We start from the raw sequence: 72,089 nt of genomic DNA on the forward strand, positions 1-72,089 counted from the left end.
GAGATAGTCCTTGATGTGCTGGAGAAGAACTTCATGATTAACCAGAGTGAGGGCCACAGGGTGATAATCATTTAGGCTAGTGATGGGAGACTTCTTTGGCACTGGTATGATTGTGGCTGATTTTAGGCAGGAAGGAATGACTGCCTGGGCTAGGGAGAGGTTGAAGATTTTGATTAAGATGAGGGTGAGCTGGTGGGCACACGCTCTGAGCACCCTACCAGGTACTCCATCTGGGTCGGCAGCCTTCTTGGGGTTCACTGCCAGGAGCACCGGTCTGACAGCGTGCTCCTTTACAGTGAGTGGAGTGGTGCAGGAACCCGGTGGGGGTGGGAGCAGGGCTGGAGCAGGTGAGTGCTGCTGTTGTAGCGGCGCACTCAGATCTCCTGTTGTTGCATCACAGCCTCTGTAGTTTGTAATGTTTTGTATGCCACACCTCCCGTGTATTATGGCTGGACAGGTGGACTCTACGCTCCTCTTATGGTCCTTCTTGGCTTTTTTAATTCCACTTTTCAGAGCGGCTCGTGCAACCCTGTACAGAGCTCTGTCACCTGACCTGAAAGCAGTGTCACAGGCTTTGAGGAGTGTACGGACCTGGCTGGTCATCCAGGGTTTCTGGTTTGGGAAAACCTGTATGTTTTTGTCCACAGTCACATTTCCGATGCAGAACTTGATATAGTCCAGTACCATTTCTGTGAATGTTTCCAGCTCTTGGTGTTCGAAGCAATCCCGTAGTGTGGAGAGTGCATTTTCAGGCCAGGTTGTAACAGTCTTTGTGGTGGGCCTGGCACTGCGTCTGAGGGGGGTGTAGGCTGGGGAGAGCAGGAGAGAAAGATGGTCAGACTGGCCGAGTTCGGGGAGGGGTATGGCTCTGTACCCATGCTTGATGTTGGAGTAAACATGGTCCAGAGTGTTCTCCCCTCTAGTAGAACACTTAACATGTTGATAGAATTTCGGGAGTACAGTCGTCAAGTTGGCCTTATTAAAGTCTCCTGCAATTATGTGAACACCGTCAGGGTGAGCCCGCTGCTGTTCGTTAATGGTGTTCAGCAGGAGAGAGAGTGCCGTGTTTGCATTGGCGTTGGGTGGAATGTACACAGCCGTGACACTCACTACTGTTAGCTCTCTTGGTAGAAAAAAAGGCCGGCATCTTACAGACATGTACTCGAGATCAGGGGAACAGCGTTTATTTATAATTGTTCATTGTTGCACCAGTTACTGTACATGTGCTTTTATCCAGCAAAAACTTAGAATGTTATTATTCAATTTTTTGTTAAAATCAACTTTAAACATATACTTTTCAAAAACTTATTTCAGACATGCTGAGAAATTGTAAAAAAAATCACATTATAAACATTTCTAGCCAAGACTTTTGAGCTCTGAAACTTATTGATACAGGAGTTGGCCACACATGAATGAGACATTCTGAAATTTTATGTGGTTTGATTACTGAAGTGTTAGAACTTTAGAGTGACACTCTTTTTCTCAAAGTCAGTGGCCTATACAATAAATATTGATGAGATAGGTGTCCCCACACCTGTAGTAGTTTGCATACTGTCAATGGCCCATCAGTCTGGAATGTCACTGCACCCCACACCCATCACTTTGGAAAGGCAGTTTGAAACGCAAGAAAAGTAGCAACAATAAAATCCCTTTCATAGTTTATTTGTAGATGGAATGAAAAATGAAAAACTGTGACCATATAAATATAGAAAGCGATAAATATGATGCAGTGCCTATGCAGAGTTAATGGAAATAAAATAATTCACTATTATTGACGTTCTGGGGACGAGGGCATCGTCGAGCGCGTATTTTTCGCGTCTATTTCAGTTTATATCTCGCTGAAATCATTATGTAGAATCATGAAAAAAACACTGACTAAATCCGTAATCTGTCTTTTCAATACTTCCATTGTCGGAAGTATTAACATTTATAAAATTAGGTTAAATAGGCAAAAAAGCAAACCATGTCACTTTTCTTTGTTTTACCTGCATCGGGGGCGTATAGCACTGCTCTCAGCTGAAGATCGCTATTCATGTTCTAAATAGGCTGGGTTTGAACCGGTGGCCTTGGCATACAGGCTTTGCCCACTGAGCCATGAACACAGGTATGAGATTCGCTGCTGAATGTGGCAACACTGGCGCAAAGCTTCAGCAGCAGAGACATATGCGTGTGCTATATTGTAGCCGATCAGTGTAAACTACCCAGACATGTGCTCTTGTTTATTTGAGTCACAATGGGCGTATTCACATAATTCTTTACCCAATACGAATTGTCGGATTATCATGTTATTATCATGTGAATAGCGCGATTTGCAAGTGGGCAGGCGATCAGAGATACTTCGAGACGCAGACGCTTAAGTCAGTCACTCTTGCTTTTTCTATTCGTATCAAGAAGCTGTAGAAATATATTTAGTTTTTCACCTATATATATTTGAAAAGTAGATCGTGTTTTTTAAATGTGTATATGACAAATACTCGCAGAGTTATTTAAACGGAAATTTCTGTCAGATCCCGCTGGTGGGATCGCTGCCTCCAGAGGGTTAATGGGGTACCGGAAACAGGACGGACACACAGAACAGGCAGAAGGAGAAGAAGCAGGACAACCACTGACAAACCACAAGGAACGCAGATAAGCAGAGGGGCACCAAAAAAGGAGATACAGGGGGAACACCAACTGGAGAAACAAAAGGACCAGGAGTGAACACAGGAGACACAGAGGGACGAGGAGCAAACAGAGGAGGCAGGAAGGGAAAGGACGGGGGACAGCGGAGAGCCCGAGGGAACCCCAGCGGGTGAGCGGTAGAAGCTGCAGGAGCAGCAGGTGACCTCGAGGCCTGGAGCCGGAGGGAACCTCAGTGACAGTGAGGTAGGAGTAGGAGGGGACCTTGTAGGGGACTAGGAGGCAGACAGAGGGACAGGCGCAGGAGGTGAGGAAGAAGTCGGAGGAGACCTCAGCGAAGGTGAGGAGGGAGGTGAAGCTGCGGCAGGTGATGTCGCAGCCCCAGCCGGCGAAGGTGCAGCAGACTGATGAGTCGGAGTGGGCGGACCCGCAGGCGACCAAGGAGTTGAAGCGGGGGGACCCGCAGGCGACCGCCGAGGCGCCGTAGGCCGACAAGTCATTGGAGGGGGTCCCGCAGGCGACCACCGAGCAGGAGCTGGAGGACCCGTAGGCACCCCTCGAGCTACAGCCCCAGCGCAGGTGTCCCCTCCCTTTTTGGGAGACTAAGAGGCGGGGACCTGGCCGGGAACTGTCCTGCTGTGGTGGCGGAGGAGGTACTCCCCTGGAGGGGTCCAATGGGGCCATCAGGGAACTCCCTGAGGGGTCCCATTCGAGCTCCTCCTCTCCTTACATCAAGGGAGGAGGAGCAATGGTCTGGCAATCGGGGACCTCCCCAGGGACTGGGGCCAGGGGAGCAGGTGGTGCAGAAGCAGAATCAGGAGCTGGGAAGTCAGGGTCCTTGGAGGGCAAAGCAGGAACGGGTGGAGCAGAGATCTCAGGGGGGAAAGCAGGAACAAGAGTCGCAGAGACAGGAGTCACAGGAACCTTGGGGGACAGATCATCATCCGTGGCCCAGGAACAGCAGGTGGCAGAGCATCAGCAGGAGGCGCAGGAACCTCAGGCGGCGGTGGAGGTACAGGAACCTCGGGCGGCGGTGTAGCATCATCTGGCGGCACAGTAACCATTGGCTCAGGAGCAGCGGGGGACGCTGCAGGAACCACCGGCTCAGGAACAGCGAGTGATGGAGCATCAGCTGGAGGTGCAGGAACCTCAGGCAGTGGCAGAGCATCATCCGCCAGCACAGTAACCGTCGGCTCAGGAGCAGTGGGGGACGCCACCGGAACCACCAGCTCAGGAACCACAGAAGGCAGCGCAGCGGGAACCTCGGAGAGCACAGCAGCCAGCCCACAGGTAGATCTAAGAGTCCTGTTATTCTGTAATGACTACGTTACTATTTCAGAAATCCTTATCTACTGGTGTGGTACCTTCTGATTGGAACCATGCTAATATATCACCCATATTCAAAAAAGTGGATGGAAGTAATCCAGCAAACTATAGGTCAATCAGTTTAACTTTCATAACTGGAAAGGTAATGGAAGGTATAATCCAAGTGAAAATGGTAGATTACCTGGATTCAAATAACATTCTGAGAGATTGCCAACATGGATTTAGAAGAGTCAATAAGACAGATATGACACAGATGTAGGAAAAAGTGCAGTGTTGGGCAATGTCCACTGGATAAAGTAGCTAGTGCTGGTAGTAAGCCAGGTTTATATAATGGCGATTGTGGAGCTGAAACCTGGGGGAGCGAAGGTAAGCCAGGGAGTCCATCCCGACGCCGGTGTCCCCTCCCTGTTAGGGAGACCGAGAGATGGGAATCTGGCCGGAATCTGCCGTGATGAGGGGGCGGTGGGTGAAGTGACTCACTGGAGGGGTCCACTGGGGCAGTCAGGGTAATCCCCGAGGGGTCCCACTCAAGCTCCTCCCCCAGCTCCATCAAGGAGGGAGGAGGGCTGGTCAGGTCGTCAGGGACCTCCTCGGGGACAGGGACTGGGGCTGTGAAAGCTGCGGACATGGGAGTGGGGTCAGGAGCAAGGGAGACAAGAACCGGGGAGACTGGAACTGGAGGGTCTGTAATGTGGGGGACAAGAACCGAGGGGACTGGAACTGGGGAAACTGAGATTGGAGAGTCAAGAGCCAGGGGGACTGAGGCCGTAGGGTCGGGACCGGGGGTATCGGGGCCGAGGGATCAGGAGCCAAGGGGGCTGCAGCCAGGGGGTCATGAACTAGGGGGACTGAGGCCGAGGGATCAGGGACCAGGGGGACTGAGGCCGAGGGACCAGGGAAGGCGGAGTGTCAGCTGCCTGAACTGGAGCCACTGGGGCCTGGACCCGCTTTTTCTTTTTCCTTCCAGCTGCAGGTAGTGAAGTCTGGGGCACCTCAGCTGGAACATCAGGAGGTGGCGCATGGCCGCTGGGACTGGACCCTCGCAGGGCGGCGCGTCGGCCGCCAGGACTGGGGTCGGCAAATCATCCGGCAGGACTGGAGCCAATGGGCACGTAAGCTGGTGGGACTGGGGCCTCCCTGGGTGGCGCATCGACCACCAGGACTGAGGCTTCGGGAGCGGGCAGCATGGGGACTGGCTCCTCAGGAGCGGGCATCAAGGGGACTGGCTCCTTGGGAGCAGGCACTGGAGCAGGGACCTCGGGCAGCAGCGGTGCAGGGACCTCGGGCGGCGCAGCCAAAGCTGCCAGGTCTGGAGCCATGGGGGACAGAGCAGGGGGGTGAAGCAGGAACCAGAGGGAGCTGAGCAGGAAACATGGGGAGCTAAGCAGGAACCACAGGGAGCTGAGTAGGAAGCACTCGCACAGGAATCTCTGGGAGCAGAGCTGGAGCCCCCGGGTTGGGGACCACTGGGGGCAGGGCTGGAGCCGCCTGCACAGGAACCTTGGGGGACGAAGCAGGAGGCACAGGAATCTCAGGGGACTGAGCAGGAAATACCAGGGAACTGAGCAGGAACCACAGGAACCTCGGGGGCCGTTGCAGGCACCGCCGGCACTGTAACCATGGAGGGCATTGCAGGCACTGTTGGCACTGGAACCACGGGGGGTCGGCCGGGACCTGCGCCTTGGCAGCGGGCGCTGCTCGTTTCAGGAACCGGGTGACCCGTGGGATGGCATCCCTAACTGGCCTGGCCCCTTTAAGGGCCAGGCGCATTCCCAGAAACGGGCAAGCTGCCAGCGCTGGCAGCGAAGCTGCAGTGATGCAGGCTCCGGGTGATCGCTCAGGCGAAGCGGTGGTGGTGATGTCAAAGGCGAGCACAACCAGATTTAGCACCGGGAGGGATTCCTCCCAACACGCAGCAGGACAGGCAGCGGAGACCGAGACGACCCCTAAGAAGACTTCAGGCACGTCTTCCGGTCTTCGGCTTTTCCGCTTTTTCTTTTTCCTTCCAGCTGCAGGTAGTGAAGTCTGGGGCACCTCAGGCAGCTCTGACAGCGGACCGTACAGTAATCGGCTGTCCATGGCCACCTACCGTATCATAGACTCTGCCGCACCCCTTCTCAGCTGCCGCATATTTTCCTTGAACGGGGACAGGCATTCCAGGATATATAGTCGCCAGGGCGAAAGCCGCGGGGACCTCCAGGACCTCGGTCCATTGTAGTCAATATACTACCTCACTCGTGAGGTCCGTATATTCCGCCTTGCTGATGAGAGGCGTCTTTTTGTTGAGTCCGGTCATTCTGTTGTGCACTAACCCAGAGTGCAGACAGAAGCGCAGGATGCCAGGATTCAGGGAAAACACGGGGTTTAATAGACGGCAAGGCAGGCAAACACAGGTTGACAATACAATGACCGGACTGGGGAAACAAACGGAAACACAGACTAAAAACATTGGACTAATGACAATTGGAAACAGCTGGTAAACACGGGGAATCCACACAGGGTTAATGAGGGGGAGTGGCACACGGAAGGAGTGGATGATCGGGGCATGACAGACAGATTCTTGCTTTTCAAAATGTTACTTTTCTGGATTTCTTTGCAGCAAAGCCCTTGATCAAATCACTAAAATGTCAAAATTGGGCACTCTGGTGTAGCTGCTAAACACGTCTCAGTTTCACACTGGGGCATGGATGATGCTATAATATTAGTGTTATAACTATCAGTAATGCTGTCAAATTTCTCTCAAAATACAAAAAAACACTTTCCAACAGCATGTTCACTGTGTAGTTTAATCAACTACAGCTATGTTATCATTTGAAAATGAAAGCGATTTCCATCTACACAGGTGTTTCCACATTGTTTACAAAAGTATTTCAGTATACACTGAAACAAGCGAAAATGTATATGACATGGCTGTTAGCCTACATTGGACATGCCCGTTTCTTTTTGCACAAATGTGCAGTAGTCACACTGTACAACATACTATTTAGCTTTATACAGGTCATATCAGCTCTTCTGTATCCCCCATGTTGGAATACTGTTTACTTCTGTGTAGGGTGACCAGATGACCCATCAGACAAAGAGAAGTGATACCAATACCAAGAATGCAAAGATCATACTTGTTGAATTGGCATGAGCGTTCTTGCTAACTTGCCTCCCAAGAATGAACTTGGGGTGCAGTGAATCATGGGACTGGTCTTGTTTGGTGAGAATGCAACCCATGTGTCCTTGATATGTGGGGCTCGGCTTGGAGCTGGTCTTCAAGAAACGTGAAACAGATATGCAAGAATAAAAGTATGGTAAAGTATGCATTCTGACAAACATCCAAGGCGTAACTAGTAGGATCAAATCAGGGAAGGGCTATGTGATGTGTAGGGATCGATTAGGGCACTTTTAAAGTCTGTGTTTTCATAAGTCTCTGTTTCACTCATCCACATTGCAATGATAAAATGGAGGTTTCAGGCTATGAGAGCATTTACAAAGGTCTCTATTTCTGTGGAAAGGAATTGCGGGGTACTTTGAATGAAAGGTGAAATCAGTGTCCACCAGGATAATATCTATGTGCACTGGAGTGTAGCAGTGTGGATGTAGCTTAAGGTGCTTGCAGTACAGCAAAAAGTAAAATATTTACATACCAAAACAAATGCCCATTAACATTATTTTGAGGCTATTGCCTCGGTAAGCTCCTACTAAAGACGGGACATGATTTCAAGGATAGACCGTAATGTATTTTATTTTCTAAATGTGTCAAATGTTCTTTGTTCACAGCTATTGGATGACCAACCACAACTGTAACCAGTCAAGTAAATTAATTGTCATTCATTTCTCTCTCTTTATATGATATCACTTGCTGTATAAATTGACTTAATTTTTACTTGTATTACTCCAGTATTTAAATGTGTGATCTTATGAATTTGATATACTGTACATATTTAGTCCTGCACACTCACACACAGGGACTGACTGACCCACTCAGGTTTGTAATTATATCTTTGTGGGGAATCTCCAATCACTTCCATGGGGAAAACTCAAATCCCAATATGACAACCTTAACCCCTACCCAGCCCTAACCTTAACCATAAATATATAATCAAACAAAATACAAGACATTTGACATTTTTACTTTTTTGAGTGGATTCACAGATCTTTGTGGGGACCTGAAAAATGGTCCCAGCAACATCAAATAACATGTTTTCATCACATTGTGGGGGACATTTGGTGCCCACAATGTAATATAAACCTAATCCTACTGTATCCTCTGCCCCCGTTTCATGAGGTGGCCTCCTGGGATGCTTCTCCAGCTGTCCTGATTACTCATTCACTAATTTTCCTTGGTCAAACTCTTCCAAAATCACTTCTACTGTGTTTAGATCAGGTGGCCAGGTCATGTGATTATTTCTTTCCTTTGTGGACAGTTTGGTGTGTCCAGCCTGCATTTATACTATATATACTGTTTTATACTCTTCATATGTTTCTTATCCAACCCGAATTCCGGAAAAGTTGGGATGTTCTTTAAATTTGAATAAAATGAAAACTAAAAGACTTTCAAATCACATGAGCCATTTTTTTTTGAGCCAAACTTTTTTTCCAGAGTTGTTGAAAATTATGCTTGGGCCTTCCTCAGTTGAGTGTTCTCTCAGTGGACAAGGTTATTATAATGACATACAGTCATTATACCAAGACCAATAATTCAAAAAGAATACACAATAAAAATGAAAGCATTGCCACAAAATAACAACAACAACAACAATAATAATAATAATAACAAACAAAAAATGTTATCAGCCCAATAAAATAAGTAAAAAGAAAATACTTTGTGGTGGGTCATGCTCTTAATAATCCAGAGGAATCAGCTCTTTATGAAACGGAATGGAAGTTCTGTTTTTATTAAGTGTGCACTGGCAGAGAAAAGCAGCAGTTGCACAGACAAGGGAAGCCCACAATTTACATAACATGCACACTTCGGGTAGATGCCATCGAAAAGACATGCAGTCCACGGGAGATGCTATACGGGAATTACATGGGAGTAACACTTTACAATGTAAAAGCGCGGTTACACATATTTAATAACACAATGAACATGAGTGGTGTAGCGGAAGGCTTGAAGGAAATCTGAATGATCAGAGGTGCAGATTGGTCTTGCGGTATCACAGTATTCTTCTACGTCACTCTTAAAAGATCTTTTAGAAACCCCTGTCTGCCGCCTGTACAGGTAGAATAGTGTAATGCAGTTATTGTATATACAGGAATTGTTTGTACTTATGTGCAGACTTCCAGTGCCTGGAACAAGTCACCACAGAATTTACTAGTGTAGTGTTGTACTATTTGAGTAATCAATTCCTCATGAAACTTAAAATTAAGGTAATTATGTGAGCTGGTGTAAAATTGAGAAATGCATGGAATGGTTATAAGGTGGCCCTGAGGAGAGGGTTGGACCCTGAAACAATGATCACCTAGTTATCCAACTAGATATCAGTGACTTTTCAATAACTGGAAAGTAATAGTTCATAAGTTTCAATTGTATTACTCTTTATTAATACATATTGTAGTATCAAATGGGTTCATTTCTACTGCCCAGTTAAAAAGTCTTAAACATAAAGTAGTCACATTCTCTCTCTCTATATATATATATATATATATATACACATATGTGTGTGTGTGTGTGTGTGTGTTTGTGTATTAAGTAAAACAATCAAGCAAACAGAACTGTAAGATTATTTTTTCCCCTGCCTTCTGCTTGTTTTATTTATTTATAACCAAATATAAGCGGAAAATGCTCACTGGTTTTTAATAACCCCCTGTTACTGCAGTAGGCTTTTAAAAAAAAAATCGGCATTCCAGAATTTAAAAAAAAAACATTTCACTTCAAATAATATCACTTCAATTTCAAAAGTATATACAGTACTGGACAAAAGTCTTAGGCATTCAAAGAAATGGCTTAAAGCTGTTAATGGAGCTTTGTTTCCCAAACCTCTCCTCAGGGGCATGCCAATCATTCCATGTTTTTATTAAATTTCACTACCAGCTCACATAATTAATTTCTCAGTTAATTAATAAATGTTAATAAATGACTCAGTGAGGTATTGCATTAACCAAACATAGTATGCTAGTGGTCAAGTCAAAAATTATATTGGTGTATGGTGTCGTTGCAGGGGTTTGACACCACACAGGAGAGGGTTTGAAATGGTAAGACTTATGGTAAGACTATATATATAGGTTAAGTGTGTGTGTGTGTCTATATATATATATTCAGTATATGATAATAATATAAATAATTTAAGTAGAACTTAAACAATATACATCATTTAAGTAAAGTTTTCTTTGACTGCCTAAGACTTTTGCACAGTATTGTCTGACCGGTCGATCGTGATTTTATGGTCAATTGCAGTGTGTTTCCATGCGGATCACACAATTATTAAAGGATACTTCTTTATGTCAGTGGTGGCCAACTGAAGGGGGACCCCCCCACCTGATCTGATTATACCGTGAGGTGGACCCCTCTCATTCGACAAAATATACTGTGGGGTGGACCCCCCTAAAGGCCTATCTTTGTGATTTGGTCATTTGCTGTAGTATTTTCTTTGTAAGAATAGGTCTTACTGTAAAAAAAGGTTGGGCACCACCGGTATAACAAATCCTGTATATTATTCAAACATAACCCAAAATGATGGCTTTGATAAATATATTGAGTACTGAAATACAAAAAAACCTGCAGTTCCAAAGCCCTATATAACATGACTGGCCACCCCTCTCCTTTCTGAAATATTTATTTATAGGAAACATTCCATAATACTGTTCATAGTCATAAAAGAGAATCCCCATAACTTTGAAAGCATTAAAGGCACTTGGAAAGATCTTTGAAAAAAAAACCTTATTTGACTTCAGACTCATCATGCAGGAAACATTGAGACATTCTGTATTTATGCATGACATACAGTAGATACATATTTTAAAAGCGTATTCATTTTTTGAAAGAAATAGCTATAGGAAAGATGGCAAAAGTGAAATATATTGCCTTAGGGGTCAGCTTTGGCCGAAATGTGAAAGTGGTCAAACAATATATGCTTCTAATGACACTGCTTTAAGGAATAAACTTCTTGTTTTCTTAAATTTTCAGTGCTACTACAGTTGCATGGAAATATCAGTGAAAAATGAGTTTGTTTTTTTCTTCTTATGAAGGAAGAAAACCACATCCTGTCTTTTTCTGATGTGGCCCATCCTTCAGCAGCTTTTCTTAGCCTCTTCAAAGATGATGCTTGATGCCCAGGACACCAGATTATTGCACTTCAAATTCAATATGTTGAGACTTTGACTGCATCTTGCACGTTGAACGTCTAAACCACAAATCAAAGCAGATCTTCATCATGATTTGCGATTTGTAAGTGTTAACACGGTACTCCAGGTGTCCTGGGTCTGCTCTGGAGCCTTCAATGGCAGCTGAGACTCCTTTTCCCATTTCTGCTCTACCTCAACTAGAGGAAAGGAGAAATGACGTGAACACAGGGATTAAACTCCTTTCATAGCTGCTGCATATCAGGTAAAGGATGTGGAGACTATAAACTGTCAGAATGGTACTTTATGGACTGCAGTGTTACAGTTATGCGCATAAACCTCCCTGGAGAGTGTTTGATTGCTGATTATTTGCATATATTTGTTGCATAAGATCTTCTGCTTCCTCAGCTCTGCATCTGACAGCTATACCACGTGCATATGAATATATCTGTTATTCATTTTCATTCCAGATAAAACTGTTTACTTAATAAAGCTTAATTTAGAAAAAAAATATGTGTTAAAACTTGATAGAATATGACAATGAATTTCAAGTAATGCTTCAAATCTGCAAATAATAAAAAAATAACTATGTTGGACTCAGTGTGCTGAGATCAAATATTAACTGTCTCCAAACCATCACAATATAAGATACAGCAGAATAAATGTTTGTATGAATGATTTGTTTGCCATAAATGAAGCATGTTGTAAAAGGATTTAATAATTAAATTACAGATTGCATCATTTGTATTTAACTAAATTTTTACTTTAGTTTACTTTAGTTTACATCTACCTCTCTAAAAGTGTGACTTGTTAGCACAATGCTATTCTTATTGAGCTACAGTTATGTGTAAGAAATTGTGTAAGGTTTTAATAAATTAGAAAACGTTTTTTCCTGAATAAATTTTTGAACTTGTGGTTAGAGAAAGTTGTTAATATATTCTGATCAGCTGTTAATCCATTAAAAGATCCATTAGCATTAATTATTAATAAGCATCACTGTAATAACACAAGTGAACACAATGAGCTCAACAGGACAAAAGTGATTACCCCCTGTGTATGGATGATGCAGTGTTATACAGTGTTATAGCTCAGGGTTCAATTCTCATTTTCAAGATCTTTTGTTATTTCTGTAACTTGCTGTTTCACATTTAAAACAGCTTTAGTTCTAAGTTTTAGTTTTTTTTTTACTCAATCAAATATATCCATATTAAAAAGAAATAAATCACATCAGTGACATGATCCTTCTCACATTTTCCAGTTCTCACTTGTTCCTGCCAACTTTCTTGGGTTTATCATCCACCTTCACTTGGCCTCTCCCAGCTCCTCCTTCAGCCTCCACTGTTGGCCTTCTGGCTGCTGAATCTGCAGCCAGTGCCTCTCTACCATCTTCATCCTGGCGCGGCATATCTGTCGGCCCTGCAAGTAGGATCATACAGCCACCATGAAGTCCCATTTCTGCATGAATGACTCCCTCAATCATAGCTGCAAAAGGAATTAAACAAGCTGTTTTGTACTAAAGACAATCATTGACATCAAAGACTACCAACTTGCATAGTAGTCCATTGTCTGTATTTATTAAGGAAAAATAGAAAATTTGAATGCTTTCTTTTCCTAGGACAGACACGTTGAAGGTAGACTATAGTTTCCCTTATCATCTTTAGTCCTCCAAAGTCAAAGTGTTATAGTTTCTTGCATAAATCCCAAGTTCCTAATTAGGAAGTTAATTCACAAATACAGGTAATAAAAATCTATCACAGTGATTTTAATTACTGCTCTATTTGGAGGCAAGCTGTGCGTGAAAATTAATCTTTAGCATCAAACCAATCATTAGCAACCTATTTTTTGGGTGCATCACATGCATCTTTTATGTTATTAAGTTATAAACCAACTATAGAAATAATATACTGAAATAAATGGTAGATAAATGGTCAAACCAAAACAATGAAAACACAACAGCTAATAACGGTACAGTTGGACAAACGTACTGTAGCTGAGCAGGGGAGTGGTGCCAGAATCTGGCGCCCCTTGGTGCAGCCTCTCCAGCATATCATCGATCTCGTACACCTTGATCTCAAAGGGCGTCTTCAGAGGCAAAGTGTGATCTGACCTCTGGCTAGTGAATTTTCTGCCCAGGGACAAAATGTTGGGCATGGGAGCTGGAATTAGTCGCCGCCTCTGGCTGCCTGGAACAGAGGTACATCGGAGCAGATTATGATTATGTCATGTAGACCAATAACCAATGAGAAATGCAGTAGTATTATCCAACTTTAAATACAGATACAATAACAGGTTATCCAGAGTGATACTTTTATTGCAGACACAGGAGCAGTAAGTATTATTCAATGATATATTACAACAGGACAGTACAGTTTAGTGCAACTGGAGTGCTATAACAATCATATAACTTATGCAGCACTGTCTGCACATTAATGCTATCTGTGTCTGCTCCAGATCTATAAAGGATATACAGACACTCCTCTACTTATGAACTTTCAGACATATGAACGAAGAGGACTGTAAGCCCAAATTGTGTTTGTTGGGCTCCCGCTTCCTGTCCGCAACATCATTTCTTTTTTCTGCGCGCCAATTTTTTAAATAATAAAAATCATTTATTGACCCCTGTGGGGAAACTGTCTTTACACCTCTGTCAACTTGCTCTTTCTAGAGTAAGGGTAGCCACCTGTTGGGGCACCCAGGGAGCTGGGTGTTGAGGGCTTTGCTCAAGGACCTGCAAATGTACTGAGGCTGGGCTTGAACTTACAACCATGTGATTACAGGCACATAAGCTTAGCCCACTGAGACATATGCAGCCCCCAATTCCACCTAGTATGACTTCTGGCTGCTACTCCCACCATGCAGCAGTGTAGCGTGCATACTCCCAGCATCCTACTTCTTTGTACTTGCGTATACCCTTAAAATGATGTTGAATAGTGACTTATGAACATTTCAAGTTACAAACGGCAGAACGGAACGTAACTCGTTCGTAAGTAGAAGAGCATCTGTATATCCAAATTAAAGGAAACATGTCATAAACTTTATTCCAACCTAAAATATTAGTCTGTGTATGTATAACTCTGCTTTTAAAGGACACATCCTACATGAAGCATTGTTGGGACCTATGAGTTAAAAATGAAGTTTGCTGGCAAGTGTCAATGCAGTAAAAATAAACAGTGAATTCAGTCAAAAGAGCAACTTGCTGAATGTATATAGGTCTGCCTTGAGCTAGGAAATGATCCTGCCCACCTAAAGAGGGAAGTATTGTTGATTTGTTTGTTTGGCATCAGTCTTGCATACCCTGTAGAACTATTTATTTAGTCAGTTACAAACAAGTCCTACTTTAAACCAGCTTGTGTTGTGGCAAGTCTCAAGGTCAAAACTATAATACACATGCTTTGAACAAAGAAAAGTTGGTTCAGTGGGTAGCACTATTGCCTGACACAATCTGTGTGTGTGTGTGCTTGCAGTTTTACTTTGTTGTACTTCTTCTGTTCATCCTAGATTCTTCCCTCAGTGCAAACCCATCGTAGAGGTGAATCGGCATTGAAATATTGCTATAATATGCATGATGTACACATGCCTTATGCCCCATGCTCCCCTATCCCCCCCTCCGCCCCACACACACACACACACACACTGGATATGTGTGCACAATCATTTCCTTTTCTAGATTTGTGGTTATGTACGTGAAAACTGAAACAAAGAAATTCTAATTTGCCAGCTATCTGTCTTATACCCGTAATTACAGGCAGTCCCTGGGTTATGAACATCCAATTTACGGGCAACTTGTACATATGAACAGATGGCCATGAAGTCTATTATATTAAAAATTTGACTAAAATGCAATTGTTTGTAACAACAAACACATGTACAACTTTGTGATGCTTGTAAGAACAGTACATGGCCTCAGCGATTCATTGGCTCAACATACAGTACAGCACTGAGTTACTTTTTCAGCATAATAATAATAATAATAAAATTATTATTATTATTAATAATAATAATATAATTATTAATGATGTTCACTGTTCCCAGTTCCTATTTCAGTTCTAATAAATTATATCATATCATTTTCAGAAAGGGACAGTAATTCAAAAATGAAGAGCATTTGTTCCATAATATTTGCATATGCAATGCTAAGTTCTTAACCTTATGAATCAAACTCTGCATACATATATTCCAGTAGGATGTGTACTGAAGAAAACAGGGATTGTGTCATAAAATTAGTTTGATAATTAGGGCATCTACACCTGAATAAATGAAATGAATATTCAGAAAATTAAATTGTGATAATGAAACGTGCATCTGTGATGTTTCGTGGTGGTGCAGTGGCTAGCAGTATTGCCTTAGACCTCTGGGACCAGGGTTTGAGTCTCTGCCATGGTTCCATGTGTGTGGAGTTTGCTTGCTCTCCTCTTGTCATTGTGGGGTTTCCTCTGGGTACTCCAGTTTCCCCCCCACAGTCCAAAAACAGACCGAGATTAATTGGAGTTAGCAAATCACCCATGTGATTGCATGGTGTGCGAGAGTGTGATGGGTTGGCAGCCAATTCTGGGTTGTTCCCTGCCTTGTGCCCATAGCCTCCAACACAGGATGCAGACCCCCCTGTAACCCTGAATAGGACAAGTGGGTTCATAAATTGCATGGAATCTCCCAGCCATACCCTCACCAATCTGACCAGTGGTGCATTTGCTGTACAGTGATGGAAGTTAGCATTAATGATGCATCATACTATGTTAGTTCAAACTAACATCCGAAGTACGACTGTTTCCCAAAACCATTGTACTTTGATAGTACCACAATAGTTTGAACCACCATAGTTCTAACTACCATGGTTCCAGAGGTGGTTGGTCGGAGGAAAAAAGAACTATTAGCTGTTAGGCTACAATGCATTTAGTGACATGGGCTCTATTTGTAGTTACGTTTATTACTTAGTACTTAAAGTACTTAGTACTTAAAAATTCCTGATCCATTGCTGTTCATACAGCCTATTAATGGCTCAGTGGGATTGATGGGTGGTTATCATGGTATACCAGATTTCTCACCTACCTAACCATGGTTCATATCCAAGCACCAGTGTGTTTTTATAATCGTTTTTCATATTACAATGAAAGCTCTCAGTGATTAAAAAGTGATTCATTATTTTTAGCCATTAATTTGCCAGTGTTTTATTTTCTTTCCCTATGGTTTTTCTGATTTAATACTGTGCATACATAAGCACTGAATGATAAATTGTTTCAGCATCATCATGATGTGCACTTGCATAATAATCATATTGCGTGTTTCAGAACGGCTTTATGACTGCTGACACAACTCGCGACAACACCGCCAACTTACTAGACACTCTGTTAGATATGTTCTAGTTTATTTTGGGTAATTTCATCTTGTTTTTGGTTTTATAATTTATATTGCAATATTTCTCGATGTGATATTGCAGGATGTTAATCGTTCAGCTCTAAATATATATTAATCTATGTAATGAATTCTACCACACAGCACAAACAAGGTGGGGAAACAACATCCTCTCCAATCATACCATATGCACGAAGAGAGAAGTATATAAAAAGTACTCTTACAACTACATTTTCAAAGCACTTGATATTATAGATATTTGTACAGCAAGATTATTTAATGTTTTCACTTTACTTACATGTTGACAACCCTCCTTTGACTGCATTTTCAATGATGTAGTCACCCAGAACTAAGCTTCTAACTACAGCTAGAGATCAACTTAACAGTGTTTGTGAATGTTCGTTCGAACTATGGTTTTGAGAAACACTTGAGTTGTTTAACAATGGATCGCACTATGTAAGTTCGCAACCTCGTTACCTCCATAGTTTGAACTATGGTTCGGAAAACTCCTGCATCATGCTTGCTTACTTCCGAATACGCAAGTTGTTAATGTACAATACAGGCCAGAAGTTTGGGCCCACCAGAAAAATTCAAAAATATAAATGGTACACTGCTTTTTCAAACTTTTCCTACAAGAAAATATTAGAAATACTTCAAATAAATGTAACTGACTGGTTTTGAAGTGTAATGTAACAATATACTGTGCATTGTAAGTGCAATTTAATGAATTTTTGAGAATGTTATCCTCAAAATAACCACCCATTGCCTTTAACACAGCACCACAGATTCACAGCATCCTTTCCAGCAATTTTTGGAAATAACTTGTGTTCTCAGCACCTTTTCAAGCATACAAACAATTCTGTCTCATTTGCTAGACGCTCATTTTAAACTTGTTGGTCCAACTCGTCCCATGGAAACTGTTGCTTCCTGTCAATCTTTTTCTCTGTAAACAGTAGCTCACTCCATGCTTAGAAATATTTAACTTTCTGGCTATTTGGCAATGAGATAACCCTTCTACACTCAAAATTTCAATTCGAGTCAGTTGTTAGCTGTGCATTTCTAGCCATTACAAGCATAAAAATAAATATTTATTAAAAAATCTGAGATCAGTTGTAATACATTACATCAGAAGATTGAGGAGCATATCTGGGACAAGGCAAACGGGTGGCTATCGTTTAGTTTATATAAGATACAATCAAGAGAGGCCAAGAGCAAATCAAGCTCTGACATTAGAAAATAGAATTTCAACACAAAGTGAATGTCAATGTACTAAAAATAGACCTGATATGTCTTCTTCAAAACCAGTAATTTCAGCCTTTGTGGCTAAATTACAAGCTATAAAATACTGAAAACCAGTCAGTTACATTTTTTTTAAGTATTTGTAATAATTTATAATTTATTTGTACTAAAAGTTTGACAAAACAATGCATCGTTTATTATAATTTTTTTTAATCTGAGAGTGGGCCCAAACTTCTGGCCTGTAGTGTAGTTAGCAACTACGCTTTTAGGAAACGCACCTCAGATTGGAAGCGAATGAATCACTATGAATCTGCTTTAAATACCCATATTGCCCTGCAAGAATAAACGAGTGACACTGAATGGTGGCAATGATTGTGCTTGGCAGAGCTCACCATTTGCTCTCTTTTTAGAAAGCTTAGAACTTTTGGTGTGGCTTGGTGACGATTCCCCACTCTCACTCATGGAACTGTGGGTAGAGGAGGTGCTGCCCATGGCCTCGCTGTCCCGCATCATGCTTTCATAGCCGCTGCTGCCTGCACTGCCCCTGCTGTCCCTGCTGTGGTAGAAGAGAGTGGTGCGACCCATGGCTGGGGGCAGCTCCCCACTAAGTACACTGCTGTTGTCGCTGCAGTGACTGCTGCTGTAGCGCTGCGGTTGCCGTGGAGCCGTGATCTTGCTGTACGGGGACGGTGGTATAGAATTAACGGACTTGCTGTCGCTGAGGTTTGGAACACTTCTATTGCCATCCCTGGAGCTCCAGAATTGTTTTCTAGGGCTTCCAAATACCAGCTCACTGACACGACTGTTAGCCGCCCGAACAGCCTGTTTGGCACCTGTTGCAGTAGCTCTTTCTTTCAGGCTATTGAAAGCCATTCCAGATGGAGGCACTGGTGTCTCATTGATGAGGAGTTTACCATTCTGGTTACTTGGACACACTAAGGATTTGACAGAAGAGCTCAGGGGCTTGAAACTACTAGGCATTGTCTGGATCTTGCGTCCATTGATGCCCACAGTCCTGGGATTGATGCTACCTCTCATTTGTTCTATTTTGCATTGACTTCCAAGTGTATCAGATTGACAGTCAGGGATATCTGTTGGGCCTGACGATGCGGTCGCAATTCCAGTCTTTTGGATTGAATGATTTGGCTTATTGTGGCTGCCCAAAGCACCACCATTATCTTTACAGAGTTCAGTTTTGCATTCCCTTGATGCTTGCCTATAATATTTCTTTGAAGCAGTCTGAGTGGTATGGTATTGTTCAGATTCAGATGTGGGCTCCTGTGTTTTACGATTGCATGCTGTTTTATCTGGGTTGGATGATTTATAGCTACTAGAGTGCTCTTTGTACCATAAATCAGATTGTTTATCTGAAGCTGATACTTTGAATGCTGAAGATTTTCCTGCTTCCCTGCTTACAGATGTTAAGGCACTTGCAGGCATTAAGATCTGTGTTGGCTGCTCAAAGTTGTTAACCATTGGAGCAATAACAGGGATGTAACCCAGCTTTGAAGGCATATTGTTTTTCTGTGCATTTGCACTCTTCTCAAAGAACGAGAACCTCAGACTTCCACTTCCCGAGGAGCTGTCTTGATTCTCTTTGGAATGAGATTTGTAAATGATGGGAACTGTGCCGATTGGGTGAAGAATGGGAATCCTGCCTCCAACTTTACTTTTCTTACTTCGTGACCTCTCAGAGCCATCAATCACCCTTTGTGATGCAGATGACGCTTGCCCTCTTCGTGCTCGATTTGCGCTACCGCCCATACTTTGTTTCCTGGAGGAACTGCCATTCATATTATTCCGGAAGAACTTCCTACCAGAATCTCTTTTTGAATCTGTCACATTGTCCAGTAATAGCCAGGAGCCACTCTCATGCATCTGTAGCCCATAGTCACTATTGTTGCTGCCTTGGGCAAGCAGTGAGGTAGGTTTCATTTTCCTAGGCAGGCCAGCTTGAAGGTTATTTGAGTGCTGCGTAGAGTGGATAATGTTTGCCTTAGTTACAAGAGGTCCTTTGGCAGACAGTTTGGTAGACTCGGGCACTTGCATATAGTGACATTTAGTCATGCCTATGGAAGGCTTGCAGGAGACAGTACTGTGCTTATTAGGCTCTATTAAGTACAAATCCCTGTCATTCAGTGAGATTTTGACTTCTTGTTGGAAAAGTGAATCTAAGCTAAAAGCATCATCTGGGATAACATAGTGCGGTTGGGGCAAGGCGATAAATGAGGTGTGAACTTCTTTGTTCTTTAACTTGAGTTCACTGTCTTTATTGATCCTGCCAGAGGGATGTTTACTGCCTGATTTTGCCTGGAAATTTGGGACAGCATTAGTCTTAGGTCCACAAGCAACCACCTGAGAGATGTAATTGTCGTATTCATCGTTGATACTTGTGATAATACTGACTGGGCGGGAGTGGAAGGCTAAGGCCTGCCAGGAACAATCACTATGAAGACTCATAAAGCCAGAGGGATGTCCCTGCTCCACCATGCCTCTAAGGGGTACTTCCTCCACCAGAGTGAACACAAGCTCATCCTCACCGTTCAGCTCAACTGGCTGCTGTAGCGTTACCGTTGTCCTGAACGTGTCCCTGTCAAAGCACCTACTTACCTCCACAGGTCTGTGGCTCGCTTGATGACCTACATTCAGCATCAGGGAGCTTCTGGGCTCAGTCTTCTGAGATGGATGACTCATGCCTACTGGGGGAGGCCTTGTGGACTTTATGGGGCTTTTCTGTTTGGATGGAGTCTGGCGCTTTTTATTAGAATGGATCTTCTCACGCACCACTGGCTCAGGGTCATGTGACACTATCCTATGTTTAAACATAACAGACTGACTGTCAGAAGCCTGTAGCCTATCCTTGTCTGTATTAACTAGTCTAAAACCAAAAGGCAATCCTCTTTCAGCTCCATCACAGGTTAGTATCGGCCGTGCATGCTGTTCCATGAGGGGGAAGCCTCTGGCTGCTACAGAGTCTCCTGGTGGCTGGGAATTGCTCATCAATAAGGAAGCTTTATTGGCTCTAAGAGAAGGAGCCGCCACCCCGACAGGTTTAGTCGTCCTGCTCTCTGTCCCAGGGGCTACCTGGGAGGCGCTGTTCCCTCCACAGCCTGTGGGCCTGTCTCTTCCATCCATATAGTCAAGATGCTCCTGCAGCTCTGCAAAAGTGCTGCATTTGAAGCGGTCTCCTTCCACCAGTGGCAACTCTCTGACCTGCTTCCGGTTCAGAGAGGGGATGATGGGGACGAAGGCAGGGGGGCCCTCGTTTTCGCAAAGCTCCCGGTCTGAGATAACAGCTCCCCCGGGCCCCACATAGATCACAGTGTCATAGGCCTGCTGTCTGCTGGAGGTGTGGTTCCTGTCATACAGGGGCATACTGGCAAACTTTGCATCCAGGGTCACATTCGGCAGGTGAAAGGCTCTCATTTTGGCAGGGTGGAGGATTATACTCTCTTCATATGAGCCTTCCCCCGTCAAGGAGGAGTACTGCAGAAATACAGAAGTAATAAAACAAACAAACAAAAAACAATTAAATACAAGTATTTTTTACATATCTTGTCATCAGGATTTCATGTTTCAAGAACACTTACGTTTCAAAAACAATCCTGCCCCAGTCAATATCATTGAATCTAAAAAGTCCACACGTTAAGATATTCTCTATGTATATATATGTATTTGTGCTACCGAGTCTGGACTAAGGCTTACAGTAATGATTGTAGACTGTGTACACTGCTTTATTATCTGACTCAGCAATTCAGGGAAAAGTGGTGATCTATTGTTGAACAACACATAAGCACATTGTAAATTACAGCCAAAATAGAAGGAACTTATGTTCTAGGCTCAGATTTTTTTCTGTTTGACCAGCATAACATTGTGTTTAAGAAAGTGCTTTTATTATTTCTTAATGTTGTTTTGTTAGTTTGTCATTATGTTTATTAGTGCAGGTAGGATCTGCAAAACTAAGTTATTTTTGCTTATCTTTATCTAGGGAACCTTCATACCTTTGGACAGTTAGCTTAGCTGACTTGTGTTTTTTTGGTATTTTGTTTGTTGGACATGTGTATGTAATAAACCCTCCAGCTTTCCAAGTATAAGGCTGATTTTGAATGGTTGTGGCTAACTTGGAGGATCAGGTTTTGAAGCGTTACCATAACAATATGAATAGGCTTGTCCCTCATGGCGCCCTGACACACCTTAGGCTGTGTCCTGCCCACATGGTAGAGGCGGGAGGCCAGCTGTAGTGTGTACAGCGACTCGCTGTACTGCTCTGCATGGGTCGAGACGTGGGCGATCATGGTAGTATGGCAGTTAACGTTCCCCAGTGATTCCCTCAGCAGCATTGTCAGCTTACTGTCCCTGAATCACACATTAATACACCCTTTAAATAGAGAGGCAGAGCAGCTATTCTGTAATGGAGCTTTCACAAAAACAGCAATGTGCATAAGAGACTGACAGCTAACCTACCTGTACGGTACATGCTTGGCCCCGCTAACCAGGGCGAGAATGACATTTCCCACTGCAGCCAGCGACAGGCACTGACTATCTTGGCGCTGGTTCAGGACCATCTCTCCACTTCCCAGATCGATGATGTGCAGGCAGCTATGACCCCCTGACACTGATAAAAAGAACACTTAAAGAACTCCTAAAAATATTCATCCTTTACATCAGCTCCCCAGATTACAGCCTGGGGAAAACTGCGCAATCCTTCTACTATTCAACATAGTATATGATCATTGCACAACTTTTCCTGATTAGACAGAAGTAATAACTTCACACCCAAATAATGTTTTAGAAGTTCCAGTGTTTCCATCTGTTGGTATTACACACCTTTGGGTGTTCCACAAAGCAAGATTTCTCAGTTAGCTGTGCAAACCTAGGCTAGAAGTCATGATTGTCCAATAGGAATGCTCATTACCTAAACTTTTATTGGACAATCATGACTCCTAGTTTAAGTTAGTCCAGCTAACTGAGAAATCCTGCTTTGTGGCTCAGGCGTATGTGTCAGAAACAAAACAACAAAAGCTGGCTCATCATCTTTGTTAATGTGCTGCATACAATAACCTTCCTGCGAGTGGGTCACATGTAAAGTACATGTGGGTATACACTGCACATTATGCTATCTGAGGCAATGTGTGGCCACACGGTCAAAAGGTGGTACTATCTATTTTTGGTATATTTTTAGGTAAAATCTCAGGAATTTCAGGATCATTATCATAAAACAATGAGCATTATCCAAGCAATGCACAATTGTTTTGCATTAATTGTTTTGTAGGCAGCTGTGTCTAAAAAGTTATTTGAGACTGAAAAATTACAACATTCTCTAAAGCAAATGAATCTGTGGTTAGTCTTGTATGTTTCAAAATATTCAAATTGATTTTCTTTACTAGACAAGAATTTATTGGCTTATATGCAATTAAAAAAACCCAAGAGTAACATTAGAAGAGATAATCAAAGCAAATTGGGACATAAATTTAAATCAAAGGAGGATATAGGATGTCCAATCCTTCGGAATACCACTATAATGCATTGTGGGCATCTTTTTGAATGATGCACTTTACAATTGAATCCCACCACCAATGTCAATCTATACGAGAATGCATTACGCTTAGAAATCCTGGGGTTTGACAAATATAAGTTTGCATTAAACCTCTTGTGTTCATCCATGCGTGGCAGGAATAGGGACATTATGCAGTTAATGCCACCATTTTAATGATCCCATCACCCCTAATCTCTGCAAAGTACAAACCTTTTTTGCAATTTAGTCATAATTTTTGGAGGAATAACAGGGGAAAGTCAGTTTTTGCATTAAACACACTCTCTCTCTCTCTCTCTCTCTCTCTCTCTCTCTCTCTCTCTCACACACACGTTGGTGTACCTATCTAAATGGAGACTTTCCATTCACTTCTATGGGACAAGCCAGAATCCCAATCATAATACCCTTAAACCCCACCAGCCCTATCCTTAACCATAAGTAACCAAACAAAATACAAGACTTTTGGCATTCTTACTTTTTAGCTTACATTCACAAATTTTTATAAAATCCAAACGGGAACCCAGAAAAATATCCCCAAAAGTAAAGATGTTTCAGGTTTTACCATACTTTGGGGACATTTTGGTCCCAAAATGTGATCTATGCAAACCCACACACAAACACACACACACATCTGTCACACAGGGCCTCACTTATAGCCTTCCTGCCCTAAGCACATAAGTCGACACACAGTGGGTGGGGCAGCCTCACTTCCTGCCATGGTGGCCTGATCCAGGTGGTGCTGCTGGATGTACAGGGTGAACAGCAGGTGAGAGTTGTGGCGTTTGTCCCCGTTGCGTGCAGCCAGCGCCGAATCCAAGAAGAAAGCAGCTTGGTCAGCACTGGGGGCCTGCAGCTTGCTCTGGTTCAACAGCTGCATAAAATCATATTGAAAATGTACATTAAGTGCCCCTCAGGAATGGTCATGTCATCCAGGACCAATCAAAGAAGCAGTTTAATGCATAAGAACCACTGATGAGATAAGAGGCACAGAGATTGATGGATTTATTTAAATGTTAATACTGCTGATGAAAAGCAGGTGCTGCTAGTCCCAGGGGTCTGAGGAACATTCCATTAAATCAAGCAGTACCTGTGAGCCACAGACAGGGTCTTCCTTAAGATGGACCCCCTTAGAGGAGATGTCAGCCTGGCCCTCACAGACCATGTGAGATAGCAGGTCTGTGAGAATCTCCTCATCACCGCTGATCTCCACGGCAGACACGTGGACAGAGAAGTGCATGCCCAGTTTCTCCTGCCGCCTGGCAATGAGCGTGAACAGCCAGGAGATGCTGCATGGCATTATTCCCAGGCCCTGTGTGGAACTGTCCCCCCCCACCATGGTGTAGGATTTGCCTGAGGAGGGTCAACAGAAACATCTAGATGACTCCAGGTCTCCTTCTCAGCTAAACATAGCTGTCAGCTCAGTTAGATTTTCAAGTGCTTCAGGTAAGCAACAATCAGTCAAGGTCATACAGTACAGGACAAACTATTTTCGTAGGTCATAGCATTTTATTTTCTGATGCTGGACGATCACATAAAACAGGCAGTCCCCAGGTTATGAACGTCTTTAAGTCAGAAAAATAAAAATACAGTACATAATAGTAATAATTATACAGTAATATTAAAAGTACCTCAAGCAGACAAATCACTGAAGCTGTGTAATCACAAACCACTGCAGTTAAATCAAATTTTTAATGTAATAGACTTTATGGTAGTCCATTCCTAAGTATGAGTTCTTAATCTCGGGACTGCCTGCATAAGGGGGCGGATGGCAACTCTCCCCCCACAGGCCGGGGGCTAGTTACCTCTGATCTTTTTGTCCATCTATGGGATAAATGTTGGATGACCATTTGAATGGCAAGATTATACTGATTTTAGATAACAGGCAAATATAGTTCACAGTCACAGCAACATACATGTAAGAAGTACTTATGTATTGCTTGCAAGTTGTGTTCCAGCAATCCACATGTATTGCTTAGATATTGAAATACTGAATGTCTCACCTAGGTTAGAATGACCAAAGCAAAAGATACATCCATCAGCACCACTCAGCACAGCTTGTATAATGTCTGTCAGAGTCTCGGAGCAGAGATCAGCCTGTGAAGACAGACACCCATCAGAATTCAGTCTGTGAGCTCAGTCTGTGAGAAAAAAGACACATCTGATCTCTTGAGTATACTTGTCTCTCCCAAGCCACACACTGGATTGCAAAAAGCAGTGCTTATTCAGCCTAGGACATCAAGAGATGTCTCACTTAACCCTATCATGTTGAATTTCTGAAATGCTACAAATACTGCATAATAACCATCAGGACATCAGCCAAAAATGTCAAACAGTCTTGCTTACACACACACACGCATGTGCACACGCACACACACACACACACACACAACCAAACTTGTTAATTTTAATTGAATTTGAATTGTGGTTCAAAACAGGATACAGAACTGAAATTCACATTCAAACATAGGGACATAGAATTAAAATCAAACTGAATCCAATTAAGACACACACACACAAATATACATACATACATAGTTGATATTGAAGTTTGGGGTCAAAGTGCATGGTCAAGCTATTTATCTGGTCCCTCTGGTGCACTTTGTGTGACTTGGCTTAATGCAATTAGTTTCACCAGATTTGCACTTGTTCTTTTATCTGTCACCATTAAATTTGGTGTATGGCTAAGTAACACAATTAAATTCCACCATAATAAATTTCACCAAAAGATAATATTGTCATTATACTGCAGTATTATTATTACAAACCTACCTTTCATAATCTCCCCACCAGGATCAAGTGTCAAAACCAAGGGTGCAGGTAACTGGTACGCAAGTACCCAAATGCGTACTTATTTTATGTGCATTTGCACTGCTATGAAAACAAAATATAATGTATTTTAATCTTTATATGCCAACTCTGTCATGGATCCAGGCGGCACGGGCGCATGAACGTGGCATGGTGCAGGAACACAAAAGGTGGACGACCCACTGGCGGCTCCAAGAACACAAAAACAGGGTTTATTAAGTAAAACAGAAAACAAGAGAAAGAAAAAAGGTGAGGCTAGTGCACCTGCAACGGAAAGTGACGGTAGGGATGGTGACGGAGAGTGTCTAGTGAAAAGATTGTTTAATGTAGTGGTACGATTTGAAGGAGAGGGAGGAGTTAAGAGGATGGACCCACTTAAGTTAACGAAAATAATAAGAGGACAAGTAGGAGAAGTAACATATGCAAGAATTTTGGGAGATGGAAATTTACTTGTAGGTTGTAGTAGTGTGGAGCAGATGGAAAAGGCAATGAAGATGAGTAGTATGGGAAAAATTTAAATAGTTACAGTAGTAAGAGTGGGGGAAAGAAGCATGGGTGGCAGTAAGGGGGTAATATATGGAATTCCTCTTACTGTAAATATAAAAGGGCTAATTGAGGACTTGAAGGTGCAGAATAAGTCAGTGAAAAGCGCTGTAAGATTGACAAGGGGAGTTGACAAAGTTGACACAGAATCGGTTTTGGTTGTGTTTGAGTCAAAGGAAGTGCCGAAAGAGGTATATTATGGATTTCTGAGATATAGTGTGAGGGAATACAGTATACGCCTAAGCCAATGAGATGCTATAACTGCCAAGAATTTGGACATGTGGCTAAGGTTTGCAAAGGACAAAGAAGATGTGCCAGGTGCAGTGGAGACCACGAGTATGGGAAATGTGGGGCAGAAGTGCAGCCAAAGTGTTGTAGCTGTGGAGGGAATCACAGTGTTGCATTTTGGGGATGTGAAATGATGAAAAAGCAAGTGAAAATACAGCAAGTGAGAGTAAAGGAAAACCTTTCTTATTCTGAGGCTGTTGAACGGACGGGGATGGAAAATAAGAGGGGTGAAAGGGATGGTATGGAGGGAGCGACAAGAGAAGTCCGACAAGAACGTAAAGATCTGTGGGAGGAGAAGAAGAAACTGGTGACATTTATAGCAGGAGTAATAAATGCTACAGCTGAAAGCAGATCTAAAACAGAAAGAATCCAGATTATAGTAAAAGCAGCGATAAATCATCTAGGTATGGTAGGTTTGAAATGGGAAGAGGTAAGGGATGAACTAAGTGTGCAGGCTAGTCAAGAGGTAACATGTGTGGGTTAATTACTGTATTAATGTTGCTCCTTCACTGGAATGCAAGGAGCCTGATTGCCAATGGGCAAGAATTCAAACAGTCCATTGCTAATTGGAAAGTCAAACCAGACGTTATGTGTATACAGGAATCCTGGCTGAAACCACACTTGGATTTTGTTATGTATGGATATGTAGCGATTAGACAGGATAGGGTAAGAGGTGGTGGAGGGGGATGTGTTACTTTTGTGAAACAAGGGGTGCCGCACAGGGTGGTAGGTGTAGGGAGTGAATATGAATATGTAGCAGTGGAAGTATGGGGTGGGGGGAAGAAATTTGTAATTATAAATTTTTATAATCCATGTAGAAGACTACAAGTAAATCACCTTGAGGAGGTAGAGGAACAAGGTAGTAGTAATGTTATATGGTGTGGGGACTTCAATGCACATAATACATTGTGGGGAAGTGACAAAGTGGATATTAATGGGCAAGTGATAGAAGAGTTACTGGAGGAGAAAAATTTAGTGTGTTTAAATGATGGGACTAAAACAAGAATAGAGGTTAGGACTGGAAGGGAGTCTGTCCTGGATCTCACATTGGTGTCTAGCAATGTGGCAGCATTGTGTACTTGGAATGTGTATAAGGAAGGAACAATGGGAAGTGATCACTATCCAGTTTTGTGTAGCATCAATATAAATATGTCACAAGTTAATGAAGGTAGAGGAGGCAGATGGGTGTTTGAAAGAGCTAACTGGGATAAATTTCGGAAAGAAAGTGACAAATATTTAAATCAGGTTGTGTATGATGGTGATATAGAAATGTTTGAACATACTGTAAGGCAGGGTATAATATCAGCAGCGCTAGAATCTGTCCCAAAAAGTCAAGGTAAAGTAAAAAGAAGGGAAGTGCCATGGTGGAATGAAGAATGTAAAAAAGCAGTCCAAAACAGAAATAAAGCGTTTAAAGTAATGAAAAGATCACATAATTTCATGCATATGGTTCAGTATAAATGTGCTCAAGCAATAGTAAGGAAAACGGTAAGGCAAGCAAAAAGAATATGTTGGAGGACTTACTGCAGTTCAATTGGGAACACTACTCAAATAGGAGATGTGTGGACAATGATTAAGAAGATGGGTGGAGAAAGGAGAGATTGGAGCTACCCGGTGTTGAGTGATGGGAATGAGGTTGCAGTGACAAATGAAGAAAAGGGTGAAATGCTGGTCAATGTGTTTGCTAAAGTTCACAGCACTAATAATTTATCTGAAGAAGGGAAGAGGGGTAGAGAGAAAACTAGTACTGAGAATCTGGACGCACTGCAAGTCATGGGAAGAGACGACGGTGACCAAAATTTACCATTTAGTCTGGAAGAGTTAAGCAAAGCACTGGCAAAAACTGGGCTGTCTGCACCGGGGAAAGATGAAATTTGCTATATAATGCTAAAGCATTTGAGTGATGAGGGGAAGAAGGTGTCACTGGGCCTCTTCAATAAAGTGTGGGAAGCAGGTAGAGTGCCGAACAGCTGGAAGGAAGCCATTATTATACCAGTAAGGAAACCTGGGAAAGATTCTAGTAAGCCATCAAATTATCGACCCATTGCCCTAACCTCTCATATCTGTAAACTAATGGAAAGAATGATAAATGAGAGACTAATGTATGTTATGGAAAAACAAGGAATGGTGACTGAGTGTCAAAGTGGATTTAGGAGAGGACGGGGTACTATGGATGCAGTGTTATGCTTGGAAGATGAGGTAAGGAAAGCTCAAGTGAATAAAGAGACAGTTGTAGCAGTATTTTTTGATGTGGAAAAAGCATATGATATGCTATGGAGAGAGGGGTTGATGATTAAGTTATATACAATGGGAATTAGAGGAAGACTTTTTAATTGGGTTAGGGATTTTCTGAAAGACAGAACAATTCAGGTTAGGATAGGGAAAATACTGTCTAGTAAACAAGTGGCAGAGAATGGAACCCCTCAGGGGAGTGTAATAAGTCCCACATTATTATGATATTATATAATTATGATAAATGATATATATGGACATATACAAGAGGACATGGGGAGATCTTTGTTTGCGGATGATGGGGCACTCTGGAAAAGAGGAAGAAATGTGGAGTATATAGTTAAGAAACTGCAAGAAGGTATCCAGCAGGTTGAGAGGTGGGGAATAAAATGTTTATTTATATTTATTATTTATATAGTTTTAAATTCTCTGTTGAAAAATCTAAAGTAATGTTTTTTACTAGGAAGAAAGTTAATGAGGGGGTTACTTTAAAATTATATGGAAGTACTTTGGAGAAAGTTACTACATTTTGCTTTCTGGGTTTACATTTTGATCCATGGTTGACCTGGGGAGAACATATAAAGAAGGTGGAGAGTAAGTGCAAAAAAGTAATAAATACAATGAGGTGTTTAACAGGACGAGACTGGGGTGCAGACTATCAATCACTGAAATATATATATGTAAGTTTAATAAGATCAAGAATAGACTATGGGAGCGTGGTGTACGGATCAGCAGCCAAATCTGTACTTACGAGGCTTGATAAAATACAGGCTAGAGCTCTAAGGTTATGCTTAGGTGCAGTTAAAACGTCTCCAGTATGTGCGCTTCAAGTGGAAGCGGGAGAACTGCCTTTGCACATTCGACGTAAGCAACTGCTTGTAAATTATTGGGTTAATTTGAAGGGACATAGAGACAGTCACCCCACTAAGAGAGTGTTACGAACCAGTTGGGAAAAGGAAGGAGTACGAAAGAATAGTTTTGGGTGGGTAGGAGATGAGGCAGCTAGAGATTTGGGGGTGAGAGAAACAGAGTTCTGTCCTACTGTGATGTGGCCTGACTGTCCAGTGTGGAAAATAGAAACCATGGAAGTTGATTTTCAATTACGGCAGGTCAAATCAATAAGTAATAATATAGACCTAGTAGATGAATTTTATAGATATGTGGAACACAAGTATGGGGACCATATTCAGATTTACACAGACGGATCGAAAGATCCTGAGTCTGGAAGGACTGGATCTGCATTTGTTATAGGTCACCAGGGAAGTTAGGAAAGCAAACGAACATCGAATGAACTGAGTGTGTATACAGTCGAACTATATGCCATCATGATGGCTTTAGAATGGGTTGGAAAGGAAGAAAAAGTAAGTAAAATCTTGATTGGAAGTGATTCGTTGTCTGCACTGTACAGTCTCAGTTCAGGGATGTCCAATAGCCGTCAGGATCTGGTGTATGCAATATTGCTGACATATATGAGAATAAAAGGAAAAGGTAAACAGGTTCAACTTATTTGGGTCCCAGCTCATATAGGTATTTTGGGTAACGAGAGGGTGGATAAGCTAGCCAAGCAAGCCACTAAGAAAGATGAAATTGAAGTATATGTAAAAATGTCAAAAGCTGAAGGGAAAAGTATAGTTTGGAAAGAAGCTGTGAGAGAATGGCAACAGCAGTGGGATAGGGAATCTAAAGGGAGACATCTATATGGCCTTCAAAATAAAGTTGGAATGACAAGGAACTGGGGAGGGCCTAGAAGAGAGGAAACGGTGATGACAAGATTAAGAATTGGACACAGTAACCTGAATAGTTCGTTACATATTATAGGGAAGCATCCTACTGGTTTTTGTGAGGTGTGTAAGACACCTGAAACCATAGAACATGTGCTTATAAATTGCAGAAGATATGAAGCACAAAGGAGGGAAATGATGGGAGAATTAAGAAAAGGAGGATTGGGTGGAGCAGGGATAAAAGATGTATTGAAAAGTGGGATGATTGGGCAAGGCAAGAAAAGCCTTTGGAAGTTCCTAGCTACTACTGGTTTGCTGGGTAGAATATAAGGTGTGGAGGAACTGCTCTGGAAATGTCTGAAACTACGAAGGAGAATCGTCCAGAAGGTGGCGGTAGTGCAACACTGACGGATGCAAGCCGCCGTTAAACTCCAAAGAAGAAGAAGAAGAAGAAGGAAACTAAGAACTAACCAAGGAAACAGGGAAACATAAACCAACACTAGGGAATTAAACAGGTAAAGACATAAGCAGGGGCACAAGGAACAAAACCAAAACCAACTACAAAATCAGACACAAGAACTAAAGAAACTCAAATGAAACACTACGGAGCAAAATACAAAAACAGAGGAGGTGGGATTTGAACACAGGACAAGGATCACAAACAACCACATGCTCAACACATTGAGCCATGTGGCCAGACAGGAAACAGGGAAGAACAAAAGACCAACATGAACAACGGGATGACCAGCAACGCCTGCTGGCCAAACGGGGAAGGGACACAGTAGGACCACAGGGGCTGACCCTGACAAACTCGACTTCATTTGCGGTATACAGGTTAAAATGCAAGGTATTTTCTTGTCATAGCAGCGCAAATGCACATAAAATAAGTACACATTTGTGCTTTTACAATCGATTGTCGCACATACTGTTCTTAAAGGTGAATGCGTACTTGCGTACCAGTTATCTGCACCCCTGGTCAAAACTGGCCTTTTTTTTTGCTTTCACTATGCAGCACTGCTTCAATTTTGAGGGCAATCTGTCAATCACTTCCAGCTTGTCACCATTAAAATGTGTCTGAAACGTTTAAATATGAACTGTAAAATAGTTTTAGAGTGACTGCGCGCTTTCGGTTGCAGACAACGGGACATGACGTAATAGTCAACATCAGGGATTGGCTACAGATGACTGTGCTTGGTGCGCATGTAGCTTTGATTCTGTCTAGTGGAAGCCTTGCATGTACATGTGCATCGACTGCACATGTGCAAGATAATTGATTAGGTCTTTCCAGAATGGTGACAGTATGGACTGTCACAGATCGGCAGTCAACGATAAAAAAGTAGAGGAAGAATAGCTGTTGTAGAAGTTAGAGCAGCTGTATGAGGAGGATCAGAGATACCTGCATATCTAATTTTTCATACTAATATTATACTGAGGTATATGGTATTTAACTTTAAAAAGGCTCATGAAAGTTTACCGGTATCACTACACTGTTTGTATTTGTGTTTGTTGCCCTCTCCTGGTCTGATGGAATATCACTGCTGTATGCAACAGCTGAAACCATCCTCGTCCACAGCAAAATGTAGTATGAACACAAGCCACCGGGCAGACAAACGTCCCCAGCCATAAAACGTACAAATGCACACACGGAATGTTAAGTATGAACTAGGCTTTAGATGTCTTTAAGTGGTGTTTCTTCAATTTTGGAGCAATTTGTCTCTGTTTATTTAGTTCCTTTCTGGCCTTCCAACAATGGTTCTGCAAAGTTTGAAGAAGGTCCATAAGAAACTTTTTGAGTTATTGCCTTAATAATTTAATTAAATAATTTAAATTATTTTGTTGCTAACCATATGCATCCTTTATGGTCACAATTTGCCCATCTTCTAATGGCTACTTTAAAATAATGAATTCAGTGCACTTCAATGGCCTCTCCAGTCACCAGATTTGAGACTGATAAAGAACTTCTCGGGTGTGGTGTGGCAAAATGGGAGATTCACAGCATGAATAGGGTAAATGGACTACATTTATATAGCGCTTTTCTACTCCTACGAGTACTCAAAGCGCTGTACAATTTACACCTCACATTCACCCATCCACACACACATCCACACACCAGTGGCGGAGGCTGCCATGCAAGGTGCCAACCTGCACACTGGGAGCAATTTGGGGTTCATTGTCTTGCTCAAGGACACTTTGATGGGGTCAGGAGGAACTAGGGCTTGAAACTAGTCCCAACAATGACAACCTTACCCCTTGCTTAGTAGAAGAGTTGATTCCCACTCACTGTGACAAAAGCTCTGCTCAATGAAATGTGCAAACTGGAATCTATCTTAAAAGACTTACCTGGGACATATCCTGAGTAAAAATGGCATCAAAGTTGAACATGGTGGCACCCAGTACCGAGTACCCATGTCTAGCACGTGCCCCCATGGAAGGCTCATAAAGAGTCAGCTGCTTCCTGTGGGAGTCCACCTGAAGGATGCATGAGGACTCAAAGGCATCATGGACACCCTGGAAAGGACTGATGCGGACCGTTACTTTCACCTGTATGGGACAAAAGGTGCTGTTCTAGTTGGGAAACTAAGCGATTCAGCAGGAAAGAGTCAATAGTCCTAGCTATTATTTTAAAATACACATGTATAACAAGCAAAGGTGGATTGTTCAGGTCCAGAAAGTAAAAATCCAGACTAACATTTTGTTTCAAACAACCAGCTGAGTATAAAGAGTTTTTACTTTCTAGACCTGGACTATCCTTCATCGCTGATAAAAATACAGTATGAAATCCAATGGGAAATTAATATAATCAATACTTCCAGCACACCGAGGTCACATTTATTGTCACATAATTACACTGATCATGAATATTGTAATGAGCTGTAGCTGTAAAGGGGTACTGACTGCTGGTGTGTGGCTCAGTGGGTTAGGATGCTGTGCTTATGTCTAGAAGGTCACTGGTTCAAGTTATGTGGGAGGCAGAATATCAATATCACTCTTGGACCCTTAATTCCAAGAACTGCTCCAGGGGTGCCAGGTAATTGGCTGACCCTGTTCTCTCTTTCTTTGATCTCACCTGTATGTGTGTGTCTAACAGGACAGCATGATCAGATATGAAAACATTGAATTTTAGGGCAGATTGTAATGTGTTAGGTTAGTGAACTGTGCCCAGGAGGTCATAGGTTCAAATTCCATGGCCAGCAGAATAATTATATCACTGTAATCCCTTTCAGCAAGGCCCTTAAACCCAACTGCTCCAGGGATGCTGGCTGACCACGATCCTCACTTTGTGCAAAAGCGGCTGCTAAAAACACAAGTAATGTAAATGTAATGATAAGGATTCAACTAATACTCCCATGCTGCCTAGACTTCAGCCAAGTCATTTCCATTAATTTGGAGTGGCCTGTCTTTTAGAGAATGCAATAATAATGTATATACATTTCTATTCAAATATACATTTAGATAGAAATGTAAATAGAAAAAAATCATTATTAAAACTTTTTCATTGTACTCTATTTACATACCTGGATCAATAGCCTATTTAATAGCGATGGAACCATAAATCTATGGCTGGTCAGATCAAGTATTTTCAGTAAATGAGATGTTTAACCAACTTTCCATTTGTCTTCCATTTGTTTATTTTTTGAAGCTGTATTTAGCAGCAAACTGTCCCATCTGCCTTGGACCTGAAGAATTGATTTTCCTACTGTTGCTGTTATATGTACCAATCAGCATTCTTATGAGGCATGAAGAATAGATAATACTGCTTGTTACCATGAACAGATTTCACTCATAAAAGTTCCATTTGCTTTAACTTCCTGTAAAACTCGCTAATGTGGCTAATATGAAGGCTAAAGGTAGCTAAAGCCATAGCTAACACTCAGTAATGGGCAGTTGTCTAATGACTAATGAATACTAACAGTGAAGTTATCTGCTGTACAGGTGTGTAACGGGATGGCTCAAATGAAGTAACATGTTGATGAAGCTATATCATAATGTGAATAACTGGATAAGTATTAGGACTGAATAGCAAAGCAGGCTAAAATTAAGATTAATGTGACATGCTGTCTATTACAAAATGAAGCAACTGGAATATTGTGTACAAATCGTGAATTTTTACTTGTTTTAACATTTATCTACAGGGTTTCCAGCTGTCACACTTCTGGTGTGACACTCATATTTTCAGATTCTTATACTCACGCAAGAAATCTTACACCAAATCTATATTATTCCATCATAAATCTAAAATTAGTCACATCAAAAGTGTTGAGGTGGTCTGCAAATCCTACAGACTATGTACAATGTAATAATACCACCAGCCAGCTGACCAAAGCTGACCACCCTGTATCCATTTGGTTTTCCTCTACATCTCTATTTCCTTGCCCATGTACCAATTAATCAAATGTGGATCAGAAAATAATTGTCAGGCACTATTGATATTAGGAGAGTAAAAATACCGTATACTCATGATTTGGTTCAATGGACAATTTGGAAGTCACGGTTCAATACACTCACAATGTATTCAACAACATAAGACTGAAAACAAACTAAGATGTCACAGTTCTCATTTCTTCCTTTTGAAGCATGTACACTTACAAAAAGCTGGTTTCAAACCTTTACTTTTTTCTTGCAGTTTTTTTTCTTATGCTACAGACTCCAGTGCAAAATGCAAAAATAAAATCTCAAGGTGTCCTCTTGTGTTACCATTAATAAATAATTTTGTGCCATAGTGCATCGCTAAACCCCTACGGTGCATATCATCATGTTTTTGAATTGCGAAATATTGTGCCCTAACCCTAACCCATAATTGAGAGACACAGCTTGTCTAAAGACACAGGAGCATCTGTAGAGTAACTGTGGAGCAGTATAAGGTTATCTACTCCCACCCCTCCGGCTTTGGTCTGCTGGCCCTCATCCCATTCAGTGCCAGGAAGTAATGACTATGTGACATACAGGAACTCAAACAACATGAATCCGGCCCTTTGGCAGATGGTGCCGCCAGCTCATACACTGTGATGCCGTCATGGGGCACTATGGGAAATGGATGCAGGAAGCAGCAGAGCAGAATGAGCATCATAGCTATTTTTTGTGATTTCCTTCAGTAAGAACAGGATAAAACCACAGATCTATAGTGAAGTGTTTAAGCGACATCCTGAAGGCCTGTGGGTGGTGCCTGAGTCACATGGTCCTTCTCAGATCTCTGAGAGAAGCACAGTTCATCCTTCTTCTTTGGAGATACATTTCCAATGTACTCAATTTACCTCAAATGTATTTCATTTATTCCCTCATGAGGCCGTATCAAGGCCCACTAGAAATTATTTGTACATCAATTATTCATGAATGAATGAAATATTAGCACTTTGCGATTTAAAATGTTAAAGAAAAACCTCCATCACTGTCGAAATTATGTAAAACTATTTTGTCTTATTTTGTATATATGAAAGAGTACACGATGCAGCTACTCTGCTGTATGTTTGAGTCTGATTATGCTATGCATTCTTCTAAGCATGATTTAAACCCAGCACAGAGGCAAGGTATTTGTGTGTTTTATTCATCAATTATATGTGCTGGTGTAAAAGCAGCCAGAGACAGCTTGGTACAGCCTGCTCAGCCCAAGCACTGCATCAACTCTAATAAAAGCATGTGTGGTGCCAAAAGACTGTAGGGTCTGGTGGTGGCACATGATACAACTATACACACTGTCATTACTGATACAGCCCTGTGGTGGGTTTGTGTGTGTACTGTTCCTTTTGGCCTGCAGAGGGAGCATAGGCTGCTCCTGTCTTGGGAGAGGAAATGACCTGCACCTGGCTGTACATTCAGTAACGAGGTGCACCTGGCTGTGAAGAGGTGCATAAAATAAAAATGACCTGAAGATCCACAAGAACAGAGACTTGTGTTCTTTGGGGCATGGCTTGGTTCTTGCTGAGTTCTTTTGTGGATTGAGTGTACCAGCCGCTGGCTAGACTTAGACTTGCTGCTTATGATTGATTTACTGATCATGCAGCTTTCAATCAACCGTCTACAATCTGTTAGGTTCCTGGACCATCTAGTACACTAGGCTTATGGTGGTCACCGCTCCTTGTTCTTTTTTCTACCCCCTTTTGAGAGTAGGTAGGAAAGACTTTGTTGTCCTTGTATTGTGTGTGTGTGTAGTTTGTCATTTTATTTGGTGCTGTTGCTGACCACAGACGTGGTAAGAGTATTTATTGGTTGTTCAATTCTCTGTTCTTGGTGCTGCCACTCCATAACAACTTGCATTATTGTTTTGCTTTTGTATTAAAACTGTGCTAGATCATTAAACTTCTTGTTTCTTGACATCACTAGTTGGGTGTCGTTGTAAGGAGATCATAGCAAGTTTTAATTTTTAGGTATTTTCAAGCCATCCTGTGTAACACATGTCTTAGCAATGAGTATGTGTGAGAGTATGAGGTGTGTCTTCCTCACCTTTCCTAGACCTGGTCCATTCTTGTCCTTGACTAATGACCTGAGGAGGTGTGGGGGAACAGCAGGCGGTGCATGCTGCAGGATTCCCCGGAAATTAGTTGGGTAGAGGGAAGGCCCCTGGATGTGGGGGCAGGGAGGGTGGCTCTTCTTCCTCTTGGAAGAGAGGTTCAGTTTTTGGGCTGCTCTGCAGGGAATGCACAGAGCGACAGTGAGGAAGATGTGCTGGTGTTAAGACAGAGGTCAATCACTAATATTCTAGAGCAACGTTTCCTTATCTGGTCCTTGGGAAACCACAGACAGTCCATGTTTTTGCTCCCTCACCAAAATGTGGACCATCTGTGGATCCCTGAGGACCGGATTGGGCAACACTGATCTAGAATATTTGACAAATGCATAGCAGAGATGGGAGAACCACATACCCAAGCTTTTCAGCGGCAATGTGAAGGAAATTATCCCCTATAAAAATGTGCTAGATGTTCAAAAGGGACAGGTGGCATTGAACTGCCAGCAAACCACTTCATTCATATCTACACTTTGAGATTCCTCTTTAATAGAAGATAACTATTAATTTATTATTATTTATTTCCGTAGCTTTATCTGACCTTATTTCTACTTATCTATAATTTCCTTAAGTGATTGCTAATACATACAGACAGTCCCCAGGTTATGAATGAGATCCGTTCCCTAAATCTGTCTTTAAGTCAGAAAAATTATAATACAGTACATAATAATAATGATACAGTAATAATACTGTAAATAAAATAAAGTAATTACATATGGTACTGTATCGTACTTTGAGCCAATGAACCACTGAGGCCATGCAGTGTTTCCACAAGAGTCACAAAGTAGTGTGGGTTCGTTATTATGAACCTTTGTATTTAACCTGAATTTTTAATATAATAGGCTGTATAGCAGTCTTTAAGTACGAGTTGCCCATAAATCAGATGTTCTTATATGGCTGTGATGTATTTTGAATAAACCTCCTAAAACAATGGGAACCCAAAACAGCAGTAATAAAGAACAGATCATTATATTCCTGTTTGGATGCAATGCACCTGTTGGGTCATTGTGTTTTGGAGGTGTTATCTGAGGAGGGGGGAGGGGCTGTGGTCTGTTCTCTCACTATTGGGGACAGGGTAAAATGTAGGTGACTGGAAAGGAGGAATTGAAGCCAGTGTGGTAGTCAGCCATTAGGCCATCATCCCGCACATTTTAATCTGTATGTCTCATGAAGGGCCTACTAATAAGATAACAACCCCCCCAACTCCCACCCCATGCTTCATCAATCATGGTACACTTAGCAAGTGGACATGCATTAAGAGATGCAGTTAGGGACTGAGCTTTGGGTCCATAACTAGAGATCTAACCAAAAAGAGAAGAACAGCACATTTTGTTCAGCTTGTGTTTCTCCACGGATTATCTTCTGATTTTCAGAATTATTATCTGACAATATTTCTGGAGCCACATACTATAAATATAGAAACTAAAGCAGAAACTATCAAATGTCATTGTTTGGGATCAAAAAACATTACACATTACATTACACTCAAAACATGATTTCCAAAATACAGAATATAACACTGCAACTATTTGAATCTATGGTGAAATCACAGATTTTAGCTCCAGTCATATAACAGAGCAGTGAGCAAACAAGATTGTTTCATTAATATAAAATATGATGCTAGGTTTTGCATTACTAATGTGATTGGCGGCACTATATGACAGTTAGTGCTGTTCCCTCGAAGGCCCAGCTGCCTCCTTTGGGGCTTGTGCATTTACCCCCTTTTTCACACATGCATTACTTCCCCCCTCTGAGTTTCTTAAAACATTATTGCTCCCTCCTCTTTTCAGTGATGCCCCCTGCCTCTCTTATGGGACTGAGTAAATCTGACAAAAAACAAACCATTATTACCCTGTTCTTCCTTTAACTGATGTCTGTGATTACATGATCAATTTAAAGGTCTGTAACAGTGCCACCTTTTCATTATAGCATGCATGAGTAATGCAGTGCTTCATTATAATTTGTATAACTGATGCTTCTTTTGCAAACAGCTATTATTAACCTTAAAATATAATGCATATGTCAGGAGAATGATCATAATTTCCATATCTGATATATTTCTATATTCTTTTTTTATTAGATGGAGAAATGTTGATCAAACGAAGTTGGGATTTTCTCTGCATGACCTCCACCTTGGAAGAGAGAGAACAAGCTGAAGCAGACTGTAGGGGATGTCTGCAGTTTGTAGCCATCCTTAGGATGAAGAGAAACTCTCAGCCCTGCTACCGATGGAACACACGCCCCAGACAATTCAGTGCGTCACCAAGGCTAACAGTGAGCTGGCAGAGATAGCACAGAGAACAGCGCATCCAGCATTGGCAGCTGCTGATTATGGAAATGAGATGTATGAGAGAAAGAGAGGTTTACTCACAGTTCCTTCCAATCCATTAGCCAGTCAGCACTCATCAGCGTTGCAGGCTAAGAGCAGAACGGCGTGTTCGCCTGTGTCTCGGGGCTGGAAATGGGGCGAGGTCCGCGTGTGAGGGGAGAGCCACCGTGCCGGCAGCATGATGCGCGCTTGGGGGCGTGTTCCCGGGCCAGACAGGGCTCCCTGGCAGCTCAGAATGCGGTCGTCCTGCGTGAGGGCCACTGGGACATCCCCCCCCACATGCTGATGGATTGCTGCATACAGGAGATGCCTCCAGTGACCATGCTGCTGTCCGCAGTGTTGTGCACCCAGCAGTGGAGGTGCTGGGATGCGACCCACCCTCTGGGTTTTCACCCAGCCTTTAAATGTCAGCTGGGTTCCAGTTAGCTAGCAGATATCCATATATCTGTCCGATTCCTTCCTTACTGCCCAGGGGATCCAGTCTTCCCTGCCTGAACACTCTCCTCTCTCTCTCTCTCTCTCTCGCTCTCTCTCAACCTGTCTAAAACTGCTCTTTCTCTCTCTCCATTAAGCCCTCCCTCTCTTTGTCCGCTGTGAGACTGCAGTTATGCTCTCTCTCTCTCTTTCTCTCTCTCTCTCCCTGTCTCTCAGCCAGAGCCAGTGGAGAGGCCAGCTATCTGTCATTCCCAGCAGAATATCATATCTCCATGGGCGTGGTGGGTGGGCGGTTCACAGCTATCAAACAAGTGGGCCAGCTGTCTCTTTCTGTATGAGTGTGTGTGTTTGTTTATGTACTGTGTGTTTATATTATATTATATAATGACACTGTCATTTCCCATTTCTCTTCCTTTCCTTTCCAGTCTTTTCCTTTCCTTTCCTGTCCATTCCTTTTCTTTTCTGTCCTTTCCATCCCTTCCTTTAATTTCCTTCCCCCTCCCTTTCCCCTCACTTTCCTTTCCCCTTCTTTCTCTTCCCTTTCCCTCCCTTTCTTTCTTTCTTTCTTTCTTTCAGTGCTGTGTTTGTGGGCTGAACTCTCCTTCCTCCTGACTCACCAGTAAATATGCTGATTGGTCGCAATGGTGCTTGACTATAAATAGGAGATGTGATGGTGACGTTACCACTGAAGGAACCTGGCTTTGCCTGAATTCTGCATATTCACACCTTCTACCTCCATATTGCCATGGATGACCATCTGATACTGAATGCTATGAAGGAAAGACTATCTTTAAATTGCAAGTTCACTTCCTTGTAATAGTTGTCTGGCCCCAATTTTGATGAGAGTTAAGCCCATAGTGCACTCTGATGTAATACAATAAAACCAAGTCTGCCTGCTCTCAAATGATTTTCTCAGAAACTTGTGTCAAACACAGTAATTTCAAGGTTACATGAACAATAATTTCTTAAATCACTTAAAAAACACAAATGTTTCAGTTGTTATTGCTCTGACTCCCGAAATGTGGCAACTGCAGTGTTTTGCAGGTTTTAGAGAACCTTGGTTTTATTCATTCTTAATATGGCATTATTCAATAAACAGTTATTCAGAGTTTTCTTCCCAAAAGTAACCATCCTTAAACACCTTACATTTATGTGTTTTTAGGGAACAGTACACAGTGTTTCACCATTTTGATATTATGCTGGTGCAACTCAGGTGAGACATTCCTGTGAACAGCCCATTCTCCTAGTATTTGAAATAACCAACAGGTTACAACACCAGCCAGCTGCCACCCTCCCTGTGTTAACGCCAAAATGATCATGCGATTTAAAGCAGCACAAGCAGGAGGGTTGCCAGGTGTCACTGATTCTCTCCATCTTTAACCATCTCCATGTCTAGAAAGATGTTAATCTCCTTTTAGCTTGCTTGGAACAATATTTATGTCCATTTATGATTTCCAAGAAATGTTTGGGTTGGTTGCTATTTTATCATCTTGGTACTGCACTCTTTTCTCAGGCAATGTTCAAAGCATCTCATCATGTGATCTTGAATTTTGCATAGTGATGAACAAACCTTCCACGCCACCCTTTCTACATTGTGGTTAGAATCGGCCAGATCACAGAACACCAATGAATTGCTAGAATATTACTCTACGTATGGAACAGTTTACTTCACAATATTACGGCTATCACAATATTAGGGATGGGGTGGATGTGGGCCTGTCTAGAGAAATCTTTCTTTATACATAATTGGAATTAAATATAAAGTTGTCCTCCGACGAGGGGGGGTGGTGGCGGGTCCTTAATATACACTCACCTAAAGGATTATTAGGAACACCATACTAATACGGTGTTTGATCCCCTTTCGCCATCAGAACTGCCTTAATTCTACGTGGCATTGATTCAACAAGGTGCTGAAAGCATTCTTTAGAAATGTTGGCCCATATTGATAGGATAGCATCTTGCAGTTGATGGAGATTTGTGGGATGCACATCCAGGGCACGAAGCTCCCGTTCCACCACATCCCAAAGATGCTCTATTGGGTTGAGATCTGGTGACTGTGGGGGCCATTTTAGTACAGTGAACTCATTGTCATGTTCAAGAAACCAATTTGAAATGATTCGAGCTTTGTGACATGGTGCATTATCCTGCTGGAAGTAGCCATCAGAGGATGGGTACATGGTGGTCATAAAGGGATGGACATGGTCAGAAACAATGCTCAGGTAGGCCGTGGCATTTAAATGATGCCCAATTGGCACTAAGGGGCCTAAAGTGTGCCAAGAAAACATCCCCCACACTATTACACCACCAGCCTGCACAGTGGTAACAAGGCATGATGGATCCATGTTCTCATTCTGCCAAATTCAAATTACGCCAAATTCTGACTCTACCATTTGAATGTCTCAACAGAAATCGAGACTCATCAGACCTGGCAACATTTTTCCAGTCTTCAACTGTCCAATTTTGGTGAGCTCGTGCAAATTGTAACCTCTTTTTCCTATTTGTAGTGGAGATGAGTGGTACCCGGTGGGGTCTTCTGCTGTTGTAGCCCATCCGCCTCAAGGTTGTGCATGTTGTGGCTTCACAAATGCTTTGCTGCATACCTCGGTTGTAACGAGTGGTTATTTCAGTCAAAGTTGCTCTTCTGTCAGCTTGAATCAGTCGGCCCATTCTCCTCTGACCTCTAGCATCAACAAGGCATTTTCGCCCACAGGACTGCCGCATACTGGATGTTTTTCCCTTTGCACACCATTCTTTGTAAACCCTAGAAATGGTTGTGCGTGAAAATCCCAGTAACTGAGCAGATTGTGAAATACTCAGACCGGCCCATCTGGCACCAACAACCATGCCACGCTCAAAATTGCTTAAATCACCTTTCTTTCCCGTTCTGACATCCAGTTTGGAGTTCAGGAGATTGTCTTGACCAGGACCACACCCCTAAATGCATTGAAGAAACTGCCATGTGATTGGTTGATTAGATAATTGCATTAATGAGAAATTGAACAGGTGTTCCTCATAATCCTTTAGGTGAGTGTATATATATTAAAAAAAGGAACAGTTTATAAATCTTAACTAACTTAATAAAGATAAACAAAACATTCTTCAAAAAAAGAAAAAAGAAACATCCATCCATCTTCTGTAACCACTCATCCTGTTCAGAGTTGTGGAGTGTCCAGAGTCTATCCTGGAGGCATTGCAGGGCACCCTCACACATCATTCACTCACACATGCATAATTTGGTAACTGGAGTACCCAGAGGAAACTCCATGATGACACGAGAAGATGCAAACTCCACACACTGAGCCATGGCAGAGACTTCAACCCTGGTCCCAGAGGTTTGAGGCAACAGTGCTAACCACTGTGCCACCCCAGAGAAAAACATCATTCTACCAAAATCATGTTCCAGCTATGTTAGTAATACATTTAGTGGTAGAAGTAGTATCCATAGTTTTCTTTAACACACCCAACACTGCTGTTATATCGAGGGATAAAAGAAGACTGTAACTAGATCCAGTGCTAGGTTTGTGCAGGGCACACCCAAGTCCAATTCTTAAAGGAGATGCTGACATCAAAGAAAAAACTCAAGCATTTCCTATTAATCAATTTGTATTTTAGCACATATTACTTAATAGTTAGATGTCTAACCTGTTACAAATTGAATAAAAACAAGTTAAATGCATGTTATGCAATACAAACAGTGATTATGTGTGTGTGCGTGTGTGTGTGTTCGGCCTTTTCTCTGCACTCACACTCAGGCCTGTCATCACTAAGTTGTTCACTAACAGGTCATGACATTCCTCATTGGCCAGTGTATGACGTGTGCACATTGCATCCAGGAACCTGATATTAACACCAAGCCCACGAGAGGAAGACCCCCACAGGCTGAGCTGTACTTTCCACCGCAGAGGCTGGCAGACTCAGACACCAATAAATAAATGAAAGGTGACACCACACAGGAGACCCCTGACGATGATGTCACCCCCCACTGCCAAGGTTGGTGGAGCTGCAGTCACAATGAAAATGAGGTGACGATTTAGGCTTTCTACTCATCACAAGACTATTCATTTTCATGCGTATTCTCATTTGTTCTCTTGTATTCTTCTCAAATATTTTGATCAGTTTTTCTCAGTAGAAATTTAACCCCAGTATCAATGGCCAAAAGAGAATGTATTACTCTGTATATATTATGCAAACCTAGCCTTATGTATTGTTCATTAACCCTTGTCAAACTTGGGTATAGGTAATTACACATTTGATTTTATTGTCTTATATCCAGAGAAAGGAGTAATGTTGCTATAATTTGAAAGAGGTATATTAGACATTAATTATATCTTAATTAGTTCTAAAAAAAAACACCATTCCCAGATCCAGGATTTGGAAATTAACAATTTGTTTGTAAATGGCAACAGCAAACTAAGGTTTTGACAATACTTTGTAAATTATCATTTTCAAGTATTACAGTGCCAATAAAATCTGGGCCATGACCATAGTCTTACGGTAAGTAGCATTATCATATAGCATTTATGTTTATGGACCTATAATCAGTAGGTGATCGACTCTAGAAAAACCTGTATGTCATGACCTGCTCGTCCGATCCTCCTGTGTGCCACACCCCCCTCCTTACCGCATGTCACTTCCCGATTGTAATCACCTGTTGCCTGTTATGTTTAGCCTGTCCTGTGTATTTAGTCCACATCTGAGTTAGTTTCCCCAGATCCGTCATTGATGTTGTCTGCCGTATTGTTAGTTTCCCTGCAAATAAACCCCGTTTCTACCCGTAATCACGGCTCGACTCGCTTGCTTCCCCGCTCGCCCGCTTCTCCGCTCGCCTGCACGCGACGTAACACTGTGAGAGAACTTTATTGTTCATATGTTTTTCTACACATCACCATTTATAAATACAATTAACCCTTCTACATCACAGGAGCTAGGGGCATAGGCCCTATGCGATCTGGATAAACCACATACTACTTGTTGGTCCCCTTGGTGAGCAAATTTAAAAAATGACAAACATGAGATAGCACGTAAGAGGCTGCCGTAAACACACTTGGTGTCCTCCAAACCAGCACTGTATGTATATTTTATGCATTTATCAGTTAATAAACTTTTTGTGTGTCGTCTGTTGGCCTTCGCGTTTCATCCGCGGCTTTTCCAAAACTCCCAAAAATTCAAAAAAATTCCCATTTGATTTTCTTATTCCAACCCTGCGATATATCGAAACCACAAAAGTCACAATGCAAAAGGGCCAACTGTAAAATAAATAAAAATTGTATTTTCCTGACTTATGGAAATTCCCAGTAAAACAAGTTCTTGTGTTATATAAAGTGCTGCTTGCAAGTTTGTGAACCCTCCAGACATGGTCACTGTTTTTGTAAAAAAACATTAAAATAACCATACATCCAAATCCCAATTTGTAAAGTACACCTTCCAAATAATGGACACACACACAAAAAGAGATATGTTTTCATTATTTAATTAAACAAAGATGGTTTATTTAACAAAAACTGAAAATTTAACATGTGCAACAGTATTAGTAGTTTTACACATACACTAATTCCATGTTTCATGTAGTTTTTGGGCTACTTAAACAAGTCCCCATTAAACAAGTACATGCAATTGATAAACATATATCTGACATTTCATACATAAAAACTATCCATCCATCTTCCAACCCACTTATCCTACTGGGTTGCGGGGGGTCTGGAGCCTATCCCGGAAGCAATGGGCACGGGGCAGGGAACAACCCTGGACAACCCTGCACACTCACACACCATTCACTCACACAAGCACACCTACGGGCAATTGAGTAACTCCAATTAGCCTCAGCATGTCTTTGGAGTGTGGGGGGAAACCGGAGTGCCCGGAGGAAACCCCACAATGACACGGGGAGAACATGCAAACTCCACACACATGTAACCCAGGCGGAGACTTGAACCCAGGTGTGAGGCAACAGTGCTAACCACCGCACCACCATGCCGCCCCCACATAAAAACTAGTGATGATAAAATAAGAAAAATACGGTAAAACAACAGAAACATCTAAACTGCTCACATACTTTCAAGCAGCACTGTATAAATGCATCCTTAAATAAGATATTGAATTTGGCTGTCTTAGGAAGAATAGGTAAAGGCCTGTTGAAAACCGGAATAGTGAATACTAATGAGGCTCATTTTAGGCAGTGTGTGCATCTAGTTGATCCTGACCTAGTTTGCATGTACACGTCCCTCAATGCAACAGGGACTACATGCCAATGCTTTTTATAATCATCCATGGGGAGAATTCAAATCTGCCCTCATAACTAACTAAACTGTCACCTAGATTCAGCATTGTCCAAATTCCATTTTTTAGTGAAATATATCCCAAGCAATGACTTTCTAAATTTTCATTTTTTGCATAAATTTCCATAAGTGTCCATTTACTTTGCCAGACTATTTCTCAGTTCTGGCCTTCCCAAGAAAACTTATCAAGTCATTGGTCCCGCTGGGAATTTAGCACTTTCTTTTATATTAGTGCCTGTGGCAAGTTCCAACATAATGCGAAAATTGTGAAGAAAAAAACTTAAAAGGAGTTTCAGCTCTTCCTAGCATAGACAGAGTACCTCACAAACGCGAATGTCAGCGAAATAATACATTTTTTAATTTACACTATACAGTGGTACCTCAGAACTCTGTTCGAATCATAAAAAGTTTGAATTCTGATCAAATTTTCCCCATAAGAAATAATGGAAAACCAATTAATTGGTTCCTGGTCCCCAAAAATTACACCTAAATATGTTTTTTTTAGCATTTAAACACAAAATGAACCGGATAAAACAAGTCGAGTATATACTGCACTAAACACATCTAAGCACATTTATCAAAACAGTAATTTGTAAAGTAAGAAAATAAATGTATCCAAACAATGTGTAAACTTAAAAAAAAAAAATGTGTCCTGCCCTGATTGCCTGCTCCTTCCGTGTGCCAAGCCCCCTCGTTAACGTCGTGTGGGATCCCCGTGTGATCAGCTGTTTCTGGTTGTTGTCATTAGTTCTGTGTATTTAGTCCGCATTTCAGTTTGTTTCTCCAGTATTCCCCGATATGTCTGCGCCTTTGTCTCCATTCCAGCCCTGCTCGGCACAACAATATTATTATAATTAAATGTATTAATGGTTTATTATTAACATAAAAATAATTAATAAGAAATCTTTATTTTTAAATGTATTTTATTATATAATAATAATTACTGTTACCAGGGGCGCCGTAAGGGGGAGGAAAGCTAGGACGAGTGACAGGGGCCCTAAAAAATTAGGAAAATAACTGGATTGGTTTGGACTGGGGGGCCTAATATGATATGCTTTCATGGGGCCCAAAATCTCTAGCAACGCCCCTGACTGTTACTGTCTATCATTGGCTAAATGTATTTTTACTGTCTAAATATATGTATTCAGCTAGTGTAAACATGCACGATGCTATCACAGCGAATGCTGAGACTGAAGCGTTACCCTTTGTTTTCGCTGAGAGACGTGCCGCGTGACTCATTTCCCCACATGTACAAGTTATCTTAGGCCGGCGTTCACGGTTCGACTTCTGAGATTCAGATCTCAGAGTTCTAGGTCATTTTTTTTTTCAAACTGGTTGGTTTGACTTTTAAGAAATTCGAGTTCTAATGAGAGTACTGAGGTACCACTGTATTTTTATTTTTAAATACATCTGCTTACTATATGATTATCCATCTTGGAGGGACCTGTCTTCACTAGTTACTTAATTGTGTTTCATTTTTAACTGTGTACCCTCAAAAACAATAAAGAAAATTGTGCATCAGTCACCCCACACCCAGACCTTCCTCTCCCCAGCTACCTCTACCAGCTCTTCGGGGGGGATGCCGAGGCATTCCCAGGCCAGCTGAGAGATCTACTCCCTCCAGCGTGTCCTGGGTCTGCCTGTAGGACATGCACGGAAAACCTCTCCAGGGGGCCGCCCAGGAGGCATCCGCACCAGATGTCCAAACCACCTCAACTGGCTCCTTTCGACGTGGAGAAGCAGCGGTTCTACTCTGAGACTCTCCCGGATATCCGAACTTCTCACCCTATCCCTAACTCTTTCACTGTCGCCGCCTAGTGGTTCGGACGCATACGTCCAAATTTTCAATAACAAAAAAAAATGACGTTCAATAAAAGAAACAAATGTATCAAATCAACCAAAAACGGCTTGTTACACTACAAAAAACCTTTCAGATAATATCTGTGTCACGTTCGGGCGTAAGGCGAGCAGGGAAGCAAGCGAGCTGAGCCAAACTTACGGGTAGAATGGGGGTTTATTAGCGGACGGACAGACAGGCACGGACATCCACGGACAATACAATGACAGATCTCGCAGGCATGGGGAGACGCGGACTAATATACACAGGACTAGGTAAACGGAACAGGCAACAGGTGAGAACAATCAGGGCTGAACACGAGGTAATGAGGGGGGCGTGGCACACATCGGGATCGTACGGAGCAGGATGTGACAGAACCCCCCCCCAAAGGCGCGCACACCGGGCGCGCCAGAGGAGAGGCGACGGACGAGACGAACCGGGAAAACAGGACCTGGAAAACAAAGCAGAACGTCAACCAAAAACAGGGAACAGAACGGAGACGCAGAACAAGAACAGGGACGAGAAGAAAGACAAGACACGACACAGAACCGGGAAGGCGGACAGACAAACCAGGAAGGGAGACACAGAAGGAGGGGAGAAAGGCGGAACAAAAGGGCCAGGAGTGAACGGAGGAGACAGAGAGGGACGAGGAACAAAGGCAGGAGGGACAGACGGGAATGGAGGAGGAACAAGGGGAGCACGAGGGAGCCCAGGCGGGCGACGGGCAGTGGCCGGAGGGGCCGCAGGGGAGAGGGAGGAGGGAGCAGGAGGGGACCACCCAGGGGCCAAGGGAACGGGATGAGGGAGTGACGGAGGGGACACGGAGGGAGCAGGAGGGAACATCAGTGAAGGCAGGCAGGAGGGGGAAGCCGCGGGAGGCGCAGCCGGAGCCGGCGAAGGCGCCGTCCGACGCTCAGCCGGAGCAGGGGGGCCCGGAGGCGACCGACAAGGAGCCGGAGGCGCGACCGAGGACCGGCACCGCGGAACCAGGGGGGGACCCGGAGGCGACCGCCAACCCCGAGCCGGAGGAACCGCAGGCGGCCCCGGAGCCCCAGCCAAGGCGAGCGAGGGCGAGCCAGGGGGCAGGGCGGGTGGGAACCGGGCCCCACGCCTATGGCCCCGTCCCTTTCGGGACACTGACAGGCGGGGTCCTAAGGGGCGTGGGTCCCTGCAGGGAGAGGGATCTGGGGTCCATAGGACAGTCCCCGAGGGATCCCACTCAAGGTCCCCCTCGGGGACAGGAGTCTGAGTCTCGGGCGGGGCCACGGGTATGGCCAGTGCAGCAGGCGGAGCCGCCGACAAGCAGGGCTGGACCGGCAAGCAGGGCTGGACCGGCGAGCTGCCAACAGGGGACGCCGCAGGCAGAGCAGCGGCAGCAGCTGGCGATGCAGCTGCGGGCATGGCCGCAGGCGGTGCAGCCAGAGGCCAGACGGGCAGGTCAGGCGAGTGGCCAGCAGGGGGCGCTGCAGGCAGAGCAGGGGCCACTGCAGGCGCCTCGGCGGGCGCCGCCATCACGCGGCCAGCAGGGGGCGCCTCGGCGGGCGCCGCCATCATGCGGCCAGCAGGGGGCGCAACCGCGGCCACCTCAGGCAGTTCAGGAGCCGGCAGGACAGGCGAAACAGGCAGTTCAGGCGCCGGCAGGACAGGCGAGCAGGAGCAGGGCTGGCCGGGCAGGACAGGCGAGCAGGAGCAGGGCTGGCCGGGCAGGACAGGCGAGAAGGGCAGGTCAGGCGAGTGGCCAGCAGGAGCCGCCACGGGCAGAGCGGCGTCTTCTTCTGCCGGCGAGCGGCCAGCAGGGGGCGCCGCGGTGGGTGCCGCCATCACGCGGCCAGCAGGGGGCGCCGCAGTGGGCGCCGCCATCACGCGGCCAGCAGGGGGCGCCGCAGCGGCCAGTGCCGCAGGCAGAGCGGTGGCAGCTGCAGGGACTGCAGGCAGGACAGGCGGGTCAGGCAGGACAGGCGGGTCAGGCGGTGCCGCGGGCAGAGCGGCGGTGACAGCAGCAGGCAGTGCAGCCACGTGCAGATCGGCGGCGACAGCAGCAGCAGGCAGCGCAGCCGCGGGCGCTGCTGGCAGGTCCGGAACCCGCGGCAGGAGAGGCGCCGAGCAAACAGGTGCTGCTCCTTTACGGGCTCTTGGTACCCGGGGAATTGCGTCTCTTACGGCGCTGATCCCTTTACCTTGCAAGCGCTCCGGCCGGTAAGGGTCTCCCCCAAACGGTGGCGGCTGCTCTCCGTTGGGACCGAGCAGGCGGGTAGTGGTGGAGTCGTCCCAGGCGGGGAGCAGAGAGCAGGCTCCTAGGTAAAGCGTTGGAGCTGCTTCCGCCAGCTCTCTGCTCCGCTTCTCCCGGCTGCTAATTAAGCGCTGGCTCAGGCGGCGAAGGCACTTACGTGCCCTCTGCAGCGGGTACTGCTGTCCGGGCGGGCACTCCTCCGTGAGGAGGTCCGCGCCCCGGGTGGCCAGCTCCAGGGCTACCGGATCCTCCAGTACTTGGGGTTGGGAGCGCCAAAACACAAAGTCTTGCAGGAGACCGAGCCGGTGGTGCTCGGTCTCCCGCGTTGTGCTGTGTGCGAGATCCGGCATTCTGTCACGTTCGGGCGTAAGGCGAGCAGGGAAGCAAGCGAGCTGAGCCAAACTTACGGGTAGAATGGGGGTTTATTAGCGGACGGACAGACAGGCACGGACATCCATGGACAATACAATGACAGATCTCGCAGACATGGGGAGACGCGAACTAATATACACAGGACTAGGTAAACGGAACAGGCAACAGGTGAGAACAATCAGGGCTGAACACGAGGTAATGAGGGGGGCGTGGCACACATCGGGATCGTACGGAGCGGGATGTGACAATCTAGAAAGTTGCGCAATTTTTGTGCCATGGTTTTTTTGTAACAAGTAAAAATAAAATGACCATGGTAGCCATCTTTAAACGGGTCGAGTGTCAGGAAGTAAAATATAAGTGTTAAAAAAATTAAAACTAAGCACTTCAAACTATTTCTTTCACGGCCAATACTTCATAAACCGTCACAGTATTAAGACAAAACACGCATTTTTCCATAAATATGACTGTAATGTTCTCAAATAGCTTGCTCACTCATCGCGGAAAAATGTCAGTCGGCATTCTGTACATTCGTGCAATGTTTTTTATCTTCGGAGTTTTAGAAGAAAACCAATGAATAAAATGACAAAGTTACCCTCATTTGAAAGCTTGATCTCTTATGTACATAAATCAATCACTGTAATCCTTCATTGTCAAGTATTTTTTCAGATATATGCTCTGCTTCCCTGCTAGCACATTATTTTTTATGCACTGAACCTTTGCCCATGGTTATGTTTCACCATAATAAACTTTTTACATGAACATCAAATTACAGTGTCATTTGCTTCATCCAACAGAGGTGTGTCTAAGGTTTGCAAAATGGTATGGGATGTGCTGATTGGGCATTGTTTTTCACGCTGGGGACATGAATGCGCAACTTATTCTCTGCAGGTGCAGTATTTGTGGGAGTGTCTCGAGTACGCATTGCGCACGTAGTCTCCGTGAGTTTACCCAGTTATTTTCGGACAACTTTTTTGACTGAAGAAAAATGGCTCGGATGACTTTCACTGTTGAGAAAGCACAGAAGATGATTTTGAAGAGTGGTTCGGGGGAAGAAAGTGTCGCTTTTATCCATTGATTCGATGGAGGAGGACGCTTTTTTGCGCGGAGAGGATGCAACGCTCGACATAAGTACATTTATTTACAGTTTACATTTAACTCTTTTATTCTATAGATTTTTATAATTCCGTGATTCAGCAAATTACAATTAACATTTGCTTTGGTAACACTTGTATTGTGGTACATTGGGAAAAGTTCCGCATCGCCTTTGTCAAGCTTTGAAGTGTGCAAAGTAATGCAGCGCTTTTGGCTTTCACTTGGGCAAAGTTACGCGGGGCTTTGTTTGGGCAAAGTTATGCGGGGCACTTGTCGGCCTTGTTTGAGCAAAGTTATGTACAGTACTTGTCGGCTTTGTTTGGGCAACATTATGTACGGTACTTGTCGGCTTTGTTTGGGCAAAGTTATGCGGGGCACTTGTCGGCTTTGTTTGGGCAAAGTTATGCGGGGCACTTGTCGGGCTTTGTTTGGGCACAGTTATGCGGGGCACTTGTCGGGCTTTGTTTGGGCACAGTTATGCAGGGTTATGGTTAGAAACAAAATGTTTCTTATGACCCATAAGTGGTAATGCATTTAGAAAGAAAGACGCTATCCCAAAACACTGCTAGTTACACTGCGGCCATTTTGGATAGGTTTGGCACAAGTCGTGTGAATAAAATATAGATTTTCCTACAAATGTGTGGTGATGATGTGTGACAAATTGTTACTTATGACCTATAAGTGGTAATGCATATAGAAAGAAAGTTGCTACCCCAAAAAACACTGCTAGTTACACTATTGCCATTTTGGATAAGTTTCAGATTAGTTTAGGTTAGGTTTTGGATAGGAAAGGCTCCCAGTTGCACCATTTGCTCTTTCCTCTGTAAAACCTGTTGGGCTGCATCAAATGATATGAAATTGGGCACACATGTAGAAAACAAGTTTGGGAACCAGATTTTTAAAATTGGACCTATTCCATCATGTAGTTTTTGAAATATTTACAAAAATCCAAGACACAAAGACAGGTTTTTGTATTTTCCGGCTGTTTTTGTTATATTCGCATGTCCATAAATTATACACAGGTTATTCATTTCGTTATTGAACTTCCTACAATCAATTGTAAAGGGTATCAGGCATGTGTCTGTGACTTTTATATCTGAAGTTATAAGGTAATTATTCCAAAGAGGGAAGAAATGCCTCCCCATGCAAGGGGCCCCTGGTTCACTCCATAGGGCTAAGGGAGAGCCCAGACACCCTGCGGAGAAACCTCATTTCGGCCGCCTTTATTCACAATCTCATTATTTCGGTCATTACTCATAGCTCATGACTATAAGTGAGGATAGGGACGAAGATGGACCAATAGATCGAGAGCTTTGCTTTCCGGCTCAGTTCTTTCTTAGCTACAACAAACCGGTTAAGCGCTGCAGATGCCGCTCCGATTTGTCTGTCCAGCTCTCGATCTCGCCTACCCTCACTTGTGAACAAGACCCTGAGATACTTGAACTCCGCCACTTGAGGCAGTACCTCTTCCCTGACCTGAAGAGGGCAATCCACCTATTTCTGGCTGAGAACCATGGTCTCGGACTTGGAGGTGCTAATCCTCATCCCCGCCGCTTCGCACTCGGCTGCGAACTGCCCCAGAACCATACTGGAGTTCCCCAACAGATGAAGGCAACAGGACGACATCGTCCGCAAAAAGCAGCGAGGCAATCCTGAGGCCACCAAACTGGACACCCTCAACACCCTGACTGCACCTAGAAATCCTGTCCATAAATATTATAAACAGCACCAATGACAAAGGGCAGCACTGGCAGAGTCCAACCCGCACTGGGAACACTTGGAACGACTTATTACCAGCAATGTGGACCAAGTTTCTGCTCCGTTCATACAGGGACTGAATCGCCCACAACAGTGGACCCCGGACCCCATACTCAGAAGCACCCCCCACAGAGCACCTCGGGGAACCCGGTCGTAAGTCTTTTCCAAGTCCACAAAACACATGTAGACTGGATAGGCAAACTCCCAGGCCTCCTTCAGTACCCTCGCAAGGGTATAAAGCTGGTCCAGCATTCCACGGCCAGGACGAAAACAGCATTGTTCCTCCTGAATCTGAGATTATCGACTATCGATCTCACCCTGCACTCCAGTACCCCGGAATAGATTTTCCTAGGAAGGCTGAGAAGTGTGATCCCCCTGTAGTTGGAACACACCCTCCGGTCCCCTCTCTTAAATAAGGGGACCACCACCCTGGTCTGCCAATCCAACGGCACTGTCCCTGACCTCTATGCGCTGTTGAGAAGGCGTGTCAGCCATACAACATCCAGAGCCTTTAGGTACTCTGGATGGATCTCGTCCACCCCCGGGGCCCTGCCACCACGTAGCTCTTTAAGCACCCTGGCCACCTCAGCCCCAGTGATGGGCAAGTCCCCTCCAGCATTTGAGGCAGGGTTGAGGAGGTCCTCAAAGTATTCCTTCCACCTCCGGGTGATGTCCCCAGGTGAGGTAAACAGCACCCCCTCCCCACTATAAATAGTAGGAAACAGGAGCTGCTTCCCCCTCTTGATATTCCAGATGGTTTGCCGGAACCTTTTTGATGCCGACCGAAAGTCACTTTCCATGGCCTCACCAAACTCCTCCCATGCCCGGGTTTTTGCTTCCGCAACCGTCCAAGCCGCGTTCCGCCTGGCCTGCCGGTACCTGTCAGCTGCTTCCGGAGACCCCCAGGCTAATAATTCCTGTAGGCCTCCTTCTTCAGCTTGACAGCCCCCCTCACCTCTGGTGTCCACCATCGGGTACGAGGGTTACTGCCACGACTGGCACCGACCACCCTGCAGCCACAGCTCTGTACGGCCACTTCCACAATGGCGGTCCAGAACAGTGTCCATTCAGACTCAATGTCCCCAACCTCCCCCAGTATGCAGTTGGAGGTGCGAGTTGAAGCTCCGGCGAATAGGAGCCTCTGCCAGACGTTCCCAGCAGACCATCACTATGCGCTTGGGTCTACCAGGTCTGACCGGCTTCCTCCCCTACCACCTGAGCCAACTCACCACCAGGTGGTGATCAATTGACAGCTCTGCCGCTCTCTTTACCTGAGTGTCCAAGACAGAAGACCGCAGATCAGATGATACGATTATTAAATCAATCATCGACCTGTAGCCCCAGGCATGTTCGTACCATGTCCACTTATGGACACCCTAATGTTCTCCAGGAGATTGGTTCCAGAAACCACACTATGCGTTGAGGTGAGCCCAACTATATCTAGTCGATATCTCCCAACCTCACGCACAAGCTCAGGCTCCTTCTCCACCAGAGAGGTGACATTCCATGTCCCGAAAGCCAGTTTTGTCAGCCGGGGGTCGGACCGCCAGGGCCTCCCTTGGCCGCCACCTGATCCACAATGCACCAAACCCCTGACATTCCCCTTGTGGGTGGGGAGAGTCCCGCCTGCCTCTTTTGGGCTGTGCCCGGCCAGGCCCCACAGGCCAAGGCCTACCCACCAGGTGCTCACCAACGGGTCCCTCCCCCAGGCCTGGCTCCAGGATGGGGCCCCAGTGACGCTAGTCCGGATGAGGGAAACGAGACCTTGGTAGAATTTTTTGTCATAAGGGTTCTTTAGGATTGCTCTTTGTCTGGCCCCTCCCCTGGGACCCTACCAGGGGCTATTGCCCCCCACAATATAGTCCCCAGGGTCACTGAACCCCTCCACCATGATAAGATGGCAATCCAAGGAGAGGTATGTATATACACACCCCTGTTAAAATGCCAGGATTTTTTGTGACGTAAAGAAAATCACGATAAATCATTTCATGTGACCTATAAGCTGTACAATTCAATTGAAAAAGAAACAAATCTGTCAGGGGGAAAAACAAAAAATAAAAAACATACAATAGCTGGTTGCATAAGTGTGCACACCCTTAAAGTAATACTTTGCTGAAGCACTTTTTGATTTAATTACAGCATTTAGTCTTTTTTGGGTACACAACTGCTATCGATTAAAGTTACTCTGATTAACCCGAAATAAAGTTCAGGTGTCCTGGTATGATTTTCCTTACATTTATTCAGTTTTATCCTACAGTAAAAGCCATGGTTCGCAGAGACCTTGCAAAGCATCAAAGGAATGTCATCGTTGAATTGTATCAGTCAGGTGAAGGGTACAAAAAAATGCCCAAGACATTAGATATACCATGGAACACAGTGAAGACAGTCATGAAGAAGTGGAGAAAATATGGGAGAACAGTGACGTTACCGAGAGCTGGATGTCTCTCCTAAATTGATGAAAAGACAAAACGAAAACTGGTCAGGGAGGATGCCAAGAGACCTACAGCAACACGGAAGGAGCTGCAGGAATTTCTGGTAAGTGCTGGGTGTGTATTACATCTGACAACAATCTCCCATATTGTCTGGTATATGGGGTAGGGTCACAAGACAGAAGACTTTTGTTAGAAAGAAAAACATGCAGGCCCGGACAAATTTTGAGAAGAGAAAAAAATAAAAAAGTCTCCCAAAAGCACAAATTTGTTATGGTTGGATGAAACCAAGGTTGAACTTTTTATCCACAATTCCAAAAGGTATGTTTGCCACTAAAACAACACTACACATCACCAAAAGAACACCATACCCACCGTGAATGATTTATCATGGTCTCATTTTTTAAATCACAAAAACCTGGGGGGTATTCCAGAAAGCTTGGTTAACTTACCATTTGGTAAATCTTAACCTCTGGGTTGATATACCCCAAACCCGCAAACCATGAGTATGTCGGTTCCAAAACACCTGAGAAGAGTAAGTTCAATCAACCTCCTATTGGTTACCCAGAGTTAATGCGCGTGCACCGTGCATACATAAAGACGTTTTCAATTGATCGCCGATTTCACGAGTCAGAATGGAAAATCAAAGTGAAAAAAAGAGAGCGGCATACTTCACAGAGGCGGAGTTGGAAGTTTTAATGCACGCATATGAGGAATTCAAGCCAATAATAATGAAAAAAAGCAATACGGCTGCATCGGCTAAAGAAAGAGAGTTGGCTTGGCAAAAAATAACGGACAGAGTAAATGCGTGTGTATTAAATTGCAAATTTGACATCGCCTCCCCTTTTATTATAATGCAAAATAATTAAACACGTAACCCTTCCGCATCCTTTTTACTGTTAAATCACTATGAAAGCATTTACTTTTCCTGCCATTCATTTCTTTAGGTTAAAATAACAATGTGTATCGAATAGGGATATATGGTTTCTTATTTAATAAGGTGTAATCCTTCTGGAGCCAGAAGAACTTAGAGCCAAGTCAAAATTAAACACAAAAACATTCTGCAAAAAGGTAATTGATTACACGATCACTTAACTATTTATTAAACACGATTTAGTATATTCTTTCTGTCATGTAGCTAATAGAAAAAAGGCTGAAGCCCGTCTAACTGGCGGTGGCCCACCACCACCTCCCCTCACCCCATCTGAGGGCAACCAGTGGTAACCAGCATTGTACTGTCCTGTAATGATTACCTATAGTTAGTGGAAAAAAGTAATGAGTTTGATGATTTTAACAAGGCAAAAGATTAAGAATACAAAATCAAGTTACCTGCACATTGATACTATGAATAGATTTCCTATTAACATAGTCTCCCTCATTTATTGAAGGAGCTTTAATAGAAATGTAGGTGCCATCAATGCACCCAATTATGAATGAATGAATGAATGCCTTTTATTGTCACTATACATGTATTACATGTATTCCAAATTACATTTGGAAACCCTGAAATAGAAAGTCATATATGGAAGTACCAAGTGTGTGTGTGTGCAGGATGAATACATGTATAGATATAAATAGTATGACTACATATTAAATATGCATCATAGATTTTACTACAAAGCTAGGACAAACCGACCACTCTGTGGAATTCCTCTTTAATAACACGCAGAGCTTTATGGACAGGGAACTGTACAAACGTGTGTAAGAAGCGTTAAGTACCAGACATACTGTGCGAACGGCTCTACACACAGTTGCCTTTCCCACATGCTCTGCGTCGCCCATATTGTACAAAAAATGCCCTGACGCAAAAAACCGAAGTTGCTATGTACAGAATGTTTTCTGTGCTAAGCGCAGACCCGCGGTTTGGGTTTGTGACATTTGCAATATGCGGTTTCAAGAGATGTTAAGTAAATTAACGATTCTTTTGAAAACCGATAACGCTTTTTCAAATAATCATTAGGAAATGAAAAGATATCAATACGCGGTCTTATAACTCTCTCCCGGCGAAAAAAACCTTGTATAATTTGTGCCTCCATGTCCACAGGATCGTCATCAAAAGGGCACGCCATGCTCAGTAACCTTCTGCAACAAACTGACCCTGGAACATAACCTGCTCAGTAGCAGGTTATCTTCAGAGAGTAAGCTGCTATGGTTACGTACATACCCAGAAAGTTAACCTCCGTTTTTGGAACCGAAAGATGAGGTTATCCACTAACTTACCCTTAAACTTACCCGGGTATGTCACATAACCTGCTTTCTGGAATACCCCCCTGGTATTTTAACAAGGAGTACAATTTTGCCAGATAACATACCCGGTCGCGTGCTCAGAGAATGTGCCGACCAACTGGCTGGTGTACTCACGAACATCTTCAACACATCTTTGTGCCAGTTGTCTGTCCCAGCAGGTTTAAAATCCACCACCATCATCCCAGTACCGAGAAATCATCAGTGATGTGCCTGAATGACTACCGACTGATTGCACTGACCCCAATCACCATGAAGTGCTTCAAAAGGCTGGTTATGGCACACATAAAGTCAAGTCTCCCTGCCTCTCTAGACCACCTTCAGTTTGCATACTGTTCCACCAGGTCCACATATGACGCCATTTCAACTCCCCTCCACCTCTATCTGACACATCTGGACAAAAGGGACTTCTATGTCAGGATGCTGTTCATAGACTTTAGCTCCGCCTTCAATACAATCATCCCTCAAAAGCTGGTTGTGAAGCTAAATGGGTTAGGCATGAACACCAGTCTCTGTAACTGTATCCAGGATTTCCTGACAGAGAGGCCCTAGTCAGCTCGGATGGGATGCAACACCTCTAACACCATCACACTGAGTACAGGAGCTTCGCAGGGCTGCGTACTCAGTCCTTTACATTTACATTTACATTTACAGCATTTGGCAGACGCCCTTAGCAAGAGCGACTTACATAAGTGCTTTAAGACTCCACAATGAATTTTTCCCGATACTAGCTCAGTAAAAACCAAGGCTATGAACACCATCGATCTAATACTCTGTTGGAAAAGTGCTTTTTTTTTTTTTTTTTTTTTTTTTTTAGTAATGCAAGTATAATGCCAGAAGTGCTAATTCAGGTATTTCTGGAAAAGGTGTGTTTTAAGTCGTCTTTTGAAGACATTCAGTGACTCAGCTGTTCGGACATCTAGGGGGAGTTCATTCCACCAACTTGGTGCCAGAACAGAGAAGAGTCGGGAGGTGTGTCTTCCTTGTGCCTTGAGGGGTGGTGGGACCAGTCGAGCAGTGCTGGAGGATCGGAGAGATCGTGGTGCAGTGCGGGGTGTGATGAGGTCTTTTAGGTAGGATGGAGCCAGATCATTTTTGTCTTTGTATGCGAGCATCAGTGTTTTGAATCTGATGCGGGCAGCCACAGGAAGCCAGTGTAGGGGGAGCAGCAAAGGAGTGGTGTGGGTGAACTTGGGAAGGTTGAAAACAAGTCGAGCAGCTGCATTCTGAATCAGTTGGAGGGGACGAATGACGCTCAGTGGTAAACCCGCTAGGAGCGAGTTGCAGTAGTCAAGGCGGGAGATGACGAGGGACTGAACGAGTATCTGGGTAGCCTGTGTGGAAAGAAATGGACGTATCCTTCTGATATTAAACAGGAGAAACCGACAAGAGCGGGAAACGTTGGCGATATGAGAGGAAAAGGATAGACGATTGTCCATGGTAACCCCAAGGTTGCGAGCAGAAACCGAAGGACGGATCAGGGAGTTGTCGAGGGAGATCGCAAGGTCCAGGAGGGGGGATGAGTCAGCAGGGATGTACAGCAGTTCCGTTTTACTAGGGTTGAGTTTCAGTTGGTGAGCGGTCATCCAAGATGAGATATCAGCTAGACATGCAGATATCTTAGTGGAGACATGAGTGTCTGAAGCAGGGAACGAGAGGATGAGTTGAGTGTCATCTGCATAGCAGTGGTATGAGAAGCCATGAGAGGATATGACCTCACCAAGAGATTTGGTATAGAGGGAGAACAGGAGTGGGCCAAGAACTGAGCCCTGAGGGACGCCAGTGAAGAGACTACGTGGGGTAGATGTGAGTCCTTTCCATGTCACTCTGTATGATCGGCCTTCGAGGTAGGATGCAAGCCATTGCCAAGCCAAACCACCAATGCCAAGACTCCTAAGGATGGATAGGAGAGTCTTGTGGTTAACCGTGTCAAATGCTGCTGATAGGTCAAGAAGGATGAGGACAGATGACAGCTTAGCTGACCTAGCAGCATGCAGCTTCTCAGTTACTGCTAAGAGGGCAGTCTCTGTGGAGTGAGCTGCTTTGAAGCCAGACTGATTAGGATCCTGGAGGTTGTTCTGAGAGAGGTAAAGAGAGAGCTGGTTGTAGACTGTGCGTTCGAGGATTTTTGAAAGGAAGGAAAGAAGAGATACTGGTCGGTAGTTGCAAGTGTCCGAGGGATTTAGAGTGGGTTTTTCAAGATGGGAATGACCCTGGCTATTTTGAATGCTGTTGGTACATGACCGGAAGTTATGGAGCCATTAATGATAGTGGTGATGAAGGGGAGAAGGTCCAGAGAGATTGTCTGGAGCAATGTGGAAGGGATTGGATCCAGTGGGCAGGTGGTAGGGTTGGAAGATGAGATGACTTTCATGATCTCATCAACTGTAAGACTGGTAAACTGGGTCAGTAAGGGGGAAGGGAAATCCTGGGTGTGTAGTGTAGTGGATGGGGAGGGAGAGAATGTCTGGCAGATTTCGCCAATCCTTTCGTAAAAGAAGGTGGCAAAGTCTTCAGCAGTCAGGGAGGATGAAGCAGGAGGAGTTGGAGGGTTGAGTAGTGATGAAAAGATATTATGGAGTTTACGGGGATCATGTGAGGATAGCTCAAGTTTTTCCTTATAAAAGGCAGTTTTAGCTGCAGTCACATCCGAAGAGAATTTGGATAGAAGAGTACGGTAGGAAGACAGATCTGCATCAAGTTTAGATTTCTTCCATGTCCTCTCTGCTACCCGCAATTCCCTTCGGTTGCTGCACAATGCAGCTGAAAGCCAAGGAGCAGGGCGATTTTTCTTGGGGTTAAGAGACAGTGGGCAGAGGTGATCAATGGATGAGGAAAGTGAGGAGAGAAGTGTATCAGTTGCAGGTTCCAGTACAAGGGAGGAAAAGGAGTTAAGGTCAGGAAGATAGGACAGGGTGCAGGAAGCAACAGATGAAGGGGAGACAGAGTGGAGGTTTGGTCTAGTGGGTGAGAAATGTTGAAAGCCAGGATTGGGTAAGACAGGAAGGGTGATGGTAAAGGATACTAAGTGGTGATCAGAAATGTGAAGAGGAGTAATGGTGATGTCGGTGGCTGGAGAGGGACGGCTGAAAACCAGGTCGAGAACATTACCTCCTTTGTGTGTTGGAGAGCAGTTGTTGGATGTCAGAGAAAAGGAATAGAGAAAAGGGAGGAGACCAGAAGAAAGGAGCTTGTCATGGGGGAGATTGAAGTCACCAAGGAGAATGAGAGAGGAGCTGTCAGTGGGGAAGAGACTGAGGAGAGTATCCAGCTCCTCTAGAAAGTGGCCTAGGGGGCCAGGAGGGCGGTAGACAACAATGATAAGAATATTGAATGGAGAGGAAACTGCAACTCCATGGAATTCAAAGGATGAAATGTTGAGCTGGGGGAGAGAGAGGGGTGTGAAGCACCAGTTCCGAGGTAGTAACAGACCTGTGCCACCGCCCCTGCCAGTCTGGCGTGGAGAGTGAGAGAAAGCATAAGCAGAGGAGAGAGCAGCTGGTGTAGCCGAGTTCTCTGGGGATATCCAGGTCTCAGTTAGAGCCAGAAAGTCAAAAGAATGGTGGGAAGCAAAGGCGGAAATGAAATCAGCCTTCTTTACAGCAGACTGGCAATTCCAGAGACCGCCCAACACCCGACGTTGGGACTGGGATGACAGGGGAGGGTAGATAAGATTACTGGATGTGCGGCGCCTGGATGTTGGATGGGATCTTCTAGATCTAAGAGACAGGTGGACTCCCAAGTCACCCAGGTCTGAGGCACATGTCTGCAGTGATGGTGTGAGTTCGGAAAATTGAGAATAGAATAGAAAAGGATAGAATGAGTAGTAACAGATTAACTGCGTTTGTCTCTAACCGCCACAGACACGTGTGTCTGGGATAGCTACGCACAACACTAACCACATCATCAAGTTTGAGGATGATACGACTGTGCTGGGACTGATAAGCAGGGATGATGAGTCTGCCTACAGAGAGGAGGTGGAACGGCTGACCGAATGGTGCAGGCACAACAATCTGTCCCTCAAAGTTGACAAGACAAAGGAGATGATTGTCGACTTTAGGAAGACACGTCCTGCACATTCTCCACTCACCATCAGTGGCTCAGCTGTGGAGATTGTGGAGAGTACCAAATTCCTTGGGGTGCACATCACCGAGGAACTTATATGAACGATCAACACCACTTCCCTAACCAAGAAAGCCCAGCAGAGACGACATTTCCTGCGGTGGCTGAAACAAGTAAACCTTCCCCCTCCCATCCTCACCATGTTCTACAGAGGCATCATTGAGAGTGTTCTAACCTGCTGCATCACTGTCTGGTATGGAAACAGCAACATTTCTGATAAAAGCGACTGCAGAGGATAGTTAGAACAGCTGAGAATATCATCGGGGTGCCTCTCCCATCACTACAAGACACATTCACCATAAGGACTGTTCGAAAAGCCTGAAGCATTGTGCAGGACCCCTCACATGAACTGTTTACCCTAATGCCATCCAGGAGGAGATACTGCAGCATCACAGCCAGATCGGCCAGCCTGCATGGCAGTTTTTATCCTCAGGCTGTCAGGCTTCTCAACACCATGCTGCCCCCCAGGGTCCTCCAATCTACCTCAACCCTCTCTTAACCCACTTGACCTACACTGTTTTCCTATTATCATTATTTTTTTTACATTTTACATTTTAAACTGACTTTGCTGCTACAACATTTTATTATACTGATATCAAACTGTATCCATACTGTATTTGCACACAGATACGATATTGTATTTATACTGTATTTGCACAAGAATCATATTGCACAAAATAATCTTATTTTGCACTGTGCTTCCGCACCAGAAAGCAGTTAGCGCTTTCTGCCACTGCACTTAAAATACTTCTCAGCTCATTTGCACTCTTCTTTGTCTTGCACTGTTCTTACTGTGTCTACTTACACTATGTGTATAGTCTGTGGATTCTGAGCTTCGCCATCTCGTCTTTCTGTATACTTGTATATGGAAAGATGACAATACAGTTCACTTTTACTTTGACTTATATCCACTGTCTGTCACCATCGACTTTCTGACAGTGGTGGTGCCTACCACTGTTGTGCTTGTATTTAATTGTCATGCTGAGTAACACAAAAAGGTCTGGACCATCCTGTTCCTAGTACAGTATGTATAAACTGGGGGAATATTACCTTCATCTGCATCTCTCAGAGGAAGCAATTACTGAGGCCAGGCCAGTAACACAGCTCACAAAGCATAGCATGACTAGCTAGCCAGAGCCATGGCAACAGCTTCCCAGGGAAGGCATCCCCCAGGTGTCTGCTGCCATAGTACCGCGAACAGACTCTGCAGAAAATAACCCATAAATGATGATATTGCTGTAATCTAGGGTCAAGGTCAAGATTTACAGTCAGTTGTAAGATTTTTACAGTCAGCTATAATATTTTTCTATGTTTATAAAACAGCTTTTAACATATAAAACATTCTGACACAATCAATGTTCAAAGTCTCATCTGGACTTCTTGTAAATGTCTGTACTCGCAAGAGGTGGATAGCTCAGCTCTAGAAAGTCCAGATCAAGATTTTGTTTCAACCAACCAGGTGAGTATTCTGTGTCTGTGACTCCTTATACTTAGGTGGTGGGTTAAACCAAAATAATAGTCTGGATTTGTACTTTCTGGACCCAAACTATCCACTTCAGCCTGAGTGTTTTTTCAAAAGTTAATTTATGAAAGGTCTTTCCCCATTTGAGCCAATCAGGTATGTTGTGACAAGGCAGGATGGGTATGGACAGCTCTATGTGGCAGTAGGTCATTATTTTTGGTTCTGGTAATTAGTAATATGACAAGAACAGCTAAGCTTACCCACGAGGCCTTTATACAGCTCTGAAAATATCAAGAAACTTTTTTCAAAGGTATTTGTTGTATTGCATCAAGCACTATGATATACCTATATTTCATGAAGACTGTCACAGGAAAGGTGGACCCAGACTTCTGCTTCAGAGGATAGGTTTATTATTCTTGTAAGAAACACCTACCTCAGAAAGGGGCAGTTACTACATCTATCCATTTTCTGTAACTGTTTGTCCTATTCAGGGTCACAGGGGGTCCAGAACTGATCCTGGAGGCTACGGGTGCAAGGCAGGGAACAACCCAGGATGGGACACCAGCCCGGTGCAGGGCACACTCACACCATTCATTCACACAGGCACACCTATGGCAAATTTGGGAACTCCAATTAACCTCAGCATGTTTTTGGACTGGGGAAACCGGAGAACTGAGGAAATCCCATGGCAACATGGGGAGAACATGCAAACTCAATGTACATACAGCCATGACAGGGACTTAAACCCTGGTCCCAGTGGTGTGAGACAACAGTGCTTCACCATGCACCACCATTTCACCCCCAGTTACTACACTTAAAGTCCAAATGAATGCTTCCCAGAGTGGCAGACACATCTCAACATCAGCTAATCAGAAGAACTATGTGAATCAAGTCTCCATATCTCCATAGGAGGATTGCTGCTGAGGACCACTACTGAAGGTGACTAATAAGAACAGACCAGATTCGGCCAAGGAAGGCAGCCAGTGGACATCAGAACAATAGATATCTGGCTTTTGGTGTCATGTTCTCCTATGCCTGGGTCTCATCCACATGCCATCATCAACACTGGAACACTAATTGTATGACTGCTTTCACCTCGTTAGCTGTTTATGTAGCTCTTAGGCTGGTGTTGCAAAGGCTTGTTTCTCAAGCTAAATGGATGAATTTCTTTCCATATTTGCTACCTAAGCTGTTTGAATTACCCTTCATTGTGTTGTGTGGACCCAATAAACCATAGTATTCCTACCAGCTTTGAGTACTGAATTGGTGTTTTGTACTGATGTCATTAACTTCTGTGCTCACTCTACCCAGTAGAAACCTTTTGCTATTACATTTAGTCCAATGAGTCCTACTTTTTTGAAATTTGGTTTCAACCAGCATGGCTTCATGAGACGCAGAGAAATTAAAGTGCACTTTGAAGACAAGGGACTCCCAAGTCACCCAAGGCAAACACCTGGTTTGGGAATTGCACCAAGCAGGACAGACGGGCTCTCCAAAGGGTAGTACAAGCGGCCGAATGCATCATTCACTTGAGCTCCCTGACCTGCAGTCCATCTACACCAACCGGTGCTGGACCAAAGCCAGGAAGATAATGAAAGACTTCAGCCATCACGACAATGGACTCTTCCTCTGTTGAGGTCAGGGAAGTGTCTTCGCTCCCTCAAGACCAACACTGAGAGAATGAGGAGGAGCTTCTTCCCTCAGGCTGTTCGGGTTCTGAACCAGAACACCACCTAGGACTGGACTCAGATCACTGCCCCCCCCTTTCCCACACACACATACATACATACACACACTGTACTGCACTACATTTCACTTTACACCGATAATAATAATTGGACATTCTTGCTGCTAATTGCACATTGCACATTTTATTCTATTTGTACATAGAATTTAGCATTGAAACACAAAATGAACCGGATAAAACAAGAAGAGCATATACTGTACTAAACACATCTAAGCACATTTATCAAAACAGTAATTTGTAAAGTAAGAAAATAAATGTATCCAAACAACGTGTAAAGTAAAAAAAAAATAAACAATGTGTCCTGCCCCGATCGTCCGCTCCTTCCGTGTACCACGCCCCCTCATTAACCCCGTGTGGAATCCCCCTGTGATCAGCTGTTTCTGGTTGTTGTCATGAGTCCTTTGTATTTAGTTCGCGTTTCAGTTTGTTTTCCCAGTCCAGTCATTGTATTGTCCGTCTGCGTTTTGCCTGCCTTACCTCTAATTAAACCCCGTATTCCCCAATACCCTTACGTCTGCGATTTTATCTCTGTTCCGTCCCCGCTCAGCACGACAATATTATTATAATTAAATGTATTAATGGTTTATTATTAATATTAAAAGAAAGATTAATAAGAAATCTTTATTTTAAAATGTATTTTATTATACAATAATTACTGTTACTGTCTATCATTTTCTAAATGTATTTTTACTGTCTAAATATATGTATTCAGCTAGTGTAAACATGCACAATGCTATCACAGCGAATGCAAGCCTGAGACTGAAGCGTTACCCTTTGTTTCTGCTGAGACGTGCCGCGTGACTCATTTCCCCGTGCGTACAAGTTATCTTAGGTCGGCATTCACGGTTTGACTTCTGAGATTCAGATCGAGTCCTAGGTAATTTTTTTCCAAAGTGGTTGGTTCAACTTTTAAGAAATTCCAGTTCTAATGAAGTCGAGAACTGAGGTACCACTGTATTTTAATTTCTATTTCTATTTTTTATTCTTAACTTTCTTTATATTCTATATTTTATCTCTATATACTATTATTATTAAAGTTTATATATTATATATCCTTATATTTTGTATCTTTAAATTTTAACTTACTACATTTATTATTATTTTTGCATTCTATTTAATTCTTAATAGGTTGGGCACTGCAAATACATTTTAAAGCACGTCGTACTATGTATGATTGTGTATGTGATCAATAAAATTTGAATTTGAATACCCACCCTTTTTGGAGTGCTTGGAAGGGAGTTTCGAGAGAGCTCCTCCACGGGACTCCCTTGTTCTGCTGGGGGACTTCAATGCTCACATGGGCAATGACAGTGAGACTTGGAAGGGTGTGATTGGGAGGAATGCCCCCCCCCCCCAATTTGAACCCGAGTGGTGTTTTGTTATTGGACTTTGTTATTGGATTGTCCATAATGAACAGCATGTTCAAACATAAGGGTGTCCGTCCATATGTGCACTTAGCTGCAGTTCAATGATCGACTTCAATGATCGGTCGTGTTATCGGACTTGAGGCCGCATGTATTGGACACTCGGGTGAGGAGAAGGGCGGAGCTGTCAACTGATCACCACCTGGTGGTAGGTTGGCTCCACTGGTGGGGGAGGAAGCCGGCCAGGCCTGGCAGGCCCAAGCGTATAGTGAGGGTCTGCTGGGAACATCTGGTGGAATCCCCTGTCAGAAGGAGCTTCAACTCCTACCTCCAGCAAAACTTCGCCCATATCCCGGGGGAAGCAGGGGAAATTGAGTCTGAATGGGCCATGTTCCACGCATCCATTGTGGAGGCGGCTGACCGGAGCTGTGGCCGTAAGGTGCCTGTCGTGGTGGCAATCCTCGAACCTGCTGGTGGACACCGGTGGTGAGGGATGCCGTCAAGCTGAAGAAGGAGTCCTATCTGGCCTTTTTAGCCTGTGGGACTCCAGAGGCAGCCGATGAGTACCGGCGGGCCAAGCAGAATGCGGCTTCAGTGGTCGCTGAGGCAAAAACTTGAGTGTGGGAGGAGAACAACTTAGAGGAGATTTTGGTATACCATCTGGCGGCTCAGGGAGGGAAAGTGGTGCAGCGTCAACACTGTTTATGGTGGGGATGGGGCGCTGCTGACCTCAACTGGGGACGTTGTGGGTAGGTGGAAGGAATATTTCGAGGACCTCCTCAATCCCACCAACATGCCTTCCAATGAGGAAGCAAAGTCTGGGGACTTGGGGGTGGACTCCCCTATCTCTGGGGCGGAGGTCACTGAGGTGGTTATAAAGCTCCTCAGTGGCCAGGTCCCAGGAGTGGATGAGATCTGCCCAGAGTTCCTCAAGGCTCTGGATGTTGCAAGGCTGTCCTGGTTGACATGCATCTGCAGCATCGCATGGACATTGGGGGCGGTGCCTCTGGATTGGCAGACTGGGGTGGTGGTCCACCTCTTCAAGAAAGGGGACCGGAGGGTGTGTTCCAACTATAGGGGGATCACACTCCTCAGTCTGGTAAGGTCTATTCGGGGGTCCTGGATAGGAGGGTCCATCAGACCAGTGTTAATTTTTATCTAGTTTTAGTCATAGTCTCTTAACTAAAATGTAATTTAGTTTCAGTTTTAATTTAGTCATCTAAAATATTTTAGTTTTAGTCTAGTTTTAGTTGACTAAATATCATAAGATTACAGTCAACTAAAACTACAGTTGATTAAATCGAATAAAATTAAAAGTGCAAAATGAAATGTTTAAAGTTTCCCTTTGATTTCTGAAAGTCATTATGTTCACCCACATGAAATTAAACCAATGTTAAGGAATCGTATTAAGGTCTGACAGTGCAGTGGTGCATAGGCTATAATGCCACCAGGCCCGCTCTCTCTCAATATTAAAATAAAAATATTAAAACAAATATTTGTAGATGTAGTTTACATGTTTGTTGAAGTTTCCACTTTTTAAACAACTGTATAAAGTAATGTTATTTGTTATATAAATCAACTCAGGTTCTCAGGGTTGCGAAATCTCAAGCATCTGGCATGACTCTCACGCTTTCAGACACATGCAGGAAATCTTACATGTGCTTTGTGGACTTGGACAAGGCATACGACCGTCCTGTGGGGAGTGCTCCGGGAGTATGGGGTGCCGGACTTCTTTATAAGGGCTATTCGGTTCCTGTATGACCAGTGTCAGAGCTTGGTCCGCATTGTCGGCAGTAAGTCGGACTCGTTTCCAGTCAGGGTTGGACTCCACCAAGGCTGCGCTTTGTCACTGATTCTGTTCATAACTTTTACGGACAGAATTTCTAGGCACAGGGTTGAGGATGTTCGGTTTGGTGATTAGGTCTCTGCTTTTTGCAGATGATGTGGTTCTGTTGGCTTCATCGGACCGTGACCTTCGGCTCTCACTGGAACAGTTCACAGCCGAGTGTGAAGTAGCTGGGATGAGAATCAGCACCTCCAAATCCGAGACTATGGTCCTCAACTGGAAAAGGGTGGAGTGCTCTCTCTGGGTCGGGGAAGGGGTCCTTCCCCAAGTGGAGGAGATTAAGTATCTCAGGGTCTTGTTTACAAGTGACGGAAGGATGGAGTGGAAGATCGACAGGCGTATCAGTGCGGCGTCAACAGTCATGTGGGCGCTGCATTGGTCTGTCATAGTGAAGAAGGAGCTAAGCCAAAAGGCAAAGCTCTCAATATACTAGTCAATCTACGTTCCTACCCTCACCTATGGTCATGAATTGGGGGGTGGTGACCGAAAGAACGAAATCGCAAATACAAGTGGGTGAAATGAGTTTCCTCTGCAGGGTGGCTGGGCTCTCCCTTAGAGATAGGGTGAGAAGCTTGGTCATTCGGGAGGGAATCAGAGTAGAGCCACTGCTCCTCCACTTCGATGGATGGAAAAGGAAGATTGAGCAAATGTTTTAAACCACGATAACTTTTTTTCTGCACTACATTGACTCTTCTGAAGATTTGGAACGGATATTCCTGCGTGTTCTTCAATGAATGGAGACCAGCCGAATGGAGTTCATAGCAGGATGGCAAGCTACACCTATGGAGCAACTGTGAAGGATGAGTAAAGGCACCTTTGAATTTCTTACAATGTGTGCAGTTAGGATATGATGTACTGAATTGAACTGTACATTAAGCTTGGAATCAGCTGTGAGACAAGCTTCAGCATTCCTGACTGAATGATGTCACCTACGTTATTACCCTGTGCACGGGATCTGCTAGAGAATGGGATTCTGATGCTTCTTATTGCTCCGCATTCTCTATGTTCACGGAGGAAATTAAAAGAGTTTTTGACCAGTTCAAGCCGGTCTGTATCAGATTATGCAATCCATTTCTGTACACTGGTCATATCAAACGGATGGGACCGACAAGCTCAGTATGATGCGTTATACAACGGACTTAGCGAAGAGATAAAGGATGAGCTAACTGCTCGTGAACTTCTGGACTCATTTAAAGAGTTAATCAACCTGGCAATTAGGGTTGATACCCGTATTCACCAGAGCCAGGGGAATGACACGGGAGGGATGAACTACCACGTGCTCAAGAGAAAAGCCGCTGGACGGGTGAATATTGTATTGAAAGTTATATTGCCCATTTACACCAAAAAAGGCACCCCCCCCCCTTTGTCAGATTAAAGTGATACTAAAATATATACTGCTATGGGTACAAGAGCGAACGGAACAGTAGCCCTGATTTGGGAGGGAAAAAACACACACGCACTACACACATAGGTCCGTTAGTTTGATTGAAGGACCATTCAGCCAATCACAGCAAATGTATCAGTTAGTATCCGTGAGAGAGGGAACGAGAACTGCTCCTCTTCGAAGTAAGTTGGCAAAGTACTGTCGTGTTGGATTTGGGAAGAACAGTTTTGAGGTAGTACAAAGACATATCTCATACTGCATCATGATAAATTAGTAAAGCAAAATTCGCAAAGTCTGTCACAGCGTTGTAACGTCAGCATTTTCTACAGGTTGGTGCCTTGCATGGCAGCCTCCGCCACTGGTGTATAAATGGGTGAGGTATGAGTTGAGTACTCGTAGGAGTAGAAAAGCACTATATAAATGTAGAAGTAGAAGTTTAGGCAAAACACAGAGTTTTAATGGAAGCAGCAACACAAGGAGAAAGCAACACTCGGGCTGACATAACAGGTAACAGGTGATTACCATCGGGAATTAACACGAGGTAACGAGGGGGGCATGGCACACACGAGGATCGGACGAGCCGGGCGTGACATTCACCTTCCTGATCCTGCCCTGTTTTCTTGTGGAGTCATTGATGTTGTTGATGCTGTTGCTCTTGTTGACTGTGTTTTTGATTCCTTGCCTGTTCTTTGGTGTAACCAGTTTCCCTTTGTAGATTATTCTGTTCTGTTAGTTAATTTGCACCCATTTTTAGTTCTGATCCCTCATGGTCTGTTTTTGTTTTGTAGTGTTTCCTAGTGTTTTCTGTTCCATTAATAAACCCCTGTTGAGTTCCTGGAGCTGCCAGTGGGTCGTCCATCTTCCTTCCTGCCTGCACCTGTCATGGCTTCAGAGGATACAGAGCGGGGAAGCAGCACAGGAGCTGGGGAAATCGGGTGAACAAGGGATTTAATAGGGACACGCACGATAGAAACTCAGAAAACACCGGCGACATCAATGACAGTACTGGGGAAAGACTAACAGGGAAGCACTTAAATACATGGACTCAATTAAACAAGACTAAACACAGCTGGTAACACGGGGATTCCACACGTGGTTAACGAGGGGGTGTGGCACACAGGAGGAACAGACGATCGGGGCAGGACACACCATGCCTCGCCCCCATGCCAGAGACTCCCGAGTCTCGGAGCTATTTTATGCAGTTGAGCAAACTTCTTCTTTGGCTACGTCATTTCCGCTGTTTCCTGCGTGAGCGAAACTGGTTGCTACCGCGCGAACTTTAAAACTATAGATATCACCTAAATAATAATTAGAATTAAGTCATCGGAAAAAATAAAAATCCTTACAAGCTTAATAGTCTTCTGATAATTCTCCAAACCCCTACGGATTAATCACCTTCGCAAGCACCGACCCACGATCTCCATTCAATCAAAAAGGTGCTTCCAGCTTTAGAACTTACCGTTTCACGTAAGTACAACATCATGTCTCCTGTTCCGTGTTCTGAGTGCAATATGTTTAGTTATTCTTCTCCGGTTATTAGCGGTACGTTTACCTGTGAGAAGTGTCAGTTAGTAGCTAGGCTGACGGAGAAGATTGTAGTTTTAGAGGGACGTATCCGGACGTTACGGGACATTCAGGAAACGGAGAGTTTTATTGATTCAGTGTTAGCGGCTCCGGATACGTCCGCCATAGGTATTCAGTCTCCCCCCGCTCCGGCAGCAGAGCCTACGCAGCAAGGCG

At 43.9% G+C, this 72,089-nt stretch overlaps 1 protein-coding gene across 3 annotated transcripts; it reads right to left on the minus strand.

Annotated features, from left to right (window-relative positions):
• Positions 1 to 8,798: 8,798 nt before the first annotated feature.
• LOC111839645 (kinesin-like protein KIF26A) lies at positions 8,799 to 40,245 on the minus strand. 3 transcript variants are annotated; one of them, XM_072702941.1, is made up of 13 exons: positions 39,795 to 40,245; positions 37,363 to 37,546; positions 33,265 to 33,465; positions 25,336 to 25,429; positions 24,423 to 24,685; positions 24,044 to 24,206; positions 22,267 to 22,417; positions 21,996 to 22,158; positions 20,413 to 21,288; positions 18,195 to 20,112; positions 13,200 to 13,397; positions 12,464 to 12,630; positions 8,799 to 11,414 (listed from the first exon to the last, which is right to left on the minus strand). In XM_072702941.1, the coding sequence occupies exons 1-12, from the start codon at positions 39,827 to 39,829 to the stop codon at positions 12,476 to 12,478; spliced, it is 4,401 nt and encodes a 1,466-aa protein (XP_072559042.1). In that variant the 5' UTR covers positions 39,830 to 40,245; the 3' UTR covers positions 8,799 to 11,414; positions 12,464 to 12,475. The 3 variants fall into 3 exon arrangements, with proteins under 3 accessions (XP_072559042.1, XP_023659498.2, XP_023659496.2); XM_023803730.2 differs by having other exon boundaries at positions 12,480 to 12,630; positions 18,195 to 21,288; XM_023803728.2 differs by having other exon boundaries at positions 18,195 to 21,288.
• Between the last annotated feature and the right edge of the window lie 31,844 nt (positions 40,246 to 72,089).

The sequence above is a fragment of the Paramormyrops kingsleyae genome, chromosome 19 (assembly GCF_048594095.1).
Source record: "Paramormyrops kingsleyae isolate MSU_618 chromosome 19, PKINGS_0.4, whole genome shotgun sequence".
In the NCBI taxonomy this organism is placed as follows: domain Eukaryota; kingdom Metazoa; phylum Chordata; class Actinopteri; order Osteoglossiformes; family Mormyridae; genus Paramormyrops; species Paramormyrops kingsleyae.

Coding starts and splice junctions, on each gene's coding strand:
- LOC111839645 (XM_023803730.2), bottom strand. CDS start 39,829: ATGAGTGCTGACTGGCTAATGGATTGGAAGGAACT. Junction 24,686..25,335: donor CTTTGGTCATTCTAACCTAG/GTGAGACATTCA, acceptor GACCCTCCTCAG/GCAAATCCTACACCATGGTG. Junction 13,398..18,194: donor TTCTAAAAAGAGAGCAAATG/GTGAGCTCTGCC, acceptor CCTCTGTTCCAG/GCAGCCAGAGGCGGCGACTA.